This window comes from Pristis pectinata, chromosome 38 (assembly GCF_009764475.1).
Source record: "Pristis pectinata isolate sPriPec2 chromosome 38, sPriPec2.1.pri, whole genome shotgun sequence".
Taxonomy (NCBI): Eukaryota; Metazoa; Chordata; class Chondrichthyes; order Rhinopristiformes; family Pristidae; genus Pristis; species Pristis pectinata.
The window spans coordinates 2,875,659-2,934,755 of NC_067441.1; the positions used below are offsets into that span (position 1 = coordinate 2,875,659).

Consider the following 59,097-nt stretch of genomic DNA (forward strand, 5'->3'; position numbering starts at 1 on the left):
ATAATGCAGAAAGAGAGAATTCATGCAAGTCATCTCTGTAGCACTGGTCAGGTGAATGTACTGCCTTCATTCCACTGTTTTGAACTGCAACCACCAAGTGATGCTTAATATTAACTCAACTCTACGAAAAGGGCATTCTCCAGTCTTGGCCTCTACAGTCACTGCTGCAGTGGGATAAACTTAACTGTTTAGCTCAGAAGTAGATAATGAAAATAATTCACAAGACTGTGAAAAGACCCTGACAGAAGCCCGCACAATGGGCCAAGGGATGTGTTGTAATTGATGCCATCATTCAACTCAGCAGCTCCAGTGTTTTCTGCTATAAACCTAAGCCTCTTCTCCTTTCCATCACACCCACCACATTCTCCCTCAGGTGCTTACTGTTTTCCCCATTAACTACAAGTCACAATAAATGACACTGGAGAGTACCGTGTAGGATACCTGAACTTCACCCAAAAAAGTCAATAGGCTGGGGCTGTTTTCTTTGGAACAGAAGCCCAAAGGGAGATTTTGTGTATAAAATTGAGGTGCAAATAATTAAGATATTTTTCTATTAATATTCAAAAACACTGAACAGTTTCAAAGTAATCTGAAGAATTACAGCAAGGTAAGAAAGAATTTGCACCCTTAAGTTGGCAGGATTTGGAACACCTTGACCAAAATTAGTAGAGGCAGAAGCACTCACTGTATTTAAAACATCACAGTGGTTCACAGAAGAGCTGTGAACCAGAGGTGCAGTTAGACTTTAGGTTGGGCTCAATTGATAGACCGAATAGCCTTGCACTGAGATTTTATTTATGGATCTATGAGCCCAAGTACCAGGTCAAGTATAAGGAGAGGCCACACGAAATCTTACCTCTTAACATGCACCTTATTGACTGCATCTGAAATTGGAAAGAAAAGCATTAATTTTTGTTAAATTAAAGAAACATGCAAATGATACAGGGAGAATAACAACACAAATCCTATCCCTGAACAACAACCTGCAGTTACTGATCATACACAAAGAAATAAAGTCCAATTGAACTACAATAGTTGTTCACATTGAAAAATGCTTTGACACTGTTGGAAAATTGCCAGATCAGGCAAAAAAAAACTCACCATTTGAGATTGATGCTCAACTTTTTCTTACATCAATTTGTCACTCAGGACTTTGAATTCACAGGCACCAACTAATGCTTTGCAAAAGCTGACCTTGTACAGGCATGGGTGTATGCTGTAAAAAGTTAAGCCACCGATTGCAGCCAACTCTTGCATCTGTTTTGCCTCTCAAACACCAGACAGGCTCTATTGACTCGATGCACGTAGAGCAAGACCCACTTTCAAATCACATGCCACTCAGAAAGAAAGAAATCCCCATGCACAGTTTCTTATTTAAAAGTTAGTTTATCTCTCATCTCAGAAACGTAGAGATCATAATCACGGACTTCATAACAGGTCTGTGAAAGGTGTTCATCATGGAGAGAGAGAGAGAGGGCGCGCATCGTTAAGCATGGGAGAAAAATAAACCCATCGGGTGAAAGTTGGAAGGCAGCACATTGTATTTAGGGGCTGATTAGCAGGAAGGAGGCGGCGGAGGGGGCGGATGGCAGCGGATTGCCCAGCAGCAAGGAACCACTTACCTTCACCGATCACCACAAAATGACCGACCTGCCCGCCAGTCAGGCCTTTTATACCCCGCCCCACCTCCGTGCATTCTGGGTAACCGTCCTCGTCCGGCTCCGCGAATATATTTTCTAATTTAACATGGAACGCACCTTTATACCATCTCCGTCCCTCCACGGCAATGACAGTGAAAAATATACTTCGTCCCCACTGTAAAATCTGTGAAGAAGGCGATTTAAAATTCTTCACTTCCGGTTGACGGTTTTTTTTTTGGCGCGCTTTTGCAGGGCCTCTAGGGTTGGAAGGGAGCGCGGGCGAAGGGATACCCTGGGGTTTGGTGCAGTCAATGCAAAGGTTTTGTTGGGGGAAGGACTGCAGTCTAAGGTCCTGCTGCTGTTTGATCTTGAGGGGCAGAGCCTCTCAAATGCACCAAGGTTTGGTATTGGTTTATTATTATCACTTGTACCGATGTACAGTGAAAAACTTGTCTTGCAAACCGATCATTACACAGCGCAGTTACATTGGGTTAGTACAGGGTGCATTGATGTAGTACAGGTAAAAACAATAACAGTACAGAGTAAAGTGTCACAGCTACAGAGAAAGTGCAGTGCAATAAGGTGCAAGGTCACAACAAGGTAGATCATGAGGTCTTAGTCCATCTCACTGTATAAGGGAATCGTTTAATAGTCCTATCACAGTGGGGTAGAAGCTGTCCTCAAGTCTGGTGGTACTTGCCCTCAGGCTCCTGTATCTTCTACCTGATGGAAGAGAAGAGAGAATGACCCAGGTGAGTGGGGTCTTTGATTGTGCTGGCTGCTTCACCGAGAGGTAAAAGACAGAGTCCAAGGAGGGGAGGCTGGTGTCCGTGAAGCGCTGGGCTGCCTCCACAACTCTCTGCAGTTTCTTGCGGTCCCGGGCAGAGCAGTTGCCGTACCAAGCCGTGATACATCCAGATAGGATGCTTTCTATGGTGCATCAGTAAAAGTTGGTGAGAATCAAAGGGGACAAACCAAATTTCTTTAGCCTCCTGAGGAAGTAGAGGCTTTCTTGGCCGTGGCATCTACATGATTTGACCAGGACAGGCTGTTGGTGATGGTGTAGTCAATGGGAAGGACAGCAATCTAAGGTCTTGCTGCTGTTATAGAAACATAGAAAACCTACAGCACAAATCAGGCCCTTCGGACCACAAAGCTGTGCCAAACATGTCCCTACCTTAGAGATTACTGGGCTTACCTATAGCCCTTTATTTTTCTAAGCTCCGTGTACCTCAGAAGGTGTACCTATTACAGTGCCAGCGACCCAGGTTCAATTCCTGCTGCCGCCTGTAAGGAGCTTGTACATTCTCCCCGTGTCTGCATGGGTTTCCTCCAGGTGCTCTGATTTCCTCCCACATTCCAAAGATGTACACCCGTGGGTGCTGTGGGCATGCTATGTTGGCACTGCAAGAGTGACGGCACTTGCGGGCTGCCCCCAGCATATTCTTAGCAACGCAAAAAGATGTATTTCATTGTGTATTTTGATGTACATGTGACTAATAAATAAATATCTTAAATAATAATCTGATCTTCTATTTTTCCTTCCAAACTGGATGACCTTGCATTTACCAACATCGTACTCCATTTACCAGACCCTTGCCCACTCACTTAACCTATCTATATCTCTCTGTAGACTCTTCGCATCCTCTGCTACATCTATTTCTTGGTTTATTGCCTGTGCCACTGTAATGTTATTATTTGGTGGCCTATAGACAACTCCCACCAATTATTTTTTCCCTTTACTATTCCTAAAGTCAGGCACAGTAGTGCAGCGGTTAGTGTAAACACTATTACAGCACTAGCGACCCGGATTCAATTCCAGCCACCATCTGTAAGGAGTTTGTACGTTCTCCTTGTGACTGCATGGGTTTCCTCTGGGTGCTCCCACATTCCAAAGACGTACGAGTTAGGAAGTTGTGGGTGTGCTATGTTGGCACTGGAACGTGGCAACACTTACGGGCTGCTCCCAGAACACTCTATGCAAAAAGATGCATTTCACTGTGTTTTGATGTACATGTGACTAATAAAGATGTCTTAGAAACATAGAAACCTACAGCACAATTCAGGTCCTTCGGCCCACAAAGCTGTGCCAAACATGTCCCTACCTTAGAGACCCACAGCCCTCTATTTTTCTCAGCTCCATGTACCTATCCAAAGGTCTCTTAAAAGACCCTATCGTATCCGCCTCCAACACCGTTACTGGTAGCCCATTCCACGCACTCACCACTCTCTGAGTAAAAAAACTTACCCCTTACATCTCCCCTATACCTACTCCCCAGCACCTTAAACCTGTGTCCTCTTGTGGCAACCATTTCAGCCCTGGGAAAAAGCCTCTGACTATCCACACGATCAATGCCTCTCATCATCTTATACACCTCTATCAGGTCCCCCCTCATCCTCCATCACGCCAAGGAGAAAAGGCCGAGTTCCCTCAACCTGCTTTCATAAGGCATGCTCCACAATCCAGGCAGCATCCTTGTAAATCTCCTCTGCCCCCTTTCTATGGCTTCCACATCCTTCCTGTAGTGAGGTGACCAGAACTGAGCACAGTATTCCAAGTGGGGTCTGATCAGGGTCCTATATAGCTGCAGCATTACCTCTCGGCTCCTAAATTCAATTCCACAGTTGATGAAGGACAGTACACCATATGCCTTCTTAACCACAGAGTCAACCTGTGCAGCTGCTTTGAGTGTCCTATGGACTCGGACCCCAAGATCCCACTGATCCTCCACACTGCCTAGAGTCCTACTATTAGTCCTACCCTTTACTCCAACTAAACGCCTTTCTAGTCTGTCTGTTCCTATCCCTCTCCAATTCTATCGTAAAGGAGATAGAATTATGATCACTATCTCCAAAATGCTCTCCCACTGAGAGATCTGACACCTGACCAGGTTTGTTTCCCAATACCAAATCAAGCACAGCCTCTCCTCTTGTAGGCTTATCTACATATTGTGTCAAGAATCCTTCCTGAACACACTTAACAAACTCCACCCCATCTAAACCCCTCACTGTATGGAGATGCCAATCGATATTTGGGAAATTAAAATCTCCCATCACAACAACTCTGTTATTATCACACCTTACTAGGATCTGCTTCCCTATCTGCTCCTCGATATCCCTGTTACTATTGGGCAGCCTATAAAAAAACACCCAGCACCATTATTGACCCCTTCCTGTTCCTAACCTCCACCCACAGAGACTCCGTAGACAGTCCCTCCATGACATCCACCTTTTCTGTAGCCGTGACACTATCTCTGATCAACAGTGGCACTCCCCCACCTCTGTTGCCTCCCTCCCTGTCCTTTCTGAAACATCTAAACCCGGCACTTGAAGTAACCATTCCTGTCCCTGAGCCATCCGAGTCTCTGTAATGGCCACCACATCGTAACTCCAAGTATTTATCCAAGCTCTAAGCTCATCCGCCTTGTTCACTATACTCCTTGCGTTAAAATAGACACACCTCAAACCATCTGTCTGAGCACGTCCCTTCTCTGTCACCTGCCTATCCTTCCTTTCGTACTGACTACAAGCTTTCTCTATTTGAGAGCCAAACACCTTTTCCCCAGCCTCTCCAGCTTGGATCCCACCCCCCAACAATCCTAGTTTAAACTCTCCCCAGTAGACTTAGCAAACCTCCCCGCCAGGATATCTTGTCTTATCTTGTCCTATCCAGAAGTCTCTTAAAAGACCATATCATATCCGCCCACCACCGTTGCCGGCAGCCCATTCCACACACTCACCACTTACCCCTGACATCTCCTCTATACCTACTCCCCAGCACCTTAAACCTGTGTCCTCCTGTGGCAACCATTTCAGCCTGAGGAAAAAGTCTCTGATTATCCACACGATCAATGCCCTCAGCATCTTATATGCCTCTATCAGATCACCCCTCATCCTCCGTTGCTCCAAGGAGAAAAGGCCGAGTTCACTCAACCTATTTTCATAAGGCAAACATGATACGCATAAATTACGTAAAATTACAACAACATAAATTATACATAACTTACACCACAAAATAAACATGACGACACTTGTGCAAGTTGAGAGAGAAAAAGAATATACTCTGAGGTAGTGTTGGGGTTTTTCAGGTGGGTTCTAGACCCTGATGGCAGTGGGGAAGAAGCTGTTGTTGAACCGTGAGGTGTGGGTCTTCAGGCTCCTGTACCTCCTGCCTGATGGCAGCATCAAGAAGAGGGCATGGCCTGCGTGATGGAGGTCCATGATGATGGAGGTTGTCTTCCTGAGACATTGCCTCTTGTAGATGTTCTTCGATGGTGGGGAGAGCTGTACCCATGATGGAACTGGCTGAGTCCCACCGCTCTCTGCAGCCTCTTGCATCCCTGCGCGTTGGAGCCTCCACACCAGGTGGTGATGCAACCAGTCAAAATGCTTTCCACTGTACATCCGTAGAATTTTGTCAGTCTTCGATGACCTGCCGAATCTCCTTAAACTACTATGAAAGTAGAGACGTTGTCATGCCTTCTTCAATCCTGGAACTCCCTATACCCAACAGCACTGTGGGAGCATTTTCATCACACATTTAGTGGTTCAGTAATGTAGTCCACCAACAGCCTCACCACTTGGGATGGACAAGAAATTTTTCCCTTTCCGGTAATGCTTATATCCCAGAAAATGATCCTGGGCCCAACACATCCATGCAACCACAAAGAAGGAACGCCAGAGGCTCTACATTCATTAGAACTTTGAGGAGATTTGGTATTTCACCAAAGACTCTTACAAATTTCTATTGATGTACAGTGGAGAGCATTCTGACTGGTTGCATCACAGCCTCCAATGCGCAGGATTGCAAGAGGCTGCATAGGGTTGTAGACTCAGCCAGCTCCATCACGGGCACAACCCTCCCCACCATCGAGGACATCTTCAAGAGGCAATGCCTCAAGAAGGTGGCATCCATCACTAAGGACCCTCACCATCCGGGACATGCCCTCTTCTCGTTACTACCATCAGGGAGGAGGCACAGGAGCCTGAAGACCCACACTCAGTGATTCAGGAACAGCTTCTTCCCCTCCGCCATCAGATTTTTGAATAGTCCATGAACCCATGAAAAATACGATTCCTTTTTTTTGCACTATTTATTTATTTTGTAATTTATAGTGATTTTTATGTCTGTACTGTACTGCTGCCACAAAACAACAACTTTCACGTCATATAAGTCAGTTATAATAAATCTGATTATGATTTAAAAGAAATTAAATTCACCAAGCATGGTAATTGAACTCCAGATCAGATATCCAGATATTTAATCATTTTACTGTCATACCCTTTTCTTTGAATTGTGGGTACTCTCACCATCAGCTTGAGAACACGAAGGAATGGATGAATTTAACAGAGAGTAATAGTGAGACCAGTTGGTGGAGATGTTGCATCAACAATTAGCAGAATTACAGAGAACCAGGAAATGGCAGAAGACAACATGATTGTTCTGTGGCCATTTCTTCAAGACCATCCTTTCTGAATTAGAGGGTTGGGTTCCAGCCAGAATATTGTGGCCACTTTGGCCCAACAGCAGTGCTGAGGATTCGGCGCCGAGATTTTCTGTTAGGTTACCACAGCTCCCCCACCAATTTATTTTGGGTGTGGTAACATTAGGAGGCAGGGAAGGGGACGTGAATAAACAGTATTTATTCATTTTTTATAGTTAGAGTGGAGAAAGGGTGGGGTTGAGTGTATGGAGACTGAAGGGAAAAAGCAAGTCATTCTGAAGAAGGCCACATCCAAAATTAGTTTCAGGTTCAAGAACAGCTTCTATCCCACTGTTATAAGACTACTGAATAATACAATAGACTGTTGACCTCACAATCTACCTCATCGTGACCCTATCACCTTATTGTCTGCCTGCACTGCACTTTCTCTATTACTCTAACACTTTATTCTTCACTCTGTTATTGCTTTTCCCTTGTACTACCTCGATGTACTAATGTGATGAATTGATCTGTACAGATGGAATGCAAAACAAAGTTTTTCACTGCTCCTCGGTACATGTGACAATAATGAACCAATTTAGCAATTAGTTTTAGATGGTGCAGGAGATAATTTTACTACATTGGTTCTCAGGATATGGGGACTAAAAGATCTGGGGATGTTTTCCTTGGAGCAGAGGACGTTAAAGGAAGATTTAATCAGGGCATTCAAAACGATGAGGGGCGGTTCTTGATTGAGTAAGAGAACCTATTTCTGGAGTCAGGAGGGTCGGAGACCAGGGGGACATGGAGTGAAGGCGATCGGCAAAAGAACTAGAGGGGAGAGGAGGGGAATGTTTGCCCGCAGTGAGTTTTTGTGATTGGGGGTGCACTGTCTGAAAGGAAGTGGATTCAACAGGGACTTCCAAAAGGGAAGTTGGAGAAATAATGAAAGGGATTAAAATTACAGGGAGAGAGCAAGGGGAATGGGGGTCTTTAAAGGACCTGGCACAATCTCAGTGTCAGGTGAAGAGGGAATCAACCCTATCCAAATTGTCATTTTGCAGAAATTGCAGAATCTGCAACATTAAAGAGCCCACTTCCGTGCTGTCTAACACGAGGGGACATAATTTTAAGGTGATTGGAAGAAGGCGTGGGGGCAGATACATTAGGGACATTTAAGAGACTCTTAGACATATGAGCGATAGAAAAATAGGGGTCTATGTGGGAGGGAAGGGTTAGATAGATCTTAGAGCAGGATAAAATGTTGGCACAACATTGTGGGCCTAAGGGCCTGTACTGTGCTGTAGTGTTCTATGTTCTATTTAGCCTCCGCTGGGATGTTCTTAGACTAGGCTGTCAGTGCTGTATGCCATGCCACTCACTGATCCCCCTTCTGTTCTGGATGCTCAGTGAAGAAAGGAGAGAGGCAACAGGATCCAAGGGCACAGCCTCAGAACGAAAAGGACGTCCCTTTAGAACTGAGATGAGGAGGAATTTCTTTAGCCAGAGGTTGGTGAATCTGTGGAGGCCAAGTCACTGGGTATATTTAAAGCAGAGGTTGATAAGTTCTTGATTAGTAAGGGTGTCAAAGGTTACAGGGAGAAGGCAGGTGAATGGGGTTGAGGGGGAAAAATAAATCAGCCATGGTCGAATGGTGGAGCAGACTCGATGGGCTGAATGACCTAATTCTGCTCCTATGTCTTATGGTCTAATTGGATCTTGCCGCACCACTTGTCCTCTGCATAAAGACATTTTTGACCATGTCCAGCAGGCAGTGGTCGGTGTGGAATATCCTGGAGGCCCTGTGAGAGAAGGACACGGTGCATCCTGTGGGATGGTTTCCCCGAACAGACTGTCAAAGTCGTTTGGCGGAATGCCTCATCGCCAGAACTCACAGCCAAGCACCAAGACCTTGCTTGACTGTCAATGAGTAGTGCCCTCCCTGTCAGATCTTCCCTGCACAGCTGGAGTCTCACTTCCAACTCGTGCTGTCCCGGAGAGGGCTGCGGTGCGGGTGAGACAATCACCTGCCTCCTCGTGGACTGTGTCGGAGAAGAAGGTGGGGGAAAGGCAGCAGCTGCATAATAGGGACTCTGTGATCTATGGGTTATTCCCAGGGACAGACATCAATTGCCACTGGAATATGATCAACTCAAGGAAAGATGAATTTTGGTCTGCCCTAAAAGCATTGGTTTTGTGGTGTAAGGAGATGTTCACATGCAATAGTTGCTGACTGGCACATTCCAAGGCTGGGGAGCATATGCTGAGGCATGCACTGAAACCTGATGCAGCCACTGCAAAGGCTCTGTGGGGAAGGACCAGGGTCTAGGGTGCCACAGACACTGAGAGACTGAACCCTGCATAACAGCCTCTCAAGTGCTTCAAAAATGCATTGTTTAGGGAGGAAACATGAGTGGCTTTGATGCATTGTAAAAGAATGTGTTGAATTGGTGGTACAATGTATGTAGAGAAAGATATGTACTGATTGTACTTACAGTGTCTATATTATGGATAAAGTATATTTTTGAAATTAAAAAAAGCAACAACCACTCTAACTCGAGACTGCTAGTGCCATGTGGAGACCCAAGAGACTGCAGATGCCGGAATCTGGAGCAACACACGAAGTGCTGGAGGAACTCAACAAATCAGACGGCATCTATGGAGGGAAATGGACAGTCGACATTCCGGAGAGTCAACTGTCCATTTCCCTCCACAGATGCTGCCTGATCTGCTGGGTTCCTCCAGCGCTTTGTGTGTTGCTGTCAGTGCGATGTGCTCACTCCCTACTCCTGGCTGATAGAAGGTGATGGCTTCCCTCAGAAGCCATGTTTAATTAGTGTAATTAGGAGCAGGTAAATGTTTGTGGTTCAAGCTCCTTTGCCCCCAGCAGAAACAAAATTGCCTCTTGCCTTTAGCTATTTTCTGAGGTTAATGAAAAATTGATATAACTTTCTTTTACGGTAGTGTAGCAGTTAGCGTAATGCTTTACAGCGCCAGTGACCCGGGTTCAATTCCGGCCGCCGTCTGTAAGGAGCTTGTACGTTCTCCCCGTGTCTGCGTGGGTTTCCTCCGGGTGCTCCGGTTTCCTCCCACATTCCAAAGACGTACGGGTTAGGAAGTTGTGGGCATGCTATGTTGGCGCCGGAAGCGTGGCGACACTTGCGGGCTGCCCCCAGAACACTCTACGCAAAAGATGCATTTCACTATGTGTTCGATGTACATGTGACTAATAAAGATATCTTCTCTGAAACTTTTTGTTCACCTCGGAATTTAGGAAGGCCCTTAGGAATTGCATAAATAGCTGGACAGGAAAAATGTTACAGGGCTATGGGGAAAGAGTACAGAGAGTGGGACTAATTGAAGGGTTATTTGAGAGCCAGAATAAGCACCATAGGCTGAATAGCCTCCTTCTGGCTGTAGGTGTCTGACCCAGTAGGTGGAGTATAATGCAGCAATTGTAGTAAGACTCAGAGAGCAGAGGTTGGGTTGTGAGTCACAGCTACCACAAATGACTCACCACAAGCAGTACTTTGGTTGCATCTGTCATTATTCATTCTAAAATAAGCAGGCGAGGAACTAATGGAGTTTATTCATCACAAGCTTCTGTGAATTTACACCATCTATTTAATAGGTTTAATTCGACACTATCGCAAACAAATACCATATCAGGATACGAAAACTAAGTGCTCTAAAGTCAACGTGTAACTTCGTCATTGGACTCAACACGTGAGTTTAATAAGATGTCAGATGTGACTCCTTAGGTAACACTCCTGCCTATGGGACAACAAGTCATATGATGTAGATCTACTTTGGAAACTAGAGCACAATATCCAGCACAGTGCAGTATTGCAGGAACGAAACATTCACTCAGTGCTGCCCCTTATACGATGAGATGGACTGTGACCTCACGATCTACCTTGTTGTGACCTTGCACCCTATTGCAATGCACTTTCTCTGTAGCTGTGACACTTTGTACTGTTGTTGTTTTTACCTGTGCATCAATGCACTCTGTACTAACCCAATGGAATTGCACTGTGTAATGAATTGATCTTACGATCGGTATGCAAGAGAAGTTTTTCACTGTACCTCGGTACAAGTGTCAATAATAAACCAATACCAATACCTGGAGCACTGTATATAGTTCTGGTCTTATTTAAGAAAGGATGTAGCTGCCATAGAGGAAGACAGCAAAGATTCACTGGACTGGTTCTGGAGATGGCAGATGTGATAGAACAGACCAGGACTTGTTTCTAGAGAATTTAATTGGTAATTGGTTTATTATTGTCACATGTACTGAGGCAGAGAAAATGAGATTGGGATAGGGTTGCTGTGGGGGATAAGCTGTAGATGAAGTCATCTGGTTGACAGGTTAATGAGGACAATTAAAAAGATAACACAAACAAAGGAACATAAATCAGCAAAATGCAGAGCTGTTGGAAATGCCTTCCTAGTGCTTAACAAAATGCTGGAAACACTCAGCAGGTCAGGTAGAATCAGGAGGAACATAATTAATGTTTCAGGGTTAAGACAGAAATAACATCTTGGACAGTGAAGTTTTTTTCTGGAGCTCCTTAACAACATGAAATGGCAATTTCAACTGGTAAATTGGTTTATTATTGTCACACGTACCGAGGTACAGTGAAAAACTTTGTTTTTGCGTGCCATCCATACAGATCATTCCATCACATCAGTACAAGGGAAAAGCAGAACAGAATGCAGAATTTGATGTTAGAATGAGAGATCTCACTGAAACAAACAAAATTCTAAACCAGACTAGATGGAGGGAAGATGTTCCTCTTGGCTGAGGAGTCTAGGGAGGTCAGAATTTATGACTGAGGGCGAGGAATTTCATTGCGGGTTGATGAACCTTGGGAATTCTCTACTTTGGAAGCTCAGTCATCGTGTTCATTCAAAACAGAGATCAATAAACTTCTGGATATTAAGGGACTCGTGGGATAGTGCTGGGAAGTGGCACTGAGGTAGAAGATTAGTCATGATCTTAATGAATGGCAAGCTCAAAGGACTGGATGGCTGATTCCTGCTCCTACATCTGATATTCTCACTATTCTCAATAATATCCTGTTATTCTCACTGGAGCGTAGGAGGCTGAGGGGTGAGCTTATAGAAATTTGTAAAATCATGAGGGGCACAGATAGGGTAGGTAGTCATAGTCTTTTTCCTGGGGGGGGGGGAATGAGTCTAAAACTAGAGGTCATAGGTTTAAGGTGAGAGGGGAGAAATTTAACAGAGATCTGAGGGGTAAGTTTTTCCACTCAGAGGGTGGTGGTGACATGGATTTAGCTGCATGAGGAGGTGGTAGGAGGCAGATACAATAACGATGTTTAAATGGCATTTGGACAGGCACTTGGATAGGAAGGGAGAGGGATATGGGCCTGGAGAAACAGAGGACTGCAGATGCTGGAATCTAGATGAAAAACACGATGATGCTGGAGGAACTCAGGAGGCCAGGCAGCATCCATGGAGAAAAGCAGGCAGTCAACGTTTTGGGTGAGGACCCTTCTTCAGGACTGAAGATAGGAAAAGGGGAAGCCCAATATATAGGAGGGAAAAGCAGAGCAGTGACAGGTGGACAAAAGAGGGGAGGCAGGGGTGAGCACAAGGTGGTGATGGGTAGATGCAGGTAAGAGATAGTGATAGGCAGTACAGGGGAGGAGGGGAGAGCAGATCCACCGGGGGATGGGTCAAAGGTAAGGAGGAAAAAAGGGGGGGAGAGGGGAAGAAAACAAGAGAGGGGCTAGGAAAGGGAAAAGAAGAGGCATGGTTGGGGGTGGGTGTGGGGATTACTTATCTCCATCTCCAACGGGACCCCACCACCAAGCATATCTTCCCTTCCCCATCCCTTTCTGCCTTTCGCAGGGACTGCTCTCTCCGTGACTCCCTAGTTCACTCCTTCCCCTCTCCCCCCACCCTCCCCACCCATCCCGCTCCCACCCCGGTAACTTTCCACTGCCCTCACCATAGGTGCAACATCTGCCCCTACATCATCCAGAGACCAAAACAGTCCTTTCAGATGAGAGAGAAATTTACCTGCACCTCCCTTGATATCATCTACTGCATTCAGTGCTCCAAGTGTGGCCTCCTCTACATTGGCGAGACCAAATGCAGACCAGGTGACCGTTTCGCAGAACACCTGCGCTTCGTCCATAACCGCGATCTGCATCTCCCTGTTGCCAGTCACTTCAACTCCCCCTCCCACACTATCACTGATATGTCAGTCCTCGGCCTCCTCCACTGCCGGGAGAATTCCAAGTGCAAACTGGAGGAACAGCACCTCATTTTCCGTCTTGGAACCTTGCAGCCTAACGGCATGAACATTGAATTCTTCCACTTTGTAATCGCTGCACCACCACCGCCACCCCCCCCCACCCCCAACCATGCCTCTTCTTTTCTTCCCTTTCCTAGCCTACCTCTCTTTTTTCTACCCTCCTTTCCTTTCGCAAGATCACAAGACAAAGGAGCAGAAGCAGGCCATTCGGCCCATCAAGTCTGCTCCATGAACTAAACTAAACTATTCCTATCGAGCCCCAATTCCCGGCCTTTTCCCCATACCCCTTGATACCCTGACAAATTAGATACCTATCAATCTCCTCCTTAAATACCCCCAATGATCGGGCCTCCACAGCTGTATGTGGCAAAGAATTCCATAAATCTACGAACCTCTGGCTAAAGAAATTTCTCCTCATTTCTGTTCTAAACGGGTACCCTCTAATTCTGAGACTGTGCCCTCTAGTCCTGGACTCACCCACCTAGGGAAACAGCCTAGCCACATCTACTCTGTTCAGTCCTTTCAACATTTGAAATGTTTCTATGAGGTCCCCTCTCATTCTTCTGTACTCCAGTGAGTACAATCCAAGAGCCGACAAACGCTCATCATATGTCAAGCCCTTTCATTCCGGGAATCATCCTTGTAAATCTTCTCTGAACCCTCTCCAACATCCAGTACATCCTTCCTAAGATAAGGGACCCAAAACTGCACACAGTATTCCAAATCAGGCCTCACCAGTGCCCATAGAGCCTCATCAACACTTTCCTTACTTTTATACGTTATACCTCTCGAAATGAATGCCAACATAGCATTCGCTTTTTTTACCGCCGATCCAACCTGGTGCCTTAACCTTTAGGGTATCCTGTACGAGGACCCCAAGTCCCTTTGCACTTCTGAATTTTCTCCCCATCTAGATAATAATTATGCCCGTTTATTTCTTCTACCAAGTGTACAACTGCACATTTCTCAACATTGAATCTCATCTGCCATTTTCACTTGCCCATGCTCCTAAACTAATCCCCCGGTGGATCTGCTCTCCCCTCCTCCCCCGCACCTGCCTATCACTATCTCTTACCTGTGTACTACCTATCACCACCTTGTGCCCACCCCGCCTCCCCTCTTTTGTCCACCTATCATCGCCCTGCTTTTCCCTCATATATTGGGCTTCTCCTTTTCCTATCTTCAGTCCTGAAGAAGGGTCCTCACCCGAAACGTTGACCACCTGATTTTCTCCACGGGTGCTGCCTGGCCTGCTGTGTTGTTTGAGGGATATGGGCCCTAAAGTGGGCAAATGGGATTAGCACAGATAGACAGCACGTTTGATATGGATGAGTTGGGTCGAAGGACCCATTTCTGTTTTATATATTTTCAAAATTAATAAATTCAGAAAATGTTACGTATTTCCATCTTCTTGGTGCGTCTTATCAGGAAGGCTGACAGTATCATCAAGGACTTCTGCCACCCTGGCCATTCCTTTTCTCTCTTCTACTGTCTGGGAGAAGAAACAGGAGCTTGGAAGCCTAACGTCCAGAGCTAAGAATAGTTTCTTTCCCACTGCTATCAGACTTCTGAACCAATCACCTCTTTCACATCCCCTTTCCGGTGCTGCTACACTACCATGCTCCTCAGACTCTTAATTCTACCTCTCTCGGTTACTCCATTAGCATTTCTTTTTTGCACTACCTCAGTTTGCACTGCAAGCTTTGCATCGTTCTGAAGTTTTGCGCTCATCGTTGTATTTATTATTACCACGTACACTGTTTACTCTGTGAGCTTCGTGCGATCAAGGAATTTGATTACACTCTGGTGTGTATGACAATAAACTAATCTGAATCTGACTAAGCCTCTGGTTAAGCTTCTGCCTATGAGGACTTAGATGATATGGTTATACAGCAGTTAGCACGCTACAGCCAAGAAGCTCACCAGCACCTATACTTCCTCAGGAGGTTAAAGAAATTTGGCCTGTCCCTTTGACCCTCAGCAATTTTTATCGATGCATCATAGAAAGTGTCCTATCAGGATGTATCACGGCTTGGTACGGCAACTGCTCTGCCCGGGACCGCAAGAGACTGCAGAGAGTTGTGGACACAGCTCAGCACGTCACGGAAACCAGCCTCCCCTCTGTGGACTCTATGTCTACACTCTCGCTGCCTTGGTAAAACAGCCAGCATTCTCAAAGACCCCATCCACCCTGGACATTCTCTCTACTGCACCTTCACATCAGGCAGAAGATGCAAAAGCCAGAAAGCATGTACTACCAGCCTCGAAGACAGCTTTCTATCCCACTGCTATAAGATGGACTCTTGACCTCACAATTCTCTGTAGCTAACACTTTGTTCTGCATTCTGTTATTTTTTTTACCCTGTACTACCTCAATGCACTGTGTAATGAATTGATCTGTATGACTGGTATGCAAGACAAGTCTTTCATTGTACCTTGGTACATGTGACAAGAATAAAGCAATTTACCAATTTACCCAACAGCTCCAATGAAGCAGGTTCGATCCCAACCTCAGGTGCTCCCAACCTCAGGTGTGGACATTCTGTGTGACTCTATAGACTTCTCCCGGGCACTCCGGTTTTCTCCCACATTCCAAGATGTGCTTGTAGGTTAATTGGTTACTAGTATCCATCCTGGAGAGAAATTTGAGAACTTTGTACATGACTCATGATTGCAGCAAACAAAGAGGATTTGATGGGTGTGTGAGTTGGAATAAGTTGCATGGCTATGGGGAGATAAGGAAATTGGTAAATGAAATTTGTAAAGTGCAAGGTACAGTGAAAAATTGTCTTGCACACCATCCATACGGATCATTTCATCACATCAGTGCATTGAGGTAGTACAGGGGAAAAGCAGTAACAGAAGGCAGAATATAGTGTAGACACAAGAGGCTGCAGATGCTGAATCTGGAGCAACAAATGTCCTGATGCAGGGTTTCAATCCGAAACGTCGACAATTTCTTTACTCCCACAGATGCTGCTCAACCTGCTGAGTTCCTCCAGCAGAATATAGTGTTACAGTCACAGGGAAAGTGCAGTGCAGGCAGACAATAAGGTGCAAGGCCATGATGAGGTAGATTGTGAGGTCAAGAGTCTATCTTATTGTATGAGAGGTCTGTTCAATAGTCTTATAGCAGCGGGATAGAAGCTGTCCTAGAGCCTCGTGGTACCTGCTTTCAGGCTTTTGTATCTTTTGCCCAATGGGAGGGGGGAGAAGTGAGGAGAGAAGAATGGGACTGATTCACTGGCAGACAGCACAGGCCAAATGGCCTCCTGTGTCACAGTAAGAATGACAAGAACTCTTAAGATGGGGACGGGGCAAGATTTGGAAAAGATAGGAGGCTACATGGAAGATAAGATTTCTTTATTAGTCACCTGTACATCGAAACACACAGTGAAATGCACCTTTTGCGTAGAGTGTTCTGGGGGCAGTCTGCAAGTGTCGCCACACTTCCAGCGCCAACATAGCATGCCCACAACTTCCTAACCCGTAAGTCTTTGGAATGTGGGAGGAAACCGGAGCATCTGGAGGAAACCCACGCAGACATGGGGAGAACGTACAAACTCCTTACAGACAGCGGCGGGAATTGAATCCGGGTCGCTGGCACTGTAATAGTGTTATGCTAACCGCTACACTACTATGCCTGTATGCTGCAAGTATGGGGTTAAAGGGCATTACTTAGACTGGAAGCAGTGTTCCGCAAGGATTAGATCATGAATATCTGAAAAAGACTAGAGGTGCCAATACCTGCCTCCGGCAATACCCACTGTACACTTCCCTACATTCTGAAAAACAACTTCACCAGCACTGTGCTTCCTCTCCTGCAGTGCAGTTTGTAACCAACACCTCTATCTCTTTAATCTCACGGGCTTTAATTTTGCTAACAAGCTGTTATGAGGTAATTAATCAAATGGTTTATGGAAGGCCTTCTGTTTCTGTGCCAGGTGTTCTACTTAAATCTCAAATGAACATCAAAGATTATACAGCACTGTTTCAAAGCAGGGCAGGGTGGCTCCGATGAAAGGTTTTCGACCTGAAATGTTAACTGTGTTTCTCTCTCCACAGATGCAGCCTGACCTGTTGAGCTTTTCAAGCATTTTACATAGAACGTAGAACAGTACAGCACAAGAACAGGTCCTTTGGCCTACGACGTTTTGCCAAACTAAGTAAACTATTAATTAAACGGCTAACTAAACGAATCCCTTCTGCCTACACGATGTCCATATCCCTTCATTCTCTGCATATTCATGTGTTACCTAAGAACCTCTTAAACACCTCTATTGTATATGCCCCACTACCACCCTGGCACTCATTCCAGGCACCCACCACTGTATAAAATCTTGCCCTGCACATCTCCTTTGAACTTACCCCCTCTCACCTTAAATGCATGCCTACTCTAACAATGCCTCTGATAATCTTATCAACTTTTATCAGGTCTCCCCTCAGCCTCCGCCACTCCAGAGAAACAACCCAAGTTAGTTCCAACCTCTCTTTATAGCACATGACCTCTAATCCAGGCAGCATCCTGGTAAACCTCTTCTGCACCCTCTCCAAAGCATCCACATCCTTCCTATAATGGGGTGACCAGAAATGAATTCAATACTCCAGATATGGCCTAACCAGAATTTTATAAAGCTACAACATAACTTCCTGACTCTTGAACTAAAAGTCTCGACCAGTAAAGGCAAACATGCCATATGCCTTCTTTATCATCCATCGACCTGTGCAGCCACTTTCAGGGAGCTATGGACTTGGACCCCAAGATCCCTCTGTACATCAACACTGTTAAGAGTCTTGTCATTAACAATGTACTGTCTCTTTACATTTGATCCTCCAAATTGCAACACCTCATACTTGGCCAGATTAAACTCCATCTGCCATTTCTCCACCCAGATCTGCAACTGATCTATATCCCGCAGTATCCTTTAGCAATCTTCTACACTATCTAGAATGCCACCAATCTTTGTATTGTCTACGAACTTACTAACCCAGCCATTCATGTTTCCATCCAAGTCATTTATGTACATCACAAACAGCAGAGGTCCCAGTACAGATCCCAGCGGAACACCACAGGTCACGGACCTCCAGCCAGAATAAGTCCTATCGACCACTACCCTCTGCCTTCTATGGGCAAGCCAATTCTGAACCCAAATGGCCAAGTCACCGTGGATCCCATGCAACAATTTTCTGGATGATTTTCTTGTAAATTTTCAGCATCTGCAGTTCTTTATTTGCTTTTCAGGACGGTTTTCCTTTCTGTCCTGGTGCATCATCTACCCCTCAAACAACTCCAAAGTAACAAACAATGCACATTGGTTCCCTTCTTGTCGGTATTTGGCAAGAAGGGAACAGAGAGGCCAATCCAGGCATTTCTTCTCCCCTTTTAATCCCAACATATTAAAGGCCTTATCAAATACAATTCAAATGCTTGCCAGAAAATGTGCCTTCTCTTGGTTGCTACACAACCACCACTCAGATACCATATCCTATTTCACAAAGAGGTCAGAACCTTTGCTGTGAGTTTCCTTCCCCAATTTGGTGCTCAAAGTCAGAGAGCAACATTGGGTATCAATGCAAATGCTGACGTCTAACAGCAGCCACGGTACCTTACTGTCTTTAGGGTGTGGCAAGATAATGATATCCCAGAAAAGGCAGGGGAGGAAGTAAATTGATTTGACTTAAGTGGACTTTAGAGTATTTACTCTTGGTGTTGTCCTGCGTGATCATCCTCCAGATGCACAAATGGAATTTAATTCAAAATATTGCAAGATCAAAATGACGGAGAGTTAGACTGCAGGAAATTTGATCCAACTCCTCCACATAAGCTCCTCATGCCCCTCATCATATCATCATACTGTATTCTTCCTTTCTTGTCTCCTTCGTGTTACTCAACTTCCCCTGAGATGTATCTCTGTTAAGGGCCTCAACCACTTCCTGCTGGAGTGAGATTTTACATTAGAACATAGAACAGTATAGCACAGAACAGGCCCTTCGCTCCACAATGTTGTGCTGACATAGCTAATCCCTCCTACCTACAGAATGCCCATATCCCTCCATTTTCCTCTCATTCATGTGCCCATCCAAGCCCCTCTGAAAACCCCCATTCTCTGCACATTCTGGGTAAAGAAGTTTCATCAGAATTCTTATTCCTGGTACTGCCTTCCAGCTGAGGCATTAAACTGAAACCCCATCTACCTTCTCAAGATGATCCCAATACTACTTCATGCAGGTTTGGCAGGGCAGTGAAGAATTTTCCTCAGTACAAGTCTACAGTTATCCCTCAGTCGATGTCACCAAAAGGGTTCATCTCATCACGAATATGCTGCTGTTTATGGGAACTTGCTGAATTTAAACTGACTGCCAAACTTCCTACTCTACAATGTTTCATTAGTTGTAGAATCATAGAACCATAGAACACTACAGCACAGAAAACAGGCCATTCGGCCCTTCTAGTCTGTGCCAAAACTTTATTCCGCTAGTCCCATTGACCTCCACCCAGTCCATAACCCTCCAGACCTCTCCCGTCCATGTATCTATCCAATTTATTCTTAAAACTTAAGAGCGAGCCCGCATTTACCACGTCAGACGGCAGCTCGTTCCACACTCCCACCACTCTCTGTGAAGAAGTTCCCCCTAAACCTTTCCCCTTTCACCCTAAAGCCATGTCCTCTCGTACTTATCTCTCCTAATCTAGGTGGAAAGAGCCTATTCACATTTTACTCTGTCTATACCCTCATCGTTTTGTAAACCTCTATCAAATCTCCCCTCATTCTTCTACGCTCCAAGGAATAAAGTCCTAACCTGTTCAATCTTTCCCTGTAACTCAACTCCTGAAGACCCGGCAACATTCTAGTAAATCTCCTCTGCACTCTTTCAATCTTACTGATATCCTTCCTATAGTTAGGTGACCAGAACTGCGCACAATAGTCCAAATTTGGCCTCACCAGTGTCTTATACAACCTCACCATAACATCCCAACTCCTATACTCAATACTTTGATTTGTGAATGCCAGGATGCCAAAAGCCTTCTTTACAACCCTGTCTGCCATTTTCTGGCCCATTTTTCCAGTGCGTCCAGACAACGCCTCCAATCTTAGTGTCATCAGCAAACTTGCTGATCCAATTTACCACATTATCATCTAGATCATTGATATACACAACAAACAACAATGGTCCCAGCACAGATCCCTGAGGTACACCGCTAGTCACAGGCCTCCAGTCTGAGAAACAATCATCCACTACCACTCTCTGTCTTCTCCCACACAGCCAATTTCGAATCCAGTTTACAACCTCTCCATGGATACCTAGTGTCTGAACCTTCTGAACTAACCTTGTCAAAGGCCTTACTAAAGTCCATATAGACAACATCCACAGCCCTTCCTTCATCTACTTTCTTGGTAATCTCCTCGAAAAACTCTACAAGATTCATTAAACATGATCTACCACGCACAAAGCCATGCTAACTATCCCTAATGTCCTTGGTTGTCCAAATACTTGTATATCCGATCTCTCAGAAGACCTTCCAATAATTTACCTACTACTGATGTCAGGCTTACCTGGTTTACTTTTAGGGCCTTTATTAAACAACAGAACAACATGAGCTACCCTCCAGTCCTCCAGCACTGCACCCGTGGCTAAGGACATTTTAAATATATCTGCCAAGGCAATCAGTCATAGAATGGTTACAGTACAGAAACACTGCATCAAATCCCATCCAGAGCAACTGTATTTCCACCCACCAGCCCTTTCTCTGCAACCTTGTTTCCACCACATATTTGTCCAATTCCTTCTCCACCAGCCTCCACCACATCTGCAGAAAGGGCATTCCACCTTCACTGTGAGCCAGATGCAAACTAGAGGAACAGCTCCTCATATTTTGCCTGGGTAGTTTACGACCCAATGGTGTGAACTTTGAATTCTGCAGTTTCAGGTAACCCCACTTCCTCCGTCCCTTTTCTCTCTCCTCCTGATCCACCCAGGTCCTCTCGCACACCACCTTCTTTCCAACTTCCACCCTGCTCCCCATTTCCTCCCCCCCCCCACTATCACCCACACACTTAACCACTCAGTCCTGTCTTCTATCCCCTCCCCCCATCTGCCCAGCATCCCTCCCTTATGTGGATCCCCTCATCACCTTCCTTCCTTATCTGATTCCATCATCTGCATCCCTTTTGTTGCCTCCCACCTATCACCTGCCAGCCTCTGTACTATCTCCATCCCTCCCCTCTTCCACCACCCATCAACCCCTCCTCACCTGGATCCACCTTATCGCTCACCAGCTCCTGCCTCACCCCTCCCCTCGTTATCATAGAATCATAGAACAGGACAGCACAATACAGGCCCTTCGGGCCACAATGTTGTGCCCACCTTTAAACCTCACCCAAGACTATCTAACCCCTTCCTCCCACATATCCCTCCATTTTAAATTCCTCCATATGCTTATCTAGCAATCTCTTGAATTTGACCAATGTACCTGCCTCCACCACTGCCCCAGGCAGCAAATTCCACGCCCCAACCACTCTCTGGGTAAAATACCTTCCTCTGACATCACCCATTACTTTAAAATCACACCCTCTTGTATTGAGCAGTGGTGCCCTGGGAAAGAGGCACTGGCTGTCCACTCTATCTATTCCTACTAATTTGTACACCACTATCATGTCTCCAAAGAGTAAAGCCCTAGCTCCCTTAGTCTCTCCTCATAATGCGTACTCTCTAAACCAGGCAGCAACCTGGTAAATCTCCTCTGCACCCTTTCCAAACACTTCCACATCCTTCCTATAATGAGGCGACCAGAACTGGACACAGTACTCTAGGTGGGGCCTAACCAGAGTTTTGTAGAGCTGCATCATAGAGCTATCCCCCCTTAACATTCTCAATCCTGACATGGGGTTTCAACCCGAAACGTCCAATATCCCTTTACCTCCTGAGCGGCTGAGTTCCTCCAGCAGCTTGTTTTTTGCTCCGGATCCCAGCATCTGCAGTCTCTTGCATCTCCTCAGCATCGAGGATGACTTGCTTCTAGTCCAGTTCTGTGGGTTTTAAGTTGGCATTGAGGCCAATGCGTGATGTGCAGACTTTGTTACATATGGAGCAGAACGTGCCAGATGGCACAGGTGGATAGACACTTTGAGATGTGCTCCTTCCATCATTTATCCTCAGATTCTCGAAAGGACTCAAGACTCTTAGTGTCTTTTACTTTTGAGCAGTCATGGGCCAAGGAGTCATTGAGGATGTTAGATTTGTTCAACGTGGGTTTGAGTATGTCTGTGAACCACTACCCACATCCAACTGCTGATCTCTTTCCGTGACAATTTGGGGAAGAGTGCCTGTTTTGGGAGTCTGGTATTAGTGAGTACGAGTTGGCATTCTGACCGGTTGCATCACAGCCTGACATGGAGGCTCCAATGCACAGGATGGCAAGAGACTGCAGAGGATTGTAGACTCAGCCAGCTCCATCACAGGCACAACCCTCCCCACCATCGAGGACACCTTCAAGAGGCGGTGCCTCAAGAAGGCAGCATCCATAATTAAGGACCTCACTATCTAGGACATGCCCTCTTCATGTTACTGTCATTGGGGAGGAGGCACAGGACCCTGAAGACCTACACTCAGCAATACAGAAACTGCGTCTTCACCTCTGCCATCAGATTTCTGAACAGTCCATGAACCCATGAACACTACCTCGTTATTCCTCGTTTGCACCATTTTGTAACTTATCGTAATTTTTATGTCTTGCATTGTACTGCTACCACAAAACAACAAATTTCATGACATAGGTCAGTGATAATAAACCTGATTCTGATGTGTACTTAGGGTGATGCTGGGGTTATTAACTTGGGTCAGGAGAGTGATGTTGGTTCATGTATCCTGCCAATGAATTTAGAGGATCTTGCAGAGACAGTGTTACTGATATATCCAGTACTTTGAAGAGTTTGTAGTAGGTAATAAAAAGTCTCAGAAACACTTGAAGAGCCAGAAACTTTAAGGCCATGGAATGAGAGCTGTGAAGTGGATTTCTCTCACTTGTTGCAACTGACAGAGTTCAAATGGTTTATTTTTACTCTACATATTTTTACAATTCCATTCCACAGGAATGAACATAGAACAGTACAGCATAGGAACAAGCTCTTCAGCCCACATTGATGCCAATCTAAACTAATGCCATCTGCCTGCACATGGTCAACATTCCTCCATTCTCTGCCTGATTATATATCTGTTTAAATACCACTTAAGCATTGCTATCACAAAGGACTTCAAGGCTGGTTCAAAAACTACAATAAGTGCTTGGTATTGCTGATTGTATTTCTTGTTCTTGATTTGTGCAGAGCAATCTGAGAGAGTTTGAGAGCTGAAAGAATAGGCTGCAAAGGGATATTCTAGCGGTTAGCGCAACGCTTTACAGCGCCAGTGACCCAGGTTCAAATCTGGCCACTGTCTGTAAGGAGTTTTATGTTCTCCCCGTGTCTGCATGGGTTTCCTCCGGGTGCTCCGGTTTCCTCCCACATTCCAAAGATGTATGGATTAGGAAGTTGTGGGAAAGCTATGTCGGCGCCAGAAGCGTGGCGACACTTGTGGGCTGCCCCCAGAGCACGCCACACAAAAAAACGTATTTCACTGTGTGTTTCGATGTACATGTGACTAATAAAAGATATCTTATCTTAAATAGGGGGAGAAAGGACAGATGGGTGCACCCTGAGAGATAGGACATTGACGGACCAAATAGCCTCCCTCCTGTGTTACAAGAACATGCGAAATCACATTTGCAGGGTTGAGTGGAAATTGGGCAACAGGTGCACACTGAAATGCAGAAATTAGAAAGAGAGAATGCATGGGGTTGCAGAGGAGATGCCAGGATCCTAGAACAGCCACAGCTTGGTGGGGCAGCTGGGTGCAGGGTTCTGTTGTGGGAGGGGAGGGGAGGGGAAATATAAAGAGAGAGAGAGAGAGAGAGAGAGAGAGGAGGGGAGGGGGGGGGGGAGAGAGAGAGGGGGAGGGGGGAGGGGGAGGGGGAGGGGGGAGGGGGAGGGGAGGGGGGAGGGGGAGGGGGGAGGGGGAGGGGGGAGGGGAGGGGGAGGGGGAGGGGGGAGGGGGAGGGGGAGGGGGAGGGGGAGGGGGAGGGGAGAAGGGGGGAGGGGGAGAAGGGGGGAGGGGAGAAGGGGGAGGGGGAGAAGGGGGGAGGGGGAGAAGGGGGGAGGGGGAGAAGGGGGAGGGGGAGAAGGGGGGAGGGGGAGAAGGGGGGAGGGGGAGAAGGGGGGAGGGGGAGAAGGGGGGAGGGGGAGAAGGGGGGAGGGGAGAAGGGGGGAGGGGAGGAAGGGGGGAGGGGGAGAAGGGGAGGGGGAGAAGGGGGGAGGGGGAGAAGGGGGGAGGGGGAGAAGGGGGAGGGGAGAGGGGGGGAGGAGGGGGAGAGGGGGGGGGAGGGGGTAGGGGGAGCGCGGGGGGCGGGGGAGGGGGAGCGCGGGGGGGCGGGGGAGGAGGAGCGCGGGGGGCGGGGGAGAGGGAGCGCGGGGGGGCGGGGGAGAGGGAGCGCGGGGGGGCGGGGAGAGGGAGCGCGGGGGGGCGGGGGAGAGGGAGCGCGGGGGGGCGGGGGAGAGGGAGCGCGGGGGGGCGGGGGAGAGGGAGCGCGGGGGGGCGGGGGAGAGGGAGCGCGGGGGGCGGGGGATGAGGGAGGCGCGGGGGGGGCGGGGGAGAGGGAGCGCGGGGGGGCGGGGGAGAGGGAGCGCGGGGGGGCGGGGGAGAGGGAGCGCGGGGGGGCGGGGGAGAGGGAGCGCGGGGGGGCGGGGGAGAGGGAGCGCCGGGGGGGCGGGGGAGAGGGAGCGCGGGGGGGCGGGGGAGAGGGAGCGCGGGGGGGCGGGGGAGAGGGAGCGCGGGGGGGCGGGGGAGAGGGAGCGCGCGGGGGGGCGGGGGAGAGGGAGCGCGGGGGGGCGGGGAGAGGGAGCGCGGGGGGGCGGGGGAGAGTGGAGCGCGGGGGGGCGGGGAGAGGGGAGCGCGGGGGGGCGGGGGAGAGGGAGCGCGGGGGGGCGGGGGAGAGGGAGCGCGGGGGGGCGGGGGAGAGGGAGCGCGGGGGGGCGGGGGAGAGGAGCGCGGGGGGGCGGGGGAGAGGGAGGCGCGGGGGGGCGGGGGGAGAGGGAGCGCGGGGGGGCGGGGGAGAGGGAGCGCGGGGGGGGGCGGGGGAGAGGGAGCGCGGGGGGGGCGGGGGAGAGGGAGCGCGGGGGGGGCGGGGGAGAGGGAGCGCGGGGGGGGCGGGGGAGAGGGAGCGCGGGGGGCGGGGGAGAGGGAGCGCGGGGGGCGGGGGACAGGGAGCGCGGGGGGCGGGGGAGAGGGAGGGGGGGGGCGGGGGACAGGGAGGGGGGGGAGGGGGAGAGAGGGGGGGGGAGGGGGGAGAGAGGGGGGGAGGGGGAGAGAGGGGGGGAGGGGGAGAGAGGGGGTGGAGGGGGAGAGAGGGGGGGAGGGGGAGAGAGGGGGGGAGGGGAGAGAGGGGGGGAGGGGGAGAGAGGGGGGGAGGGGGAGAGAGGGGGGGAGGGGGAGAGAGGGGGGAGGGGGAGAGAGAGGGGGGAGGGGAGAGAGAGAGGGGAGGGGGAGAGAGAGAGAGGAGGGGAGAGAGAGAGGAGGGGAGGGAGGGAGAGAGGAGGGGAGGGAGAGAGGAGGGGAGGGAGAGAGGAGGGAGGGAGAGAGGAGGGGAGGGAGAGAGAGAGAGAGAGGAGGGGAGGGAGAGAGAGAGAGAGGAGGGGAGGGAGAGAGAGAGAGAGGAGGGGAGGGAGAGAGAGAGAGAGGAGGGGAGGGAGAGAGAGAGAGAGGAGGGGAGGGAGAGAGAGAGAGAGGAGGGGAGGGAGAGAGAGAGAGAGGAGGGGAGGGAGAGAGAGAGAGAGGAGGGGAGGGAGAGAGAGAGAGAGGAGGGGAGGGAGAGAGAGAGAGAGGAGGGGAGGGAGAGAGAGAGAGAGGAGGGGAGGGAGAGAGAGAGAGAGGAGGGGAGGGAGAGAGAGAGAGAGGAGGGGAGGGAGAGAGAGAGAGAGGAGGGGAGGGAGAGAGAGAGAGAGGAGGGGAGGGAGAGAGAGAGAGAGGAGGGGAGGGAGAGAGAGAGAGAGGAGGGGAGGGAGAGAGAGAGAGAGGAGGGGAGGGAGAGAGAGAGAGAGGAGGGGAGGGAGAGAGAGAGAGAGGAGGGGAGGGAGAGAGAGAGAGAGGAGGGGAGGGAGAGAGAGAGAGAGGAGGGGAGGGAGAGAGAGAGAGAGGAGGGGAGGGAGAGAGAGAGAGAGGAGGGGAGGGAGAGAGAGAGAGAGGAGGGGAGGGAGAGAGAGAGAGAGGAGGGGAGGGAGAGAGAGAGAGGAGGGGAGGGAGAGAGAGAGAGGGGAGGGGAGGGAGAGAGAGAGAGGGGAGGGGAGGGAGAGAGAGAGAGGGGAGGGGAGGGAGAGAGAGAGAGGGGAGGGGAGGGAGAGAGAGAGAGGGGAGGGGAGGGAGAGAGAGAGAGGGAGGGGAGGGAGAGAGAGAGAGGGGAGGGGAGGGAGAGAGAGAGAGGGGAGGGGAGGGAGAGAGAGAGAGGGGAGGGGAGGGAGAGAGAGAGAGGGGAGGGAGGGAGAGAGAGAGAGGGGAGGGGAGGGAGAGAGAGAGAGGGGAGGGGAGGGAGAGAGAGAGAGGGGAGGGGAGGGAGAGAGAGAGAGGGGAGGGGAGGGAGAGAGAGAGAGGGGAGGGGAGGGAGAGAGAGAGAGGGGAGGGGAGGGAGAGAGAGAGAGGGGAGGGAGAGAGAGAGAGAGAGGGGAGGGAGGGAGAGAGAGAGGAGGGGAGGGGGGAGAGAGAGGAGGGGAGGGGGAGAGAGAGAGGAGGGGAGGGGGGAGAGAGAGGAGGGGAGGGGGGAGAGAGAGGAGGGGAGGGGGGGAGAGAGAGAGGAGGGGAGGGGGGGAGAGAGAGAGGAGGGGAGGGGGGGAGAGAGAGAGGAGGGGAGGGGGGGAGAGAGAGAGGAGGGGAGGGGGGAGAGAGAGAGGAGGGGAGGGGGGGAGAGAGAGAGGAGGGGAGGGGGGGAGAGAGAGAGGAGGGGAGGGGGGAGAGAGAGAGGAGGGGAGGGGGGAGAGAGAGAGGAGGGGGGGGGGGAGAGAGAGAGGAGGGGAGGGGGGGAGAGAGAGAGGAGGGGAGGGGGGGAGAGAGAGAGGAGGGAGGGGGGAGAGAGAGAGGAGGGGAGGGGGGAGAGAGAGAGGAGGGGAGGGGGGAGAGAGAGAGGAGGGGAGGGGGGAGAGAGAGAGGAGGGAGGGGGAGAGAGAGAGGAGGGGAGGGGGAGAGAGAGAGGAGGGGAGGGGGAGAGAGAGAGGAGGGGAGGGGGAGAGAGAGAGGAGGGGAGGGGGAGAGAGAGAGGAGGGGAGGGGGAGAGAGAGAGGAGGGGAGGGGGAGAGAGAGAGGAGGGGAGGGGGGGAGAGAGAGGAGGGGAGGGGGAGAGAGAGAGGAGGGGAGGGGGAGAGAGAGAGGAGGGGAGGGGGAGAGAGAGAGGAGGGGAGGGGGAGAGAGAGAGAGGAGGGGAGGGGGAGAGAGAGAGAGGAGGGGAGGGGGGGAGAGAGAGAGAGGAGGGGAGGGGGGGAGAGAGAGAGAGGAGGGGGAGAGAGAGAGAGGAGGGGGAGAGAGAGAGAGGAGGGGGAGAGAGAGAGAGGAGGGGAGAGAGAGAGAGGAGGGGGAGAGAGAGAGAGGAGGGGGAGAGAGAGAGAGGAGGGGGAGAGAGAGAGAGGAGGGGGAGAGAGAGAGAGGAGGGGGAGAGAGAGAGAGGAGGGGGAGAGAGAGAGAGGAGGGGGAGAGAGAGAGAGGAGGGGAGAGAGAGAGAGGGGGAGAGAGAGAGAGGGAGGGGGAGAGAGAGAGAGGAGGGGAGAGAGAGAGAGGAGGGGGAGAGAGAGAGAGGGAGGGGGAGAGAGAGAGGGGAGGGGGAGAGAGAGAGGGGAGGGGGAGAGAGAGAGGGGAGGGGAGAGAGAGAGGGGAGGGGGAGAGAGAGAGGGGAGGGGAGAGAGAGAGGGGAGGGGAGAGAGAGAGGGGAGGGGGAGAGAGAGAGGGGAGGGGGAGAGAGAGAGGGGAGGGGGAGAGAGAGAGGGGAGGGGGAGAGAGAGAGGGGAGGGGGAGAGAGAGAGGGGAGGGGGAGAGAGAGAGGGGAGGGGGAGAGAGAGAGGGGAGGGGGAGAGAGAGAGGGGAGGGGGAGAGAGAGAGGGGAGGGGGAGAGAGAGAGGGGAGGGGGAGAGAGAGAGGGGAGGGGGAGAGAGAGAGGGGAGGGGGAGAGAGAGAGGAGGAGGAGAGGAGAGGAGAGAGGAGGAAGAGAGAGAGAGAGAGAGAGAGAGAACTGTGTATCATTTCCTAATAAGGAAATAACAGGTCGCCCCCTGGGCTCACGCCATACCGGTTGCGAGTTCTTCTCCATATATGGTGATCAGCTCCTCTCCCGGTGCTGTCATTGGCTGCCTGCGCCTTAACACTGGGGTCAAAATAAAAGTTCTCCCGTTCACCCCAAGTCCCCAGTTTGTGACCCTTTCTCCCCGAGTGACCCCATCTCCTTGATGTTTGGGGCAAAAGACGAACGATTTACTTTGAAAGTTACTGAGGTATTTCATCCAGCCCGTCGGACGGGCTCGCATGGAATGCTGGGAGTTGTAGTCCAGCGCTCGATTCGTCGACGTTTTCCTATTTCAACCTCCACTATTTACCATACCCCTGCGGATCAAAGCTAAGGATACCCCCCCCTTTTATTATTTGATTCCAAAAGGGGTTTGGGTAGCAAGTAAAGGCGCAGACAACCATTACCCCCTCCGTGGTCCCAGGGCGTTGCGGACTCACTTTCCCAGAAGGCTCCTGCCGCGGTGCCGCCTGGGATTGCCAGCCCGGCGCCAGCGGACTGGCGCCGCGGCGCACGCTGGGAGCTGTAGTCCAACCACCACACTCCCCAACCCCCCCCCCAACCAAGAGAGCCCAAAACCCGACTGCGAACGCCGCGTAGCTCAACAGCAACGTGCCGGGGACATTCATCCTACACACGTTGCGGGTTAGAGGCGAAGGGGATGGAGGCGGACTGGGAGATATTCCGCGCCGGGGCGCGGGCCGAGGAGCCGAGGCCTGAGGCCCACCCACACGTCACCAAGCCCCGCCCATTGGGCGGGAAAATGGACGAGCTGCGCGCGCATGCGCCCTCCCTTTTTTCTTTATATAAAACAAAGTGAAAAGGGCGGGGACTGACTTCACCCGTTCTTCTCAGTCGGATAACAGTGCGCAGTTTCCTGTTGTCGAGCGGACGCTTGCTGAGCAGACCTTGAGGCGATCCCTTCAGCCGCGGTTGGAAGTTCCTCTTTTTTTCCCGCCCACCTCACAAGAGAACAACATGGTAGGTATTCGTCCGGCTCACCTCCTCTGAGGTAAAACTTCGGTGCGGTCGGAAGGTGGGCCACCGGTCGACGAAGGGCGGCCCTCGCCGGGCGTTGCGGCGAGGCAGAGCCGCCGAGTAAAATGGCGCCGGGGTGCGGGCTGGGGGTGGGGCCGGGAATTCGGTTGCGCGGGGGGGGGGGAGCCGGGCGTGGGGGTTGGGTTCGGTTGCGCGGGGTGGGGGGGGGGAGCCGGGCGTGGGGGTGGGTTCGGTTGCGCGGGGGGTGTGGGAGCCGGGCGTGGGGTGGGTTCGGTTGCGCGGGGTGGAGGGGGAGCCGGGCGTTGGGGTGGGTTCGGTTGCGCGGGGTGGGGGGGGAGCCGGGCGTGGGGGTGGGTTCGGTTGCGCGGGGGAGCCGGGCGTGGGGGTGGGTTCGGTTGTGCGGGGGAAGGGGGAGGGTTAGGAAACCCTGCGAGCTAGCCCGGAGGGGGGGCGGGTTCGGTTGCGCGGGGGGGGGGGAGCCCGGGGTGGGCTCGATTGCGCGGGGGGGGTTGGGGTTCGGTTGCGCGGGGGAGCCGGGGGTTGGGGTTCGGTTGCGTGGGGGAAGGGGGAGGGTTAGGAAACCCTGCGAGCTAGCCCGGAGGGGGGGCGGGTTCGGTTGCGCGGGGGGGGGTTGGGGTTCGGTTGCGCGGGGGAGCCGGGGGTTGGGGTTCGGTTGCGCGGGGGAAGGGGAGGGTTAGGAAACCCCGCGGGCGAGTTCTTTTTCCCTCCACCTCACAGCGCGCGTGCATTGCCCTCACCCCCCTCCCCCCCAAAATTCTGGCGCCTGCGCAGAACAGATACTTGACCCGACGCGCGGGCGCCTCGGGCCGCGTTCTAACTCGGGGCCAAAAAAAAATTAGTGTTTCACATCCTCCTCTCCCCCCATTCTGTTTGCGATCAGTCTCGTTAGTCGGTCGGTTGTGAAATTTTGCAGCGTCTTCCGTCTGGCGATTTTTTTTGCGCTTGAGCTACCCGGCCCCACCCTTTTCTCGCCTCCTGCCCGTTATTTTCTGCGTTCCCTTGTCTTCTGTTGGTGTGGGAAGTGGGAACCTGTTGCAATATTTGCTGGATGTTCACTTTGCGAAAGACCGTTTTATCTTTTTATTTCCTGCAAAATAAAACCCGTCGTCCATTTTGTAGGATTTCTGTCCTAAAACTCGATCTTTGGAATTTTTTTCTATCTCCTGACCTATTTCTTTTTGTACTGCATTTATTTGCTTATTGCGTTTAAATCCCATAGGGTGGTTCTTGAGGTTTTGTTACAATATGTTGCAACATTAATTGAGCGGGCGAAGGAGCACATAGCCGCTATCCAGGAACGTGAGGGATGATCAATTTTGATGATACTTAGTGCTAAATTACAGAGTGAAGGTCTTGACAATTGTATTCTTTGGGTTATTTATTCTTTCACATGTAAACTGTAGACCAACATAAGACTTTCTAGGCAACTAGTCCCACCTTAAGCCTCCACTGCCATTTTATATGTTTGAAATCAATTAATCTCTGCTACATTCCTCCTTCCTCTCCCTTGCTTACCGAGAATCCGTTTATCTCAAACATTTCCCAAGATCCTACTTCCAAAGATTCGTGGCCAACTGGCAAAAATATTGCCTCAATTGTCTGTTGTAAATGGCTGACCCCTTATTTTTAGGTTGCTCTAATCCAGATTCTCCTGCGAGAGAGATGAATCTACATCTGCCTTCAGAATGTTCAAAGGCTCTACTTCCCACTGCTCTTTGAGGATGATTTCTCAAACTTTCATGACAAATGTTAGGCTCATCTATTGTAAATGGGCAACAGTGATCCCCTCAGGATCTTGTTTCAATTAAGTTTCCTCTGACTTGAAACTGCTGTGGATACAGGCCGAGCCTGTCCAATCTTTCAGTCGTGAAACCTGCCCATTCCAGATTAGCCTTGTAAACCTTCTCTGAACTGCTTTTGCAGGATTAGCTTTCTTCCTTGAGAATCAATGCCGCAGTACACGACAGTCAGTGTATGTTGCCTGCTTCCCCTTTTCCTTGTAGCATGTTGCCACTTCCAATAACAACAAGTTGGTCAAGTGCAATCATTCTCTGTTCACTTTGTCTTTCTTACTTGAAATTTTCCAAGTAAGCTAACTAGTTTCATGCTTTGTCTCCCTTTTTGAATAAAGGAGTTATATTTTGTATTCCAATTAATGGAACCTTGAATCTAAGGAATTTTTGAAAAATTCTTAGCACTTGTGAGATCCTATGAAGTAATCCATTCCCCCCCCCAAGTTCCCCATTCTTGGTGCAAAATCTACTTGTTCAATTTAATATACTTGTTTTCCATTAATTCCCCAGCCTTGCTTTCTATAGATTCAGTGCTCAGTTTTTAAAATCTTTCATCTATAGAAACTCTTGCTATTTTTATGCCCTGTACTCTAATTTTTCCATTGTTATTAATGTGTCAGCCATTCTTTACTGTTTTTGTATACCATACTATTATCTCAGCAGATGTATGCTTTTAAGTTTGATACTATTTTTATCTGTTAACGGATGGTGGATCTTCTCCTTGGAATTTTTACTACATACTGGAATATTCTAATGCTAAAAGATCCCAAAAAAGGGATCTTTTTACTTGATCTTGGAATTTGAAAGGTGGAAATGGTTTTTTTTTGGGGGGGTGGGGGAGAAGTTAATGGTGCAGTTAGAACTTTGGGGAGGGGGGTAATTGAGATACAGGCTGGTGGGTGATAGGTTGAAGCGGGTAAGGGAGGGATGATGGACAGATGGAACCAGGTTGGCGAGGGCAATGAGTCGAGGTAACGGGAAGTCGCCTAGAGAAAGGAAATGAGCTCTGAGTGCAACATTGAAAGAGAACAGATTTGAGCATGTGACCGAAATGTTTTATTAATGCAAGTGCAGAGTATACAGAATAAATGGAAGTGCACTTACACATTCAGTCTGGAGTGTTTGACCTGGTTATCAAGACTGAGCCATTGCTGCCAAGACGGATTTAAATGTTATAAGATCTAGGAAAGAAAAGGGAAATTACCAGAGTGGGAGAAGTGACATTGGTGATTAAGGGTGAAATGATTTCATGAGCAGTGTGCATGAGGTAATTGGGCAGAACAACCTTTAGGGATTGAATTACAAAATTGGGAAGGATTTAGGATTTTAATAGGAATTGTGTAGAGGGGCAGCTGTGCAGAGGCAGAAGTTAGACGAGCAGTTTTAGCTTGGGAAAACGTAGTTGATCTGAAGTCTACATTTCTGAATTGTTTAGGTAGCCTTTGGTGTGGGACAATGACAAGCAGCCTATATTAGATTAATAACTGAATTTGACTTGCGGCCAATGAAATGTATAACGTGGTGTTGTAAAGGGAGAAGTGTCAGCAGGTGCCATGGTTTGGTTTAGACTAAAATGCAGTGAGTCAGCATCAAGTGTAAAAGTAATAAAGATCCTGGGTATTGCAGACCTAATTAGTTAAACCATGGAATGAGTTTGTCCTACTGTATCAGTTTCCTTCCAGCAGCAAGAGCTTCTACAAAAATATCCGTTGGTGACAAAAGTGGAACAAAAACGTGGGTCCTGTTTCTGGGAATGTGAGGAACAGCAAAATGTGGTGAAATGTCATCAGAACAATGTGCATAGAACATCTTGCACGAGTATTGAAGTTGGCATATGTTTTGTGATCTTGGTTGGGAAAAGGATTTTGGAAGTGATGTGGTTACATGGAAAATATGACATTGAAAACACAGGAATTGAAGACTTGTTCAACAGCACTTTTAACTGGGGGTGCTCAGTAAACCAAGACCAAAGTGTCCTTGAGTCTGTTCCTTGAGACTAAAGTTGCACATGGCATTTGAGCAAGTTGAGAGGGAACAAGAACTCATTTGGAGTAACATCTTTTGGAAAATTGCCCCTCTGATTAAGGATGGAATGACAGAAGGAATCTGACATTGATTTCTAACAGTAATTTCATTGATGCTGGGTCTCACGAAGGAATCTGAAAGTCCCTTGCCGAGAGTTTAGCCAAAGTTAACTTCACGAGGTTGAAACTATTGACCTGGCTGGGAACTTGGTTGAGGGTCAGTAAATTGGGAGATAACAGTGAGGCGGCCTGATTGGCAGTCTTGGGTATTGTGGCTGCAACTCCACAAATGTTTTGGGATAGGGTGCCATGTATCCTTGTTTATCTCTGATGCAATGACTGGTGGACTGAGGCATTAAATTGCCAAGATATTGCTGGTGTGAGTAACAATGGTGTACTGTTGTCAGTGAAGGAGAATGAGGTCGTGTTGGACTAGAAGTGTTAGAACAGAGTTTTTACTAAACAGTGGAAAGCCAGAACTAAATGGCGATCCAAAGGCACCTTGGGTTCTTGAGTTGTTATGATGCCATTGATGGGTACTGGGTAGAGGGTATTTGGGGTAAAAGTGAGGACAACACCCTGGTTAGGCCACACCTGGATGATTACGAGCATTTATGGACCCTACAACTAGCAGAGTATATTGCCCCTGGAATATGGTGTGATGCAGATTTGTCAGTGATAACTGACCAAGGGTGGGTCGTTTTAAATAAAAAGGAAAGAGTTCATGAGACCAGAGGGATTTGCTTTGTCGACTAATATAAACATTACTGGAACAAAAGTAAAGTTTAGTCGTTATTGTTGTTAAATAAACATTGCCCTAAATAAAGTCATTATTGAAGGTGTTAAACAATGAGGGTCCTGTTGATTGCAATGGCTATCATTTGGGGAAAATTGCCTGTTATTTTGTAACATTTGGAAATGAGGCTGAAATTTTAGTTGTCCTATGTGTATAATTCACAGGGGATTGTATGGTTTCAGGATATTTCAGAAATGCTGATTTGTAGGGGGTTTAGTTAACTTGGGGAAACTTGATTACAATGTGATGTTGTCAGTTTTCAGATTTGTAGGTCTGTGATTTTCTGCAATTTGCCACCAGCACTACAGGGCCATGTGATGCAATGCCCTTCCTGTAGGCATCCTATTTCCTGCTGTGCCATGTAATGCCACTAGCAGTCTTAAATCAAAACCCTTTGCAAGTGCAGTTAACGTATGGTGGGGAGTATGAGAAAGTATTCTTCAATTAAAAGCACTTTCAGGGCTTCAATGTGCTCGCTTGTGGCTGGGAGAGGGAAGGTGGCCTGCTTGGGTAAGTGGAATTTGGTGACTTGAAACTAGAAACTTTCAAACAAGCTGAAGGTGCCGTCAGTCACTGGGTCGTGCAGAGGCAGGCAGGCTGTGTGCAGCTTTGGGGCTTTTATGTAAGCGTTTCTGCTGAGCCTTCTATTCTGATGATGCTCTTCCCCATTCTTTGTATGACCATAGGTCTACTTTTAACATGCAAAGTGATAGCACAAGAATGCTAAGTCCTGTTGTACAAGTGAATATGCTGTTTTTCTTGAGTGTTGGGGGCTGACTGCTTAGTGTCTAAAATTGAGGGGTAGGTGGTATTGTTTCAGGGTGGAAATGTCATAAGGCACAGGTTTAAGGTGAGAGGGGGAAGTTTAAGGGGGATTTGCAAGGCAAGTTTCTTTTTTATGGTAGGTGCCTGAGAATGTGCTGCCTGGGGAGGTGAACAAAGCAGGTATGTGAGCAGGCAAAGGATAAAGGATACTAACTGTGCAGGCAGATGGAATTTAGATTGGCATCTTGGTGCAGATGATGTGGGCCATAGCACTTGTTGCGTAGTGTTCATTGCCAAAGGAATAGTGGGCAGCAATTGTACTCCGTTCTTGTAATCTTGGCTGGCCATTGGTTCTTGGGCATTCTCAAACCTACAGCTCTCTGATCTGATGTCTGGCTTGTGCCCTTTCCCTTGGTGGGCCTCTTGACTTGGCTAACTTCCTTCTAGGTGTTACTGATGAAGAATGTTTTAATGCCAAGTTTAGATCATTATTGCAAATTGGTGCATGAGGTTTGTGACTTGTTACAAATGTTACTGGAATGCTGGGCAAGTTAAGCTGTATGTTGAAAATGTCTTCAAACAATGAAGCAATTATAGTAATAGTTGACATTTTCTAAATCCAAGTTAAAATTGAAACATTCTGTCCCTGAAGTGATGAATTTTTTGACCTAATATGGCTATCGTGAAAGCTCTATCACGGGGTGTGGTTACAGCATGTCACTCAAGCTGGCTTTATTGAAACTTTTTACTTGTAAATTCTTATTTCCCTTGTACACAAGTTAAAAGTCAACAAAGGGAAAATGTTTGTGTCAACATATTCTTGATGTCTCCAAATTTATTGTTAATAAACTCTGTAATGAAAGTGAATTTGCTCATTGCCTCACACCCAGCAAATCAGTGAAGTGGATGCACAAATCTTTCAGTGATATTGCAGAACACAGATTCAGCCCAGAGTCCTTGCCAGCTGGGGTTGTTCAGGAGTGCCCAGTGTTTGCAGATGAGATGTATATGATTTGGTTTTAACCCTTTGTATACTTGTTGGATCACATTCAGTGCTGTTCTGACTTGCTGCATTATAATTACAAGGGAATATTTTGTTCCTTAATTATTCAGCATACCTCCTAAACTTTTGTTTTAATTGAGCATGCCAGTGCTTGACTAGAACAATTGATGTTTCCAACAGATGAGTGGATGCTGAAGGCTATATGCACAACTGGGCCAGATCTCTTCCAGCAATGGCTCCATGCAGGCACAAGTACACTCTTCCCTGTTCACTCCAGCTTGAATGTATTGTCGTCTGGTCTATTAATAAAGGTGGAAATTACTGCCAAATTTATAAAACATCAGTATAATATGACTTAATTCCGGGCACCACTCAGGATGGATGTTAAGGCCATGGAAATGGTGCAGGGGAGATTGGGCGGCACGGTAGTGTAGTGGTTAGTGTAACGCTATTACAGTGCCAGCAACCTGGGTTCAATTCCCACCGCTGTCTGTAAGGAGTTTGTACGTTCTCAGTGTCTGTGTGGGTTTCTTCTGGGTGCTCTGGTTTCCTCCCACATTCCAAAGGCATACAGGTTAGGAAGTTGTGGGCATGCTATGTTGGTGCTGGAAGTGTGGCGACACTTGTGGGCTGCCCCCAGCACATTCTCAGTAATGGGGGAAAAAGATGCATTTGACTGTGTGTTTCAACGTACATGCGACAAAATGCTGATCACTTCATCTGTAATAGAAACTGATTCCAATAGTAGGAGAGTCACAAACATAAGATAAAATCTTGGGCAGCAGGGAACTGAGATTTGGACTAGTGTCTGAAAGGATTGAAGCAGAATCAACTTTCAAGTTAATTTCATAATACAGCACAAGTGTTCATCTGTGCCTGGGTTGTGACTTCAAAGCTCATATTTGCATCTTTTGTGCATGTGAGTTTTAATAGTCTGCCTGTTCTAGGGTGTAATGTGAATATATGTTCTTACTCCAAGCTATTGCCTTAAATTCCAGTGACACACTGCAAAAACATGAGGCTGGTCTATATGTACTTCCATTGTATGGTTCCTGGTGTCCAATGGGAACTGGGCATGCAGCAGTTGTGGCTTCTGCCTTTGGTTAGCATTACTAGTTGTGTATAATGTAATATGGGGCTTCCCATTGTGAATGTAGCATTTCAAATGCATCAGTGCTGTGATTTGGCCTCTGCTTGCTCAGTAACTAGATTATGCAACATCACATGAATTCATCCAGCCTATTGTGCCTCTGCTCCAAAAATATCTCTGAACAACCCCCTTCCCCTGCCCTTGTCTCCAGAGCCTGGTAAACCTTTCCCTTCAAGTATTTATCTAATTGCCTTCTGAAAATTGTTTTTGGATCCTTTTAATTAGCATGTTCCAGATCATAAGTGTCATTCCTGGTGTCTTTTATATATCCATTAACTGTAGCATGTACTCTCAATGTTACCTTTCCCACTTGGCTTTGTCACTGTAATGTTTTGATTGTATAAGCATAATCTTTCTGTCCCTATTTGCTCAAATCAGTGCAATTGACCACATGTTTTTAATCTTTTCACAGTCATCTGGTGTAAAAGTCTGTGACAGTGTCATTGAGTGCTTCACTAATATGAAGGTACGCAAGATGTGCAGCAAGGAGGAAGGCAAGAAGCGGAAGAAGGCAGTCCTATTAGTACTGAATGATTCTCAGGAGTTGATCGTTTTGGACAAAAAGAAGGAGATCCTCAGCGGTGATCTGATGGACGGCACAATTACAGATGCATTACAGGTCTTTGCTGAGATGCTTCCGAAGAATGGCTGCTGCTATGCTCTCTTTGACCTATCCTATGAGACAAAAGAGTCCAAGAAGGAGGAGTTGGTTTTTATTCATTGGTAAGTATTTTTAATTATTATTTGAGAACAAAAAAGGAGTAGGGGTTGGTTAAATGGATACTGGAGCTTTCTCTACCTTTTAGCAAGGTCTTTGGTTCCACTTTTCTAATGAATCCTCCTATCCCTGAATTCCCTTGAATTTGCACAAAGTTTAGTCATGGAGACTTAAGAAACTGCATGTGATGGAATCTGGAGCATCAACCATCTGCTGGAGAAAACTAGGTCAAGCAGTATCTTTGGTTTTTGGTGGGGGAAATTGTTGATGTTTTACATCAGATGCAGGGTTTTGACCCTGAATTTGACAATTTCTTTTCCCCTCCACAGATGCTACTCGACTTGCTGAGTTCCTCCCAGCAGATTGTTCCTGGTCATTCTTGGGTGTGAATCTCAAAAGATTAGGAGTCCTAGCTGTGTGACTTGTGTCCATGCTGTGAGGGAGCACACTTTTACAGCAGCTATCCTTTCAATCCCCTTAGTGGTCTCCATCGCACTGGACAATAACAAGCTATTTGTCTCAAAAGTTCACTCCTGTTTCTTAGTTCAACCTAATATCAGTAGATTGAACTAGAAATCTTTTCTGCAGTAAAGTTGTCCTATTGGAATTGGATAACCAAGCTCTTCATTGTAAGGCTATAACTAATTTTCATGAATTACTGCTCTCTTAAGAAGGCATTCTGCTCAGTCTGTGATCTTCACTACCTTCCATTTGTCTGTTAGTTGTGCAGACATGTCATCCAATAGTAGTATACAGTCTGGACAAAGGAGGGAGATCCGTTGTTATTAGTGGCAAACATTTGATCCAGTGATGAAGAAACAGCACTTGGTGTTTTCAAGTCAGGATGGTGTGCGTCTGCAGTGACCTGCAGGTGGTGGCATTATTGCATGGAGGTTGTGGGTTTGGCATGTGCTGTGGAAGAAACTTTGATTAACTGTTGCAAGCCCTGTGCACTGATTGCAGTGTTGCTTGATGTGCATCAGGCAGGCTGTTTTGTCCTGAATGGAATTGGGCTTTCTTGTTGGTGTTGCCTGCATGAGCATGTTTCATCAAACTCTTAGTGTGCTGGTGGGAGGAGGGGGTGGAGCTGAAGTACCCAGTGATCCTTAGTGAAACTTCCCAGTCTGAGAGTGGGGATGAAATGCTTGAGCAAATGACCTGTTTCTTGGTGTTGTCCTAGTCTTCTGGGAGGGAAGGTGGAGAAGCTCTTCAAAAGTTTTCTAGGTAAGTCTTGCTGACTTTGCCTCTAATTTGTTTCTGGTGTTTGTATCAGTGTTGTAATGAGATCTGGATCCAAATGGTCCTGGCCAAACCAACACTGAGAATCAATGATGCAACTTGATGGGGCCAGTGATTGGGAGTGGATTCATCAGGCAGAAGTTAGCTCTGCGTTGTGTGGACTAGACAGACCCAGCAATCATAGGGTGCTGCCCTTGGTTAGAGGGAGGGCTACTCTGAACCACAAGTCTTGATCACTGCAGCTGAGATTGTCATCTGGCTCTTTTGACTGTTGTATGTAGTACTTTGTTTCCTGGCTTGATGTGGAGAGAGTTGGATTATTTGAAGATTGTAACAATACAATTCTGATGGCCCACAGTGTCTTCAGAATGTCCTGTTTCAAATTTACTCTTTCAGCAAAGTGACAGAAGTGAACATAGAGCCTTCTTGGAACAACAATGGGAGGGGGGGGGGGGGCTCATGAGGTATTCGCATATGGAAGGACTGAAGATGTGTTGATGCCGGAGTTACTGTCCATGGAACAGAACCCCCTGTCAGAGTTGGATAATCCCTAATGAGCCTGGCTCCTTAAAGCAAGCCCAGTATGAGTCTGCTTCACTGAGGCACTTCCTCTGGGCAGGGGTGAATGGTGCTGGTTAAAACACAGATCTCAAGGTTCTGGGGCAGAAGAAGGATAAGAGAAATGCCTTGCATGTGGTCTTTAGTTTAAAATTCAGACACTTGTTCTGGATCATGTGCTATCTGCCTGGGACAGGATTTGTTACAGCAGCATGTTTGATATTTACAAAGTTACTGGAATATGGGAAATTAATGGTCTGTTTGAATCTGGTTTTAACTTTGTAAATGAACAGATAATTATGATGCTGTGTGATTACAGTGGACTTGTGGATATGGCTGCTGTAAGGTGCCTGGCCTGTCATTTGGCTTCAGTTACGATTCTCTGACTGAACTGGTGAATAGCCATTTGGGATGTGCTCCACAAGTGGTTGAAATGATGGTTGTTTTTCCTGTGCCTTACACTTGTTTCATCTCATCAGGAATCCAGATGCTGCAACTGTCAAGGATAAGATGGTCTATGCCAGTAGCGCAGACGCATTGAGGAAGAAGATTATAGGTATAGTGCTTTTCTCTTGCCTCTTCTTTTGTTTCTGAATGACCAATCAGGCCACTGGATCTGTACAGTGCCCTGGGCAATCCCATTCTCCCAGTCGTTTTCTTGTAAACCTGTTACACTCCACCCCAACTACACTCGGGGCAATTTACAATGAATTAACCTAATGGCCAGCGTATCTTAAATTTGGGAGCACTGGGGGAAACCCACATGATTTGCGGGGAGAATGTGCAGACTCCATGGATGCGCGCACAGCTGGGTCACTGGAGCTGCAAAACACCTTCAAACGGAAGTTATGATAGGGTACAGGAACTGTGGTGTACAAAGGCTGTAATAAATCTAGTCAAGAAGGAAAAAAGCTTACGAAAGGTTTAGAGAGCTTAGGTAATGTTAGAGATCTGGAAGATTAAGGCTAACAGGAAGGAGCTTAAGAAGGAAATTAGGAGAGCCAGAAGGGGCTTCACTATGGAAAAGGATCTTGGGGATTGTAGTGATGGCTTGCAGCAGACAGAAAAGCTTGAACATGTAGATATTAAGAAAGAGGATGTGCTGGAGCTTTTGGAAAACATCAAGTTGGACAAGTCACTGGGACCAGATGAGATTTACCCCAGGCTACTGTGGGAGGCGAGGGATGAGATTGCAGAGCCTCTGGCAATGATCTTTGCATCATTGATGGGGACGGGAGAGGTTCCAGAGTATTGGAGGGTTGTGGATGTCGTTCCTTTATTCAAGAAAGGGAGTAGAGATAGCCCAGGAAATTATAGACCAGTGAGTCTTACATCAGTGGTTGGCAAGTTGAAGGAGAAGATCCTGAGAGGCAGGATTTATGAACATTTGGAAAGGTATAATATTAGGAGTAGTCAGCACAGCTTTGTCAAGGGCAGGTCCTGCCTTACGAGCCACAGAAGGCAAGAGTGGTTGTTGACGGGTCATATTCTGCATGGAGGTCAGTGACCAGTGGTGTGCCTTGGGGATCTGTTCTGGGACCCTTACTCTTAGTGATTTTTTTATAAATGACCCGGATGAGGAAGTGGAGGGATGGGTTAGTAAGTTTGCTGATGACACAAAGGTTGGAGGTGTTTTGGATACTGTGGAGGGATGTCAGAGGTTACAGTGGGACATAGGATGTGAAAATGGGCTGAGAAGTGGCAGATAGAGTTCAACCCAGATAAGTGTGAAGTGGTTCATTTTGGTAGGTCAAATATGATGGCATAGTATTAATAGTAAGACTCTTGGCAGTGTGGAAGATCAGAGGGACCTTGGGGTCTGAATCCATAGGATGCTCAAAGCAGCTGCGCAGGTTGACTCTGGTTAAGAAGGCATACGGTGTATTGTCCTTCATCAATCAGGGAATCGAATTTAGGAGCCAAGAGGTAATGTTGCAGCTATATAGGACCCTGGTCAGACCCCACTTGGAGTACTGTGCTCAGTTCTGGTCACCTCACTACAGGAAGGATGTGGAAGCCATAGAAAGGGGGCAGAGGAGATTTACAAGGATGCTGCCTGGAATGTGGAGCATGCCTTATGAAAACAGGTTGAGTGAACTTGGTCTTTTCTCCTTGGAGCGACAGAGGATGAGGGGGACCTGATAGAGGTATATAAGATGATGAGAGGCATTGATCGGATAGTCAGAGGCTTTTTCCCAGGGCTGAAATGGTTGCCACAAGAGGATACAGGTTTAAGGTGCTGGGGAGTAGGTACAGAGGAGATGTCAGGGGTAAGTCTTTTACTCCGAGAGTGGTGAGTGTGTGGAATGGGCTGCCGGCAACGGTGGTGGAGGTGGATACGATAGGGTCTTTTAAGAGACTGTTGGATAGGTACATGGAGCTTAGAAAAATAGAGGGCTTGTGGGTAAGCCTAGTAATTTCTAAGGTAGGGACATGTTCAGCACAGCTTCGTGGGCTGAAGGGCCTGTATCGTGCTGTAGGTTTTCTGTTTCTTTACCTGCTACACTGCTGCCCTGAAATATTCCATTCCCTTGGGGGCCTTTGCTTGTAATAATGTGAGCTTGGCTAGTAAGTACAGTACAAATGGGCACAGTAATTTGAGCAGGGATGAGCATTAAAGATCACACACTTGATGCTGGGTAATGGGTTCCCTGCATATCATGAAGCAATTGTTCTGTTTTTTTTTGGGGGGGGGGGGTTGGTGTAGAATCTCAGTGGGTTGAAACAGATTTTGTGAGTCTAATGTACACAAGCCAGTTTCGAGGAGCTGAAATACCCATACAGCAAAGGTTCAGACACTGCAGCCCTGTCCTTGCCTGTCATGTTGTGCTGCTCTGATTGGCCCACCCTGCCTGCAATTTTGTTTTCATGTTCTGATTTGACTTGCAATGGCTGAACTTTATTGAACTTGTCTGTTTGCTTTGCAGGGATCAAGCATGAATGGCAAATAACATCCTTGGAGGATTTACTAGATGTTAACGTGTGGGCTGAAAAGCTGGGGCAGAATGTGGTTTCTGTGGAATGTCGTAAAGTTGAGCTACAGTGTCATTAAAAGTCTTGCCCTGTTTTTGTTCTTTGGCCTACTAAATACCTTCAGTTTGTACACATGTCTCTGACTCCCTCTGATGCTTGCTTTAAGCCTATTTGTGATTGGGACCAGTTATTTAAAGGGCAGCTGTACCAGTTATCAGTACAAGGGAGTTCTGTGAGTGGAACTTGCTGCCAAATTTCTTTGCATAACCAAGCCTGGATATATGTAGAACAAATTTCAATGAAGGGGTAATCAATGAATGTCAAATTTATTAAGTAAAAAAAACAACCAAACATTGACATCCTAATTGTCTTGCTAAACCATTCCTTGAGAGTGTGCAGTGAATTTTGTCCAGGCACTCTTGAGTTTGTCTGGGGTGGTTACTGGACAATTTTTAGACCCTTGTAATCAGCATTTAACAATTCTCTAATGAAAACCTGTCTCTCATTAGAACTCTTCCTGCAGATCATTCAATGTGTAATTCATATTTTGTAAGCATTTCTAATGTTTTAACAAGATTTACAGCAGTTGTCAACATTGTAATCGCTCACTGCATGTATGTGATCAAATTTTCATTGCTTTTGGGGGGGGGGGGCATGGAAAGGGGTTACTGCCAATTCAGAGGGTGGTTTGAATCAGTGTCTTGTGAATGGTTAATAGTTCGAAAAACAAACCCCTGACTTGCTAATGTGGAAGTGGCCCCATTAACCATCTAAATAAAATTTGCAGTCAATATTTTGTCTTTTTTTTTCAATTTTGAGCACTGCAGCACCATGGTGTGAATCAAAGACACCAATCACACAGTTGGGGTGTGGGTTTGCAAGTAAAGCAAAGTGTTAGAAATAAACCCCAGTTCTGTAGGGAATGGTCTTTTTCTCAGAGTGGAGGGTATAAGTTTTTTGGGGGGGGGGGGTGGGGGTGGTAGAGAAAGGAGTTTAAAGATGTGCAAAGCTGTGTTTTTAATATAGAAACAGTGTAAGTGTCTAGAGTACTATCATGGGAGCTGGTAGAACCAGATATAGTAATGCTTGAGGCATTTAGATGGGCAATAGATATGTGGGCAGATGGGAGTGGTTAGATTGGAGGAGAGCCAATATCCCAGCAGGGAGATCTGCGAGTGTGACTTGATGTTTAAACTAGTCTGGCGGGGGTGGGACCCTAAACAGATATGCATGTTGAGGCAAATACAAATGTTAAAGTAGATGAGAGCAAGGGAAGTCTGATAGACTAAACTGCATTTATTTTACTGCAAGAAGCCTGATGGGGCTGGGATATTATAGCCATAACCAACCTGGTTGAGGGAGGGGCAGCTCACTGTCCCATGGTACAGGTGGCGTGCATCACTAAGGACCTTCATCTTGGGCATGCCCTCTTCTACCAGTGGGGAGGAAGTACAGGAGCCTGAAGACCCACACTCAATGAGTCAGGAACAGCTCCTTCCCCTCTGATCAGATTTCTGAATGGTCCATGAACACTACCCTATAGTTCCTTTTTGCCCTATTTTGTAAGTTTTCTTTGCACTGTACTGCTGCTGCAAAACAAATTTCACATGATAACTCAGTTATTTTGATAGAGGTGGAGATGAGAGGAGGGGGAAGTTGTGCTTTTGATTTGGGAGAACATCACTGAAGTATTTGGGATATTCCTAAAGGTTTGTCCAGTGAGGCATCACTTTGATGGGATTGTACTATGTTTGTTCTTTTAAACCACCTTCCCCCCTCCCCCTGCCAAATAGTCCACAGGAACTAAAGGATCAAATCTGTAGGGAGATAGCTGTAAGAATAATAGGGCTGTAATAGTAGGTGATTTCAACTTCCCTCATTGACTGGGACTGCTATAGTGCAAAAGGCTTGGGGTGGAATTTGCTAAATGTATCCAGGAAAGTTTTCTTAAGTATGTAGATGGCCCTACCAGAGAGTTGGCAACACTTGACCCAATGGGAAATGAGGCAGGGCAAGTGATCAAAGTGTCAGTGACCATAATTCTATTAGTTTCAAGGTACTTCTAGAAAAAGGTAGGACTGCTAAATTGGGCCAAGGCAAATATTGAAGACAACACAGGAACTTTCAAAGGTTGGAGACAGGACTGCAGATGCTGGAATCTGGAGCAATACATGGTAGTGTAGTGGTTAGTGCAATGCTATTACAGCACCAGCAACCTAGGTTCAATTCCCAGTGCTGTCTGTAAGGAGTTTGTACATTCTCCCCGTGTCTGTGTGGGTTTGCTCTGGTTTCCTCGCACGTTCCAAAGACGTATGGGTTAGGAAGTTCTGGGCATGCTATGTTGGTGCTGGAAGTGTGGTGACACTTGCGGGCTGCCCCCAGAACACTGCACAAAAGATGCATTTCACTGTGTTTTGATGTACATGTGACTAATAAAGAAATCTGATCTGCTGGAAGAACTCTGGGTTGAGCAGCATCTGGGAGAAAAGGAATTGAGGTTTTTGGTCAACCTTACAGCAGGACCTTTCAAAGTAACTTCCAAAGGTTTAGCAGATAAAGGGACATCTAGTAAGGGTAATGCTTTTAAAAGTGAGGTGGAGAGAGGTCAATGTTCCTGTTGGAGTGAAGGATGAGGTCGGCAGGATTAGAGAACCATGGTTGATGAATATTTAAAGACTCTGGCCAGGGAAAAAGGAGGCAAATATCAGGTTTAGGCAGCTGGGATCAAACAAATGGAGGAATATAAGAGGGGGATATGTGGGAGGAAGGGGTTAGATAGTCTTAGGAGTGGTTTGAAGGGCTGTACAACATGGTGGGCCCAAGGGCCTGTATTGTTCTATGGTTAAATCCCTTGAGTATCAGAAATGTATACAAAAGGAGAATCAGGAAGGTGGTAAGAGAATGAGCCGGTGTTGGTGGATACAGTACATGCAATTAACAAACCAATTTCTCTATGTGGTGCCGCAGGAGATGGGTGAGGTAACTGACTGTTTCTCATTACATTTACTGTAGAGGTTAAAGGAATGAACATTGATGTATTGGAATATAGCCATGTTACAAAGAGGTGCTGGTGGTGGTAATGGTGGATAAATCCCCAAGCCTGATCAAGGATGATGTGTGAAGCTAGGAAGAAATTCTTGCGGCCCCGGCAGAGATATTTACATTATCTTTAGCTGTGGATGAAGCTGGAGGCTGGCTGATGTTGTGCCTTAAGAAGAGCTGCAAGGACAAGCCAGGAAACTACAGGCCGGTGAGCCGAACATCAGAGGTGGGAAGGTTATTGGAGGGGACAGGACCTGATCTGGAAAGGTGAGGGCTGATTAGGGATCGTCAGTGTGGCTTTGGGCATAGGAATTTGTCACATGAATTTTGAGTTTTTTGAAGAAGGATTAGTCAATCTACAACAGGGCCAAGAAATGGCAGATGGAATTTAACAGGGACAAGTGTGAGGTGTTGCTTTTTGCTCAGTTAAACCAGGGCAGAGCTTACACAGTAAATGGTAGGGCCCTGAAGAGTGTAAGTTCCCAGAGGAAGTGGTAGAAGCGGGTACAATAACAACATTTAAAAGACATCTGGACACGTACATGGATAGAAAAGGCCTCGAGGGATATGGGGTAAATAGGAGTAGCTGGGATGGGTACCTTGGACAGCGTGGACGAATTGAGCCACAGGGCCTGTTTCTGTGTTTCTATAACTTTGTGAAGTAAATAGATGGCAGCAAAGCTACAGAATGTTATAAAATTAGAGGCATCTGAATGTTTGCAGCATTTCAGAAACAGGTTTATTATCACTGACTTAAACGACGTGAGATTTGTTGTTTTACGGCAGCAGTACAGTGCAAAGACTTAAAATTACAATAAATTACAAAACTAAATGGCGCAAATAACGAGGTGGTGTTCATGGGTTCACGGACCGTTCAGAAGTCTTGACGGCGGAGGGGAAGAAGCTGTTCCTGAATCTCTGAGTGTGGGTCTTTAGGCTCCTGTACCTCCTCCCCGATGGTAATAACGAGAAGGGGGCATGTCCCGGGCAGTGAGGGTCCTTAGTGATGGATGCCACCTTCTTGAGGCACCACCTCTTGAAGATGTCCTCGATGGTGGGGAGGCTTGTGCCCGCGACGGAGCTGGTTGACTCTATAACCCTCTTGCGATCCAGTGCATTGGAGCCTCCATACCAGGCAGTGATGCAACCAGTCAGAATGCTCTCCCAAAATCAAAAGTCGAGTTTGTTGTCAGATGCACAAGTCCATGTGTGCGCAGGTGCAATGAAAAACTTACTAGCAGCAGCATCGCAGGCACAGAGCATCAGATACACAGTGTTCACAAGAAAAACATAAACATAAATTATACACAATTTTTACAAGAAAGAACACAATTAGAACAAAAAAAATCAAAGTCCATTTTAGTGCAAAGTGGTCATAGTGTTGCTAAACTGTAGTGATTAGGGTTGTGCCGGTTGGTTCAAGAACCGAATGGTTGAAGGGAAGTAGCTGTTCCTGAACCTGGTGGTGTGGGGACTTCAGGCTTCTGTACCTCCTGCCCGATGGGAGCTGTGAGAAGATGGCACGGCTCGGATGGTGGGGATCCTTGATGATGGATGTTGCCTTCTTGAGGCAGCACCTCCTGTAGATACTCCCGATGGTGGGGAGGGATGTGCCCGTGATGTATTGGGCAGAGTCCACTACTCTCTGCAGCTTCTTACGTACCTGCGCATTCGAATTGCCGTACCAGACCCTGATGCAACCAGTCAGGATACTTTCAACAGTACATCTGTAGAAGTTTGTCAGAGTGTTGGGTGACGAGCCGAACCTCCTTAACCTCCTAAGAAGGTAAAGACACTGGCGCGCCTTCCTTGTGATTGCATCCATGTGCTGGGCCCAGGACAGGTCATCTGATATGTTAATGCCCAGGAATCTAAAGCTGCCGACTCTCTCCACCGCCGAACCCCCAATGCAGACCGGCACATGTTCACCCTCCTTCACCTTTCTGAAGTCAGCGATCAGCCCTTTAGTTTTGCTGATGTTGAGCGAGAGCTTGTTGTTGCTGCACTGCTCAACCAGGTGTCCTACATCGCTGACTCATCACCACCTGTGGTTCGTCCAACAACTGTGGTGTTGTCGGCGAATTTGAAGGTATACACCGTACATTCATAGATGTTTGCATTAAAGTAAATGAATTTATGACAAATGGTAGTCAAGTGAGTAAGATCTCACTTGTGTGTCGCGCAAATGAACCAAAGCAGAGAACGAAATATTCCAGGATATTCCAACATTTCGGAAGGATGGACAAAAATGGAAGGCATGGTGAGTAGCAACGTAAATAGGGGAGGGCATCAGCACAGTGGTGACGAATGATCTTGGCTCAACAGGTCGTAAGGTAGAATCTGAAAGAGATTTGGATCAAGCCAAGAAATATTGCAGCAGAAAATATGGGTGGCCTATAAATAACCTCTGGTGGTTGTAATATTGGGTGTGACAAATCGGGAAAGTTGGGAGGGTGTTTGACAGGACTCAGGCAAACCAAGGTTGCAGACAAATTCATGGAGAAAGTACAAGATACTTCTCAGATCAATACATTGAAAAACTGAGGAAAAGGCTTCTTGGGATCTTGTTTTGGTTAAGGGTTACGGGACCTTTGCAGAAGAATTAAACATAGGAATGCAAAAGTGAGGTCTTAAATCTCAGTGAAGGGAGCTATGAAAGAATGAGAGAGCTGGCTATTGTTGATTGGGAAAATCTTAGGCAGTCCCTTGCAATCCAGGATAACGTACACCACTCTGGCTTCTGAGGTGGTTAGAAAGGCCAATGTAGGAGCGACACCCTCCCACAAATGAACAGAGAACATAAATTGGTTTATTATTGTCACAGTGAAACTGCAGGCATCATCAATGTCTGCCTTGGAGGTGGATACCAAGAACGTTAAAAATAAAGTCAAAGTTGAGTTTATTGTCAGATGCACAAATACATACACGCACAGGTGCAATGAAAAACTTACTTGCAGCAGCATCACAGGCGCAGAGCATCAGATAAGCAGCATTCACAAGAAAACTGTCAATTATACACAATCTACACAAGAAAGATCACAATTAGAATTTTTAAAATGTCCTTTGTAGTGCAAAGTGGTCCCAGTGTTGCTGTACTGAGGTAGTGATTAGGGTTGTGCTGGTTGGTTCAAGAACCAAATTTCCGCAGATGTACGGTGGAGAGCATTCTGACTGGGTGCATCACCGCCTGGTGTGGAGGCTCCAATGCACAGGGTCGAAAGAGGCTGCAGAATGTTGTAGACTCAGCCAGCTCCATCACGGGCACAACCCTCACCAATGTAGACTGGTGCATGTTTGCCCTCAAGCAGTTGTTTTACCAAACTAGTTTGACTGACTCCCCACCATTGGCGCTGCCTCAAGAAGGCAACATCCACCACTAAAGATCCCCACCATCCGGGCCGTGCCATCTCCTCGCAGCTCCCATCGGGCAGGAGGTACAGAAGCCTGAAGTCCCCACACCACCAGGTTCAGGAACAGCGACTTCCCTTCAACCGTTCGGTTCTTGAACCAACCAGCAAAACTCTGATCACTATAGTTTAGCAACACTGTGACCACTTTGCACTACTTCCTGTCAGATTTATTATCAGTGACATATGACATGAAATATGTTGGTTTGCGGCAGCAGTACAGTGCAAAGACATAAAACCTATAAATTACAAAAACAAATGTGCAAAAAAAAGGAATAACAAGGTAGTGTTCATGGGTTCAGAAATCTGATGGCGGAGGGGAAGAAGCTGTTCCTGAATCGTTGAGTGTGGGTCTTCAGGCTCCTGTACCTCCTCCCTGACGGTAGTAACGAGAAGAGGGCACGTCCTGGGTGGTGAGGGTCCTTAGTGATGGATGCCGCCTTCCTGAGGTACCGCCTCTTGAAGATGTCCTCGATGGCGGGGAGGGTTAGAACATAGAACGTAGAAACATAGAAAAACTACAGCACAATACCGGCCCTTCAGCCCACAAAGCTGTGCCGAACATGTCCCTACCCTAGAAATTAGTAACCCATGGCCCTCTATTTTTCTCAGCTCCATGTACCTATCTAACAGTCTCTTAAAAGCCCCTATCGTATCCGCCTCCACCACCGTTGCCGGCAGCCCATTCCCCGCACTCACCACTCTCTGAGTAAAAAACTTACCCCGACATCTCCTCTGTACCTACTCCCCAGCACCTTAAACCTATATCCTCTTGTGGCCACCAATTCAGCCCTGGGGAAAAGCCTCTGACTATCTACCCTATCAATACCTCTCATCATCTTAGACACCTCTATCAGGTCCCCCCTCATCCTCCGTCTCTCCAGGGAGAAAAGGCCGAGTTCCCTCAACCTGTTTTCATAAGGCATGCTCCCCAATCCAGGCAGCATCCTTGTAAATCTCCTCTGCACCCTCTCTATGGCTTCCACATCCTTACCGAGCTCTCTGTACCTTTTGTATGCTTTTCTTTTCCTTTTGACTAGATTTATTACAGCCTTCGTACACCACGGTTCCTGTATCCCATCATGGCTCCCCTGTCTCATCGGAACATGTCTATGCAGAGCTCCACACAAATATCCCCTGAATATTTGCCACATATCTTCTGTACTTTTCCCAGAGAACATCTGTTCCCAATTTAATCTTCCAATTTCCTGACTTGAGAGCCTCATAATTCCCTTTACTCCAAGTAAACACCTTTCCAGCCTGTCTGTTCCAATCTCTCTCCAGTGCTAATGTAAAGGAGATAGAATTATGATCACTATCACCAAGATGTTCACCCACTGAGAGATCTGACACCTGACCAGGTTCATTTCCCAATATCAAATCAAGCACAGCCTCTCCTCTTGTAGGCTTATCTACATACTGTGTCAAGAATCCTTCCTGAACACACCTAACAAACTCCACCCCATCTAAACCCCTCACTGTATGGAGATGCCAGTCGATGTTTGGGAAATTAAAATCCCCCATCACAACAACTCTGTTACTCTCACACCTTTCTAGGATCTGCTTCCCTATCTGCTCCTCAATAACCCTGTTACTATTGGGCGGCCTATAAAAAACACCCAGCACCGTTATTGACCCCTTCCTGTTCCTAACCTCCACCCACAGAGACTCCGTAGACAGTCCCTCCACGACATCCACCTTTTCCGCAGCCGTGACACTACCTCTGATCAACAGTGCCGCTCCCCCACCTCTCTTTACCTCCCTCCCTGTCCTTCCTGAAACATCTAAAACCCGGCACTTGAATCAACCATTCCAGCCCCAGAGCCATCCAAGCCTCTGTAATGGCCACCACATCATAGCTCCAAGTATCGATCCAAGCTCTAAGCTCATCCGCCTTGTTCACAATACTCCTTGCGTTAAAATAAACACACCTCAAGCCTGTCTGAACACGTCCCTTCTCTATCAGCTGCCTATGGAACTTACTCCTAGCCTCCTCTATTTGAGAGCCAAACACCTCTTCCCCAGTCTCTCCAGTACAGATCCCACCCCCCAACAATTCTAGTTTAAACTCTCCCCAGTAGCCTTAGCAAACCTCCCTGCCAGTATGTCGGTCCCCCTGGGATTCAAGTGCAACCCGTCCTCTTTGAACAGGTCATACCTGCCCCAAAAGAGGCCCCAGTGATCCAGAAATCTGAATCCCTGCTCCTTACTCCAATCTCTCAGCCATGCATTTAACCTCCTCTTCATTCTGCTCCTATACCCACTGTCGCTTAGCACAGGCAGTAATCCGGAAATTACTGCCTTTGAGGTCCTGCTTCTCAACTTCCTTCCTAATTCTCTATAGTTTCTTTTCAGGACCTCATTCTTTTCCCTGCCTATGTCGTTGGTACCAATATGTACCCCGACCTCTGGCTGTTCTCCCTCCCCCTTCAGGATATTTTGGACGCGATCAGAAACATCCCAGACCCTGGCACCTGGGAGGCAAACTACCTTCCGAGTTTCTTTCCTGCATCCATAGAATCGCTTGTCTGCCCACCTAACTATAGAGTCCCCCTATCACTGGTGCCCTCCTCACCCCTTCCCTACCCTTCTGAGCCACAGGGCCGGGCTCTGTGCCAGAGACACTGCCATTGTTGCTTCCCCCAGGTAGGCTGTCTCCCCCAACAGTACTCAAGCAGGAGTACTTATTGCCAAGGGGTACAGCCACAGGGGTACTCTCTAGTACCTGACTCTTCCCCTTCCCCCTCCTGACTGTGACCCAATTGCCTGATTCCAATGTTCCCGGCGTTACCACCCGCCTATAACTCCTCTCTATCACCTCCTCACTCTCCCTGACCAGACGAAGGTCATCGAGCTGCATCTCCAGTTCCCTAACACGGTCCCTCAGGAGCTGCAGCTCGACACACCGGGCGCAGATGTAGCCCTCCTGGAGGCAGGGGGACTCCGGGAACACCCACATCTGACACTGAGTACAGGAAACCGCACTCATACCCCTTCCTTAACTCAAGTCACCTACCTTTCCTCGCTCCTTTACGCCGAAGCCCAGAACACTCCGCTCCCTCTCACTCCGCTGCCCGCTCCGACGCTGCCCGCTGGATATGGCGGTTTGCTTTTTAGACTGCCCGCGCCGTGCCCGCGCAGTTCAGCCCCCACTCTACCACTTAAAACTTTTACAAGTTTTAAGCTGGCTGAGTCTACAGCCCTCTGCAGCCTCTTGCAATCCTGCGCGTTGGAGCCTCCGTGTGAGGTTAAAGGACATCGGACTGGGTGAAGGTGGGAAATGGTGTCCCACAACGGTCAGATAATAAATATCCAATAAAAAGGAAGACAAGAGGTGCCAACACCTGCCTTGAGGGACACCCAGTTTACACTTCCCTACGTTCTGAAGAACTTCACCCACACTCTGCTTCCTCTCTCATTTTGCAACCAGAGTCTCTGCTGTTTTAATTCATCAGCCTTAATTTTGCTAACAAGGCGGTATTGTGGTATTTTATTAAACTGCTTTCGGAAGTCCATCTGTTTCTCTGCTGCTCAACTCTCAGACGAAAGCAGAAGATCGTTCAGTACTGCTTCAAAGCAGGGCAAGGTCGCTCTGATGCAGGGTTTTCGACCTGTAAACGTTAACCGTTTCTCTCCCTGCAGACGCTGCCTGACCTGCTGAACTTTTCCAACATTTTATTTTTTCATATTTCAGACTTCAATTTAAATTTTGTTGATTTTCAGGTATGTTCTGTTCTGGTCCAACTATCTACCCCCTCAAACAATCACATTTGGCCAACAAGCCATTTCCTTTTAAATTTCAGTCTTAGCCCCGTATTAAGAGATAAGATATCTTTATTAGTCACATGTACATTGAGACACACAGTGAAATACACCTTTTGCATAGAGTGTTCTGGGGGCAGCCCGCAAGTGTTGCCACGCTTCCGACGCCAACGTAGCATGCCCACAACTTCCTAACCCGTACGTCTTTGGAATGTGGGAGAAAACCAGAGCACCCGGAGGAAACCCACGCAGACATGGGGAGAACGTACAAACTCCTTACAGACAGCGGCCAGAATTGAACCCAGGTCGCTGGCTTTGTAAAGCGTTATGCCGACCACTACACTACCATACCTGGCATACACAGTTACAATGCCAGTCAGAAATGGGTGTTGGTATTGGTTTATTATTGTCACTTGTACTGAGGTACAGTGAAAAGCTTGTCTTGCAAACCAATCATACAGGTCAATTCAATTCACAGTGCAGTTACATTGGGTTAGTACAGAGTGCATTGATGTAGTACAGGTAAAAACAATAACAGTACAGAGTAAAGTGTCACAGCTACAGAGAAAGTGCAGTGCAATAAGGTGCAAGGTCACAACAAGGTAGATCGTGAGGTCAGAGTCCATCTCATTGTATTAGGGAGCTGTTCAATAGTCTTATCACAGTGGGATAGAACCTGTCCTTAAGTCTGGTGGGACGTGCCCTCAGGCTCCCGTATCTTCTACCCGATGGAAGGGGAGAAAAGAGAGAATGACCTGGGTGGGTGGGGTCTTTGATTATGCTGGCTGCTTCACCAAGGCAGCGAGAGGTAAAGACAGTCCAAGGAGGGGAGGCTGGTTTCCATGATGCGCTGGGCTGTGTCCACAACTCTCTGCAGTTTCTTGCGGTCCTGGGCAGAGCAGTTGCCGTACCAAGCCGTGATGCATCCAGATAGGATGCTTTCTATGGTGCATCAATAAAAGGCTAGGAAAATGCCTCTTCTGGATCCCTGAGCAGCACGTCATTAACAAAGTATTTCAGAGAGCAGTCAGAATCTCACTTGCGAACTTCCTTCCTCAATCTGGTGCTCAGAGCAACAATGAAAGATTGGGCAGCTGCATCGGACTGCAAAACAACTGTTGCGTCAGTCCATTTGTCACGCAGCCATTTAGTAATTCATTGTCTTTAAGGTGCAGCAAGATAAAAACTTCGCAAAAGCAGCAGGAGGTTTAAATGAGCTGTAGAATATTTGCTCTTGGCATTGTCTTATGCTGCTTCCCGTCATCTCCCTGATGCACTGATGGAGCTTAATTCAAAATATTGTAAGGTCATAACTAAGATCAGATTTCTTTATCAGTCACCTGTACATCGAAACACACAGTGAAATGCATCTTTTTGCGTAGAGTGTGCTGGGGGCAGCCTGCAAGTGTCGCCACGCTTCCAGCGCCAACACAGCATGCCCACAACTTCCTAACCCGTACGTCTTTGGAATGTGAGAGGAAACCGGAGCACCCGGAGGAAACCCACACGGATACTGGGAGAGAACGTACAAGGTCCTTACAGACAGCGGCCGGAATTGAAGCCAGGTCGCTGGTGCTGTAATAGCGTTACGCTAACCGCTGCACTACCGTGAATCTTGATTCACAGGGATTGATCCTACTGTCCACACAAGCTTCCTTGTGACCTTCTCTCTTCATTTTACCATTACTGTATTCTCACCACCCAGGACATTCTCTCTTCTCTCCTCTTCCATCGGGTAGAAGATACAGGAGCCTGAGGGCACGTACCACCAGACTTAAGGGCAGCTGCTACCCCACTGTGATAAGACTATACAATGAGATGGACTCTGACCTCATGATCTACCTTGTTGTGACCTTGCACCTTATTGCACTGCACTTTCTCTGTAGCTGTGACACTTTACTCTGTACTGTTATTGTTTTTACCTGTACTACATCAATGCACCCTGTACTAACTCCATGTAACTGCACTGTGTAATGAATTGACCTGTACGATCGGTTTGCAAGACAAGTTTTTCACTGGACCTCGGTACAAGTGACAATAATAAACCAATCCCAATATTCCTGTCTGCCTCGTGTGTTCCTTCAACTTCTGAAACACATCCCTCTTTGGGGCCTCAACCACTTCCTGTCAGGACTAGTTCCGCATTCACCGAAAGCTCTCAGTCAAATTTCACCAGAACTCCCATTCTAGGTACGGCTCGGGACTTAACAGTGAGGAACTGCTTGACTTCTCAAGTAGAGCCCAGCCTGATTTTGATGAAGGACGTGAAGTATTTTGCCCTGGAGCCGTCTACTGTTATCCCTCAATGTCTCTTGACAGGCCACTTCATCGCAGTGCTACCACTGTTTATGCTGCATTTTAATTCACTTTCAGGTCCACTGCATTTATGGCAGGAATGTAACATATAGGAGCAGAATTAGGCCATTCGGCCCATCCAGTCTGCTCTGCCATTCGATCATGGCTGATTTTTTTTTCAACCCCATTCTCCCCGTAACTGTTAACCCCTTATGAAATATATAAATAGTGCAAAAGAGGAATAACAAGGTGGGGTTCATGGGTTCATGGACTGTTCAGAAATCTGATGGCGGAGGGGAAGAAGCTGTTCCTGAATCGCTGAGTGTGGGTCTTCAGGCTCCTGTACCTCCTCCCCGATGGTAGAAACGAGAAGAGGGCATGTCCCGGGTGGTGAGGGTCCTCAGTGACGGATGCCGCCTTCTTGAGGCACCGCCTCTTGAAGATGTCCTCGATGGTGGGGAGGGTTGTGCCCGTGATGGAGCTGGCTGAGTCTACAACCCTCTGCAGCCTCTTGCGATCCTGTGCATTGGCGCCTCCGTACCAGGCGGTGATGCAACCAGTCAGAATGCCCTCCACTGTACATCTGTAGACATTTGCAAGTGTCTTTGGTGACGTACCGAACCTCCTCAAACTCCTAACAAAGTAGAGCTGCTGGCGTGCCTTCTTTGTGATTGCGTCAATGTGTTGGGCCCAGAACAGATCCTCCGAGATGTTGATGCCCAGGAACTTGAAGCTGCTCACCCTTTCCACCACTGATGCCTCAATGAGGACTGGTGTGTGTTCTCCCGACTTCATGTGTGCACAGGTGCAATGAAAGACTTACGTGCAGCAGATTTCTGAACAGTCCATGAACACCAGAGACACAAGAGACTGCAGATACTGGAATCTGGAGCAACAGATAGCCCTGGAATCCTTTCTCACCCTTCGCCTCCCCTTCTTCATACCAGCCATCTCCCCTCTCCACCCTCAGTGCCGATGCAGGGTTTTGTGAAACGTCGACAATTCCTCTCCCCCCACAGACGCTGCTCGACCCGCTGAGTTCCTCCAGCAGACTGCTTGTTGCTCCGTGAACACCACCTCGTTATTCCTTCTTTTGCACTATTTATTTATTTTGTAATTTATAGTAATTTTACGTCTTTGCACTGTACTGCTGCCGCAAAACAACACATCTCACGTCATCTAAGTCAGCGATAATAAACCAGATTCTGATCCCTCTCCGGAGTTTTGAGGTGCTTGCAGTCGGTAATCCCCATCTCAGAAAACTCCCTGGATAACCACTTGAGCAGCCGTAAACTACCAGGCTATTCAATGGGGGCCGTGAAGTGCCATGAAACAGGATTGCTGTTGGACCAACTGACTTACAGACATAGGCAACCTCTCGCTTCTGTGGTCTGAGGTTCCCACCTGCTTCGCGGAGGCATCTGTTGTACTGGTGCCCAAGAGGAGCAAGGTGACCTGCCTCAGTGACTACCGTCCTCTAGCACTTACATCAACCATGATGAAGTGCTTCGAGAGGTTGTACAACTCCTGCCTCAGAGGTGACCCGGATCTGCTCCACACCGCCACAACAGGCCAACAGCAGATGCGATTTCTCTGGCTCCTCACTCTGCTCTGGACCATCTGGACAACAGGAGCTCAAACGTCAGGCTGCTGTTCATCGGCTACAGCTCGGCATTCAACACAATCATCCCTTACAAACTCATCACCGAGCTTCAAGACCTGGGCATCTGTACCTCTGATCCCTTTGCACTAAAATGGACTTTGTTTGATTTTGTTCTAAATGTATTCATTCTTGTAAAGATTGTGTTTAATGTATATTTTTCTTGTGAATGCTGCTTATCTGATGCTCTGTGCCTGTGATGCTGCTGCAAGTAAGTTTTTCATTGCACCTGTGCGTGTATGTACTTGTGCATCTGACAATAAACTCGACTTTGACCTTGTTGGCACAGACACATTGGTCCAAATGACTACTCTTAGCAGTGTGGAGGAACAGAGGAATCTTGGGGTCCACGCCTGTAGATCTCTCAAGGTTGCTGTGCAGGTCGATAGGGTTGTTAAGAAGGCATATGGAATGTTGGCTTTCATTAGTCAGGGGATTGAGTTCAAGAGCCCTGAGGTAATGTTGCAGCTCGAAAGAACTCTGGTTAGACCACACTTGGAGTATTGTGTTCAGTTCTGGTCGCCTCATTATAGGATGTAGAAGCTTTAGAGAGGGTGCAGAGGAGATTTACCAGGATGTTGCCTGGATTGGAGAGCATGTCTTATGAGGATAGGTTGAGCGAGCTGGGGCTTTTCTCTTTGGAGAGAAGTAGGATGAGAGGTGACTTGATAGAGGTGCACAAGATGATAAGAGGCATAGATCGAGTGGACAGTCAGAGACTTTTTCCCAGGGCGACAATGGCTAACAAAAGGGGGCATAATTTTAAGGTGATTGGAGGAAGGTGATTAAGGTGGATGTCAGAGGCAAGTTTTTTTACACAAGGAGTGGTGGGTGTGTGGAACGCACTGCCGGCAGAGGTGGTGGGGGCAGATATTCAAGAGACTCTTAGATAGGCACATGAATGATAGAGAAATGGAGGGCTATGGGGGAGGGAAGGGTTAGATAGATCTTAGAGCAGAATGAAATGTCAGCACAACATCGTGGGCCAAAGGGCCTGTACTGTGCTGTAATGTTCTATGTTGCATAAAAGAATGTTGTAGATGCTGCTTGACCTGAACTGTTCTATGTTTTTTCTGCTCCACAATTTTGTACCGTTCCATTCTACAGGAACTCTCACTGGCATGGGAAAGAGAAGTAAAGTTAATGTTTCTTCTGCAGTCACAGCGCAAAAACCCTGTGGTTAACTTGCACGCTGCAAACTCCTACAAGGAGCGCAGACCGCCAACTTGGAGAGAATTTTGGGCCAGTGGGTTTGGGCGATGTGGGGCGGGCGGGGGGTGGGAAGGGACTGCGAGCTGACGGGATTGAATGGCCTGCCGTCCAGCAAGGAAACGTGGAATTAGATTTGCGGGGTTGCATGGAAATTGGCCGCAGGCGCACATTGCAGTGGAGAATTTGGGGTTGCAGAGGAGATGTGTGTGTGTGTGTGTGGGGGGGGGGGGGGTCCTGCTAGAGGGCAGCCGCTGTGGGCGTCGGGGTTTGATGCAGAGAGGGGGCAAGAAGGGTGTGCACTGAGGTCCCAACAATGAACCAGCAGCAGGTCACTCCTGGGCTCACTCCATTGCCAGCTGCAAGCTCAGCTCCATATATGGTGATGGGCTCCTCTCCCCGTGCTGTGATTGGCTACCCGGGGATTCAATTAAAATCCCTCCCTTTCACCCAAATTTGGCCCGTTTTCGCCTCCGGGCGATCGCTCCCGTTGTTGTTGTTGGGGGAAGAAAGTTTTACTTTATAAAGATTAGAAAGGACCGTTCATCCACTGCCTTTAAATGACGCCCCGCAAGGGACGATGGGAGTTGTAGTCCACTGGTTGTATTGTCACCCATCCCTCCTCCCCTGGACACGGTTCCCCGGCGGATCGGACCGGGTTTCCGATCCCCCCACCCTGCCCTCCCGGAGCCACCGGGGGCCCGAATCAAGGTGCAGCGCAAGGGCGAGCGCCCTGGCGCCCCCCCCCACCTCCCCGCCCGGCGGCGGACTACACCTCCCAGAAGGCGCCGCGGCCTGGGATCGCCAGCTCGGCGCCGAGGCGATCGAGCGGGCCGAGGTGCGCATGCCCAGTCCTCAGGGCGGCGGGCGGGCACGTTATAATTGTTTGCCGCGTCCGCCTTGGGAGGCAGGAATTCCTTGTTTCACGGTGATATTTTCTTTCCAAAATAGTTTGTCGGTAGGTTCTATTCTTTTATTATTACAA

At 48.1% G+C, this 59,097-nt stretch overlaps 1 protein-coding gene across 1 annotated transcript; it reads left to right on the plus strand.

Moving 5' to 3' along the window:
* The first annotated feature begins 29,511 nt into the window (after nucleotides 1-29,511).
* Nucleotides 29,512-43,528, plus strand: LOC127587033 (cofilin-2-like). Its single transcript, XM_052045176.1, has 4 exons — nucleotides 29,512-29,679; nucleotides 37,662-37,972; nucleotides 40,244-40,320; nucleotides 42,692-43,528. Exons 1-4 carry the CDS (start codon nucleotides 29,677-29,679, stop codon nucleotides 42,814-42,816), a joined length of 516 nt encoding a protein of 171 aa, XP_051901136.1. The 5' UTR covers nucleotides 29,512-29,676; the 3' UTR covers nucleotides 42,817-43,528.
* Nucleotides 43,529-59,097: the final 15,569 nt, after the last annotated feature.

What these genes read in the sequence shown, in the direction of transcription:
- LOC127587033 (XM_052045176.1), top strand. An exon ending in GAGTTGGTTTTTATTCATTG is followed by an intron (nt 37,973 to 40,243) that starts GTAAGTATTTTT and finishes TCATCTCATCAG; the next exon opens with GAATCCAGATGCTGCAACTG. An exon ending in ATTGAGGAAGAAGATTATAG is followed by an intron (nt 40,321 to 42,691) that starts GTATAGTGCTTT and finishes TTTGCTTTGCAG; the next exon opens with GGATCAAGCATGAATGGCAA.